The following is a 65,704-nucleotide window of genomic DNA, read 5'->3' as shown; positions in this document are numbered from 1 at the left end:
TTAATTTTTTTTAATTTTTCGTGCCCCCCCGTACTTACTGGTGTATTAAATTTCCTTTGGGGCAATTAAAGTGGAATTTCACCCCTTTCGGAAAACCCCAACAAATAGTGAATACCCGCCGGGAAACCGTAGTAAACAAATGTATGATTTCCCACCCCAACCGTAAAAAAGGGAAAATTTTCCCCTATTTTTCACAAAAAAATTTTTAAACTTCCATGTAAAAGGTACACGGTGGTTTTTTTCCATTCTTTAAACCCGGACGGTCCAATGTAGTGATTTAGCCCGTGTCAGGTAGGAAAGAGGGATTTTTTAACCCGCCCCGCCCCCAAATTAAATTTTTTCACGCCTTCGTGTCAGGTATTCACGGGAAAATGTTATTTTTTCCCCCGGGAAAAACAGGGGAGATTAATTTGGGATTTTCCCATGGGGTGATAAAAAGTTTATGTCCCCCTTCTGTAACGATTTATAAAACACCCTTCGGGAAGGGATGAAAAAGGGGAGTGATATTAAAACCCTTAAACCCCTTTACAAGTGTAGTGTTTCCGGGTTTTGAAACCCCTTCCACAATATATTTACCCCCTTTCTGTCACCCACTTACAAATATTTTTTAAAACCCTGTTCCCGGGACGTGAAAAAGGGAATTTTTAAATTTTTTCCCCTTTCCAAATTTTAAATTTTTCCCTCCTTTTTGACCCTCTGTAAAAAAAGGGTGTATTACATTTTATTAAAGGACTTAACGAAAAGGTTTGCCCTTCTGAGGACACTAGTATAAAATTGCCCCCCCCCCGGATTTTACCCAAAATGATATTAATTTTCTTTCAGGCATTAACAAATATATTAGTTTTTTCCCCGTAAACAAATTGATTTTCCCTTTTCCCCCGAGGTCAAAAATTATGTTTCCTTTCTGGCCCCGGAGTGTAAAAAATAGTTTTTCATTTTCCCCGAGGGAAAAAAAGGAGTAAATTTTGTTTTGGAGGTAACCAATGTAGGAAAAAACCCTTGTGTCACCCAAAAGGGTTCCCCCGGTTTAATTTTTTCCCAGTTTTTCCCCCGGTTACAAAATTTTTCCCCTTTACCCCAAACATTTTTTTCCCCTTTGACCCGGACGTACCAAAAGGGTTTTACCCCCATGCCCCCCCGGTATTTTACAGGGGGGTAATTTTTAAAAATTTTTTGGGGGGTGAAAGGGGGGATATTAAATCTTTTGTAGGAGTTCAAGGGTTTTTATTACACCCTTGTTCCCCGGTACTTAAATTTAAACCCGCCTTCGGGGTCCCCTATGAAAAGATGGGATTTAACCCCCTTTTAGGGGGTCGTGTCCCCCGGGGTGTAAAAGTTTTTGTCCCGGTCCCGGTACCGTAAATTTTTTTTACACCCGCGTGTACCGGGAGGAAAACCCTTTTGGCCCCCCCCCCCGGGGTAACAAATTTTTAATTAACGTCCTTGTGTACCGGTACTGTCACTGAGTATATTACCGTTTTTTGGTCCCCGGTACGTGTCAAGAGGAGTATTTCAGTCCTTGTGTACCCGGTCCCGTGAAAAATTTTAATTTTTCGGTCCCCGGGGGGGAAAGGGTTATTTTCGGCCCCCGGGCCCGGGGGAAAGGGTTTTAAATTCCTTTTTCCCAGTACGTGTACACAGATGGAGTGATATTACACGTCCTTCGTGTCACCCGGTACGTGTACACAGATGGAGTGATATTACACGTCCTTCGTGTCACCCGGTACGTGTACACAGATGGAGTGATATTACACGTCCTTCGTGTCACCCGGTACGTGTACACAGATGGAGTGATATTACACGTCCTTCGTGTCACCCGGTACGTGTACACAGATGGAGTGATATTACACGTCCTTCGTGTCACCCGGTACGTGTACACAGATGGAGTGATATTACACGTCCTTCGTGTCACCCGGTACGTGTACACAGATGGAATGATATTACACGTCCTTCGTGTCACCCGGTACGTGTACACAGATGGAGTGATATTACACGTCCTTCGTGTCACCCGGTACGTGTACACAGATGGAGTGATATTACACGTCCTTCGTGTCACCCGGTACGTGTACACAGATGGAGTGATATTACACGTCCTTCGTGTCACCCGGTACGTGTACACAGATGGAGTGATATTACACGTCCTTCGTGTCACCCGGTACGTGTACACAGATGGAGTGATATTACACGTCCTTAGTGTCACCCGGTACGTGTACACAGATGGAGTGATATTACACGTCCTTCGTGTCACCCGGTACGTGTACACAGATGGAGTGATATTACACGTCCTTCGTGTCACCCGGTACGTGTACACAGATGGAGTGATATTACACGTCCTTCGTGTCACCCGGTACGTGTACACAGATGGAGTGATATTACACGTCCTTCGTGTCACCCGGTACGTGTACACAGATGTAGTGATATTACACGTCCTTCGTGTCACCCGGTACGTGTACACAGATGGAGTGATATTACACGTCCTTCGTGTCACCCGGTACGTGTACACAGATGGAGTGATATTACACGTCCTTCGTGTCACCCGGTACGTGTACACAGATGGAGTGATATTACACGTCCTTCGTGTCACCCGGTACGTGTACACAGATGGAGTGATATTACACGTCCTCCGTGTCACCCGGTACGTGTACACAGATGGAGTGATATTACACGTCCTTCGTGTCACCCGGTACGTGTACACAGATGGAGTGATATTACACGTCCTTCGTGTCACCCGGTACGTGTACACAGATGGAGTGATATTACACGTCCTTCGTGTCACCCGGTACGTGTACACAGATGGAGTGATATTACTCGTCCTTAGTGTCACCCGGTACGTGTACACAGATGGAGTGATATTACACGTCCTTCGTGTCATCCGGTACGTGTACACAGATGGAGTGATATTACACGTCCTTCGTGTCACCCGGTACGTGTACACAGATGGAGTGATATTACACGTCCTTCGTGTCACCCGGTACGTGTACACAGATGGAGTGATATTACACGTCCTTCGTGTCACCCGGTACGTGTACACAGATGGAGTGATATTACACGTCCTTCGTGTCACCCGGTACGTGTACACAGATGGAGTGATATTACACGTCCTTCGTGTCACCCGGTACGTGTACACAGATGGAGTGATATTACACGTCCTTCGTGTCACCCGGTACGTGTACACAGATGGAGTGATATTACACGTCCTTCGTGTCACCCGGTACGTGTACACAGATGTAGTGATATTACACGTCCTTCGTGTCACCCGGTACGTGTACACAGATGGAGTGATATTACACGTCCTTCGTGTCACCCGGTACGTGTACACAGATGGAGTGATATTACACGTCCTTCGTGTCACCCGGTACGTGTACACAGATGGAGTGATATTACACGTTCTTCGTGTCACCCGGTACGTGTACACAGATGAGTGATATTACACGTCCTTCGTGTCACCCGGTACGTGTACACAGATGGAGTGATATTACACGTCCTTCGTGTCACCCGGTACGTGTACACAGATGGAGTGATATTACACGTCCTTCGTGTCACCCGGTACGTGTACACAGATGGAGTGATATTACACGTCCTTCGTGTCACCCGGTACGTGTACACAGATGGAGTGATATTACACGTCCTTCGTGTCACCCGGTACGTGTACACAGATGGAGTGATATTACACGTCCTTAGTGTCACCCGGTACGTGTACACAGATGGAGTGATATTACACGTCCTTCGTGTCACCCGGTACGTGTACACAGATGTAGTGATATTACACGTCCTTCGTGTCACCCGGTACGTGTACACAGATGGAGTGATATTACACGTCCTTCGTGTCACCCGGTACGTGTACACAGATGGAGTGATATTACACGTCCTTCGTGTCACCCGGTACGTGTACACAGATGGAGTGATATTACACGTCCTTCGTGTCACCCGGTACGTGTACACAGATGGAGTGATATTACACGTCCTTCGTGTCACCCGGTACGTGTACACAGATGGAGTGATATTACACGTCCTTCGTGTCACCCGGTACGTGTACACAGATGGAGTGATATTACACGTCCTTCGTGTCACCCGGTACGTGTACACAGATGGAGTGATATTACACGTCCTTCGTGTCACCCGGTACGTGTACACAGATGTAGTGATATTACACGTCCTTCGTGTCACCCGGTACGTGTACACAGATGGAGTGATATTACACGTCCTTCGTGTCACCCGGTACGTGTACACAGATGGAGTGATATTACACGTCCTTCGTGTCACCCGGTACGTGTACACAGATGGAGTGATATTACACGTCCTTCGTGTCACCCGGTACGTGTACACAGATGGAGTGATATTACACGTCCTTCGTGTCACCCGGTACGTGTACACAGATGGAGTGATATTACACGTTCTTCGTGTCACCCGGTACGTGTACACAGATGGAGTGATATTACACGTCCTTCGTGTCACCGGTACACAGATGGAGTGATATTACACGTCCTTCGTGTCACCCGGTACGTGTACACAGATGGAGTGATATTACACGTCCTTCGTGTCACCCGGTACGTGTACACAGATGGAGTGATATTACACTTCCTTCGTGTCACCCGGTACGTGTACACAGATGGAGTGATATTACACGTCCTTCGTGTCACCCTGGTACGTGTACACAGATGGAGTGATATTACACGTCCTTCGTGTCACCCGGTACGTGTACACAGATGGAGTGATATTACACGTCCTTCGTGTCACCCGGTACCTGTACACAGATGGAGTGATGTACACGTCCTTCGTGTCACCCGGTACGTGTACACAGATGGAGTGATATTACACGTCCTTCGTGTCACCCGGTACGTGTACACAGATGGAGTGATATTACACGTCCTTAGTGTCACCCGGTACGTGTACACAGATGGAGTGATATTACACGTCCTTCGTGTCACCCGGTACGTGTACACAGATGTAGTGATATTACACGTCCTTCGTGTCACCCGGTACGTGTACACAGATGGAGTGATATTACACGTCCTTCGTGTCACCCGGTACGTGTACACAGATGTAGTGATATTACACGTCCTTCGTGTCACCCGGTACGTGTACACAGATGGAGTGATATTACACGTCCTTCGTGTCACCCGGTACGTGTACACAGATGGAGTGATATTACACGTCCTTCGTGTCACCCGGTACGTGTACACAGATGGAGTGATATTACACGTCCTTCGTGTCACCCGGTACGTGTACACAGATGGAGTGATATTACACGTCCTTCGTGTCACCCGGTACGTGTACACAGATGGAGTGATATTACACGTCCTTCGTGTCACCCGGTACGTGTACACAGATGGAGTGATATTACACGTCCTTCGTGTCACCGGTACGTGTACACAGATGGAGTGATATTACACGTCCTTAGTGTCACCCGGTACGTGTACACAGATGTAGTGATATTACACGTCCTTCGTGTCACCCGGTACGTGTACACAGATGGAGTGATATTACACGTCCTTAGTGTCACCCGGTACGTGTACACAGATGGAGTGATATTACACGTCCTTCGTGTCACCGGTACACTGATGTAGTGATATTACACGTCCTTCGTGTCACCCGGTACGTGTACACAGATGTAGTGATATTACACGTCCTTCGTGTCACCCGGTACGTGTACACAGATGGAGTGATATTACACGTCCTTCGTGTCACCCGGTACGTGTACACAGATGGAGTGATATTACACGTCCTTCGTGTCACCCGGTACGTGTACACAGATGGAGTGATATTACACGTCCTTCGTGTCACCCGGTACGTGTACACAGATGGAGTGATATTACACGTCCTTCGTGTCACCCGGTACGTGTACACAGATGGAGTGATATTACACGTCCTTCGTGTCACCCGGTACGTGTACACAGATGGAGTGATATTACACGTCCTTCGTGTCACCCGGTACGTGTACACAGATGGAGTGATATTACACGTCCTTAGTGTCACCCGGTACGTGTACACAGATGGAGTGATATTACACGTCCTTCGTGTCACCCGGTACGTGTACACAGATGGAGTGATATTACACGTCCTTCGTGTCACCCGGTACGTGTACACAGATGGAATGATATTACACGTCCTTCATGTCACCCGGTACACTGATGTAGTGATATTACACGTCCTTCGTGTCACCCGGTACGTGTACACAGATGTAGTGATATTACACGTCCTTCGTGTCACCCGGTACGTGTACACAGATGTAGTGATATTACACGTTCTTCGTGTCACCCGGTACGTGTACACAGATGGAGTGATATTACACGTCCTTACTGTCACCCGGTACGTGTACACAGATGGAGTGATATTATACGTCCTTAGTGTCACCCGGTACGTGTACACAGATGGAGTGATATTACACGTTCTTCCTGTCACCCGGTACGTGTACACAGATGGAGTGATATTACACTTCCTTCGTGTCACCCGGTACGTGTACACAGATGGAGTGATATTACACGTTCTTTGTGTCACCCGGTACGTGTACACAGATGTAGTGATATTACACGTCCTCCGTGTCACCCGGTACGTGTACACAGATGGAGTGATATTACACGTCCTTCGTGTCACCCGGTACGTGTACACAGATGGAGTGATATTACACGTCCTTCGTGTCACCCGGTACGTGTACACAGATGGAGTGATATTACACGTCCTTCGTGTCACCCGGTACGTGTACACAGATGGAGTGATATTACACGTCCTTCGTGTCACCCGGTACGTGTACACAGATGGAGTGATATTACACGTCCTTCGTGTCACCCGGTACGTGTACACAGATGGAGTGATATTACACGTCCTTCGTGTCACCCGGTACGTGTACACAGATGGAGTGATATTACACGTCCTTCGTGTCACCCGGTACGTGTACACAGATGGAGTGATATTACACGTCCTTCGTGTCACCCGGTACGTGTACACAGATGGAGTGATATTACACGTCCTTCGTGTCACCCGGTACGTGTACACAGATGGTAGTGATATTACACGTCCTTCGTGTCACCCGGTACGTGTACACAGATGGAGTGATATTACACGTCCTTAGTGTCACCCGGTACGTGTACACAGATGGAGTGATATTACACGTCCTTCGTGTCACCCGGTACGTGTACACAGATGGAGTGATATTACACGTCCTTAGTGTCACCCGGTACGTGTACACAGATGGAGTGATATTACACGTCCTTCGTGTCACCCGGTACGTGTACACAGATGTAGTGATATTACACGTCCTTCGTGTCACCCGGTACGTGTACACAGATGGAGTGATATTACACGTCCTTCGTGTCACCCGGTACGTGTACACAGATGGAGTGATATTACACGTCCTTCGTGTCACCCGGTACGTGTACACAGATGGAGTGATATTACACGTCCTTCGTGTCACCCGGTACGTGTACACAGATGGAGTGATATTACACGTCCTTCGTGTCACCCGGTACGTGTACACAGATGGAGTGATATTACACGTCCTTCGTGTCACCCGGTACGTGTACACAGATGGAGTGATATTACTCGTCCTTCGTGTCACCCGGTACGTGTACACAGATGTAGTGATATTACACGTCCTTCGTGTCATCCCGGTACGTGTACACAGATGGAGTGATATTACACGTCCTTCGTGTCACCCGGTACGTGTACACAGATGGAGTGATATTACACGTCCTTAGTGTCACCCGGTACGTGTACACAGATGGAGTGATATTACACGTCCTTCGTGTCACCCGGTACGTGTACACAGATGTAGTGATATTACACGTCCTTCGTGTCACCCGGTACACAGATGTAATGATATTACACGTCCTTCGTGTCACCCGGTACGTGCACACAGATGGAGTGATATTACACGTCCTTCGTGTCACCCGGTACGTGTACACAGATGGAGTGATATTACACGTCCTTTGTCAAGTTAAGACTTCAAAGTTCTCATGATTGGAGGAATTCGAAGATATTTTGAAAAATATTAACACATGTTACTGTTAACGTCACTTGTATCATAAAACATGTATTTTCCAGTCAGAACATATACTTATTTTAATATGATTATTTTATTTATATAAAACTACACTTATTTCAATATAAAATTATTTTATTTATTTCAACATTTACTTATTCCAACCTATACTTATTTCAAGTGTCTTCCAACATATTATAATTTCAACGTGTTCTTCGTTCTATAATACAGCTGGTTTCTTTATAAAAACGATTATGACCAATATACATATATATACAAGAAATGTATATATATATAATATAGCTTAGAAACACAAATGACGAAGGACGACAACTTTTTGACTCGTGCCCTGACATTAATTTTGTTTTCATTAAAACTCAACAAGTTTGTCACTTACAATACACGTTTATTCAAATGACTCACAATGGCGCAATATACAATTAGAAACACTATTAAGATACATAATTGTAAATCATAATGAACCCTTTTCAATTTCTCAAACATCCACTCACACATTCTCACCACAACACCAGACTGAGTAAACCGCTAACCCGGGATACAAGCTGTAGAAAACCAAGTTCTGTCACGCAGTATCTTCCCCAAACCCCGGGATAGAAAAAGACCCCTTTATTCTATGTACTCCACATTCCCGGCCACTTTTGATCTAGAAGGACATAACATGACACGCCCAGCTCACTCGTCATGTCTAAATTATATAACGTTCCTGTAGTATTACACTAGTTTGATATTACTATACAACATACAACACCGGTATATCGAGAAATAGTGTCAGATTCAGATTCAGATTCTTTATTTTGCCGGGAGCCTTACGGCTCATAGGCGCATCAACAATACATGTACAAAGAATACAATCATTCACGTCTAATAAACACACTCGCACACTTTCACACTCATTCACACACTCTCACATACACCAACATAAATAAATAACTACATACTCAAGGAGAGTGATGGCTATGTGTAATAATACACAAAACTTAACACACAAAAGTGTTAAATGGTAAAAGTAAGCATTGTAAAACTTACACATAATTAAGTACAAACTCATGATAGGGAATTAATAATTGAATATGTAAGAATAAGCTGCAGTGTTGTGCACTATAAATACTAAAAAAAAAAAAAAAAAAAATAAAAAAAATTACTGGTTATCACGCTGCCTTACAGCAAAATACAAAAAAAAAAGAAATAGTGTCCCTGTCTCACTGTGAACACGACATTGTTGGACTTGAAGTGAATGATGTTTTAATGCTTGACATCGAAAACAACTGCACAGTTCAACATCTTATAAATGTGTGAAACATGAATGCTTACAATACACTGTGTAGCGGGCCACTAAACCAGTAAATAAATGGTTATATTACAAAACTTGATAAAGGAGTAAAACAAACCAATCAATGGAACATTGGAACGGATGTCATTATATATACGATATCTAAGACATGTCACCTGTATTTTGATGTAGTATACACACCGTACCTTATGTATATATGATTTTGTTATCTGACTCACTATATAAATGGACATTAACCAAATTTGACTGTTTTCCTATAAAACATGCTTCCCATGAACTGTTGCCCGGTCACATGATTTACCGTGAATGCTACCCATGAACTGTTGCCCGATCACGCGGTGACCAATCGAACGTGCCTAATTACAAGCGTACAGATGACAGTGACTACACTACTTGTCGTCGACAGGTTTGTAAACATCGGTCGACTGTAAACATGACTTCTAGGTTTGAAGACATAAACGATGACGAGCTTTTAAATCTCATAGAGAACAGAGACCCAGCTAATATCAGGAATATCATCAAGGGTTCTGTGAGTTATTAAATTTTGAATTTCAGACTGTTTTTTTGTTGTTGTAATGTATTCACCTCAATGGTCAGATAACAAAACAGTTGTTTCATGCCTCATCAGTCAACAGTCAAAACAGTTTCCACTCGGTGTTGGTACTGACCAGGTGAACTGTTTCCCTCGGCCTTCGGCCTCTGGGAAACAGTTTACCTGGTCAGTACCAACATCTCGTGGAAACTGTTTTGACTGATGAGGCATGAAACAACTGTAAACTGTCACACGATCAGACACGATAGACATTTTACAATAAGAGACGATTGTCATATGGTAGTCTGTTCTTCTGATCTGTACATATGTCCACAATAGCTCAGTCGCTTAGAGCGTCGGCCACGCAAACCTCAGGTGAAAGGTCAGAGGTCGTGCTCCGACGCTCCGTACCCGCGTCGGTTTGTGTTTCTCATGAAATTGAGAAACAGGCCAGTCTGTGTTGTGTGGTTGTGACCTTGGTAAAACGTTTTACTCTCATTGATCTGGATGGCATACGTCGGACCTCCCGTATGTTGTTCAGTGAGGTAGTCACCAACTACTACTACAAGGACATTCCATCTCAAAATGACATTGGCTGTTCATGGGACGCTTATCCCATCAACCAAACAAATGCCTGCATAATCATTCTATACCTGTGTATGGACATAGGATAGCATTGACACAAAGAAATCTATTATAAAACCAGCTATATAATAAAACCTACCACAACTATAAAACTACAAGTCATATTTATGGAAATTGGACATAAATATCAATATATTAGCCCACCCTCCTTAGAGATTCGTCTCCAAATATACAAATGGTAGCATAAATAAGTTAACCAAAAATGTATAAGATTACATATATGAAGACAAAAAAAAGTTGTAGTACTGTACTCTAATACTGTACTGTAATACTGTTTTGTATAACTGAATAACTGTTGTGTAGAACTGTAGAATTTTACTGTAGTACTGTTCTGTAGTACTCTACTGTAGAACTGTTATGTAGAATTGTAGTACTGTTCTGAAGTACTGTTATGTAGAACTGTAGTGCTATGCTGTAGTACTGTATTGTAGTACTGTACTGTAGTACTGTTATGTAGAACTGTAGTGCTATGCTGTAGTACTGTATTGTAGCACTGTTCTGAAGTAATGTTATGTAGAACTGTAGTGCTATGCTGTAGTACTGTATTGTAGTACTGTACTGTAGAACTGTTATGTAGAACTGTAGTACTGTTATGAAGTACTGTTTTGTAGTTCAATCCAGGACAACTCGTCACAAGTCAGACCTGTGTTGTTACCAGTCAATCACGCTCTAAATCAATCCAGGACAACTCGTCACAAGTCAGACCAGTGTTGTTACCAGTCAACCACGCTCTAAATCAATCCAGGACAACTCGTCACAAGTCAGACCTGTGTTGTTACAATGTACCAGTCAATCACGCTCTAAATCAATCCAGGACAACTCGTCACAAGTCAGACCTGTGTTGGTACCAGTCAATCACGCTCTAAATCAATCCAGACAACTCGTCACAAGTCAGACCTGTGTTGTTACCAGTCAATCACGCTCTAAATCAATCCAGGACAACTCGTCACAAGTCAGACCTGTGTTGTTACCAGTCAACCACGCTCTAAAACAATCCAGACAACTTGTCATAAGTCACTCTGAAACCGTAACTCAAATAATCTCATATGTTTGATGATTTGTGTGATGACGGCGAGCAGTGTCAGTGTTTTATAACAACATTTTTTTTGTGTGTGTGGCCAAAATGATAGTTTGAAGTAACTTACAGCCATGTCACAGTGCCTTTATTTGAGTGATGATTAGTCAGGTTTAATCAATAGAAGACAACGTATCTCCTCGATCGTCAATATCACAACTAGCGTCGCGCTTTCTTATATCCAGATATAACGCCATTTAGGGGCAAGCTTGGGCAACAAAATTTACAGAACACTTCGAAACTCTTCTCCGCTTCCTCTCCCTCCTCCCCCTCGTCGGCCTCCTCAGTAATCGTTAGAGGCTGGGTCTTTAGAGAGGTGACCGCCTCCACGAGACTAGTATACATGTTACCATTAAGACTGAGGCGGGCATCATATGGGTGATTGGCGACAGCTTCTCTGTAATCTCCCTGTAAACAGATGTAAAACAATCATAACGAAATAAACATCCCGAGGAAAAGTAAGCTACCGTTTGTGTATCATGTATGACCACCGTTTGAGTATTGTGTATGACCACCGTTTGTGTATTGCGTATGACTACCGTTTGTGTATCATGTATGACTACCGTTTGTGTATCAGGTATGACCACCGTTTGTGTATCATGTATGACTACCGTCTGTGTATCATGTTTGACTAACGTTTGTGTATTATGTATGGCTACCGTTTGTGTATCATGTATGACTACCGTTTGTGTATCATGTATGACTAAAGTTTGTGTATTATGTATGGCTACCGTTTGTGTATCATGTATGACCACCGTTTGTGTATCATGTATGGCCACCGTTGGTGTATCATGTATGGCTACCGTTTGTGTATTATGTATGACTACCGTTTGTGTATCATGTATGGCCACCGTTTGTGTATCATGTATGACTACCGTTTGTGTATTATGTATGACTACCGTTTGTGTATCATGTATGACTACCGTTTGTGTATCATGTATGACTACCGTTTGTGTATCATGTATGACCACCGTTTGTGTATCATGTATGACTACCGTTTGTGTATCATGTATGGCCACCGTTTGTGTATCATGTATAGCCACCGTTTGTGTATCATGTATGGCCACCGTTTGTGTATCATGTATGGCCACCATTTGTGTATCATGTATGACTACCGTCGGTGTATCATGTCTGACTACCGTTTGTGTATCATGTATGACTACCGTTTGTGTATCATGTATAACCAGTGATTGTGTATTATGTATGACCATCGTTTGTGTATCATGTATGACCACCGTTTGTGTATCATGTATGACTACCATTTGTGTATCGTGTATGACTACCGTTTGTGTATCATGTATGGCCACCGTCTGTGTATCATGTATGGCTACCGTCTGTGTATCATATATGGCCACCGTTTGTGTATCATGTATGACCAATGTCTGTGTATCAAGTATGACCAACGTCTGTGTACCATGTATGACCAATGTCTGTGTATCATGTATGGCCACCGTTTGTATATCATGTATGGCCACCGTTTGTGTATCATGTATGACCACCGTTTGTGTATCATGTATGGCCACCGTTTGTGTATCATGTATGACCACCGTTTGTTTATCATGTATGACCACCGTTTGTGTATCATGTATGGCCACCGTTTGTGTATCATGTATGGCCACCGTTTGTGTACCATGTATGACCAGTGCGTATCATGTATGAAGACTGCTTCACGAATGCGACAGATGCATTTTACGTTTTCTAGAACGTCCCAGAGCAGCACGACAAATCGGATGATTATTAATGGCAAGACTTCTAGTAGTAATCGACCAAATGTATCATGTTATGTTACAATTCTGACGAGGCTTCTGGGTGGAGCTGGCATGCAATACTGCTGAAAAGTCGCCGTCACCATGACGTCCATCACTTTTAGCAATGATGAATAAATGTTTCTTGTTCCATTCAAAATGCCATGCGTATTGACATCACTTCTGTATCATTTATCAATGCAAGTATATTTACAACTATGCAATTAATTCAAAATACATTTATGCCATTTACATTATGTATAAAATGATTTTTTTGGGGAAATATTTCGCGTGTTCTGTGAATCTATAAACAATTGTTACCAGCTAACAGTGCCCGTTATCAGAACTGTTTTACTGTGATTAAACATACCGATATCTCCACGTGTTCTACAGTGCCCTCATATTGAACAGACACAACGAAAGCACCAACTGTCGTCTGACTCATTCTGAAAATCAAAACACGATAACATTACCGATTGGTTTTTTTTACTCTTCTTTACTGTCTTTCTTTTTTTTAAAGTAAATTTACAAGAAACAATACCCCTAGTCTCGATGAGCTGCTATTCATCATAAACCTTGTCTGAAAGTTGAATTAACCACTGGGAATTCCTATCCATACCGGAATGGTATCAGAACGACTCTCACGAGTCCGGTATACGAGCGACAGATAAAGAACCCCTGATCACTTTACCTGACGAGGTAAGTCCCACAGTGCGAGATAAAGAAGCCCTGATTACTTTACCTGTCGAGATAAGTCCCACAGTGCGAGATAAATAAGTCCTGATTACTTTACCTGACGAGTTAAGTCCCACAGTGCGAGATAACGAAGCCCTGATTACTTTACCTGTCGAGATAAGTCCCACAGTGCGAGATAAATAAGCCCTGATTACTTTACCTGACGAGTTAAGTCCCACAGTGCGAGATAAAGAAGCCTTGATTACTTTACCTGACGAGGTAAGTCCCACAGTGCGAGATAAAGAAGCCTTGATTACTTTACCTGACGAGTTAAGTCCCACAGTGCGAGATAAAGAAGCCTTGATTACTTTACCTGACGAGATAAGTCCCACAGTGCGAGATACAGAACCCCTGATTACTTTACCTGACGAGATAAGTCCCACAGTGCGAGATACAGAACCCCTGATTACTTTACCTGACGAGATAAATCCCACAGTGCGAGATAACGAAGTCCTGATTACTTTACCTGACGAGATAAGTCCCACAGTGCGAGATAAATAAGTCCAGATTACTTAACCTGACGAGATAAGTCCCACAGTGCGAGATAAAGAAACCTTGATTACTTTACCTGACGAGATAAGTCCCACAGTGCGAGATAAATAAGTCCTGATTACTTTACCTGACGAGATAAGTCCCACAGTGCGAGATAAAGAAGCCTTGATTACTTTACCTGACGAGATAAGTCCCACAGTGCGAGATAAATAAGTCCTGATTACTTTACCTGACGAGGTAAGTCCCACAGTGCGAGATAAAGTCCTGATTACTTTACCTGACGAGTTAAGTCCCACAGTGCGAGATAAATAAGTCCTGATTACTTTACCTGACGAGATAAGTCCCACAGTGCGAGATAAATAAGTCCTGATTACTTTACCTGACGAGATAAGTCCCACAGTGCGAGATAAATAAGTCCTGATTACTTAACCTGACGAGATAAGTCCCACAGTGCGAGATAAAGAATCCTTGATTACTTTACCTGACGAGTTAAGTCCCACAGTGCGAGATAACGAAGCCTTGATTACTTTACCTTACGAGATAAGTCCCACAGTGCGAGATAAAGAAACCTTGATTACTTTATCTGACGAGTTAAGTCCCACAGTGCGAGATAACGAAGCCTTGATTACTTTACCTGACGAGTTAAGTCCCACAGTGCGAGATAAAGAAGCCTTGATTACTTTACCTGACGAGATAAGTCCCACAGTGCGAGATAAAGAACCCCTGATTACTTTATCTGACGAGATCAATCCCACAGTGCGAGATAAAGAACCCCTGATTACTTTATCTGACGAGATAAATCCAACAGTGCGAGATAAAGAACCCCTGATTACTTTACCTGACGAGATAAATCCCACAGTGCGAGATAACGCAGCCCTGATTACTTTATCTGACGAGATAAATCCCACAGTGCGAGATAACGAAGCCCTGATTACTTTATCTGACGAGATAAGTATCACAGTGCGAGATAAAGAAACCTTGATTACTTTACCTGACGAGGTAAGTCCCACAGTGCGAGATAAAGAAGCATTGATTACTTTACCTGTCGAGATAAGTCCCACAGTGCGAGATAAATAAGTCCTGATTACTTTACCTGACAAGATAAGTCCCACAGTGCGAGATAAAGAAGCATTGATTACTTTACCTGACGAGGTAAGTCCCACAGTGCGAGATAAAGAAACCTTGATTACTTTACCTGACGAGGTAAGTCCCACAGTGCGAGATAAAGAAGCATTGATTACTTTACCTGACGAGATAAGTCCCACAGTGCGAGATAAAGAAACCTTGATTACTTTTTCTGACGAGATAAGTCCCACAGTGCGAGATAAAGAAGCCTTGATTACTTTACCTGACGAGATAAGTCCCACAGTGCGAGATAAAGAACCCCTGATTACTTTACCTGACGAGATAAATCCCACAGTGCGAGATAACGCAGCCCTGATTACTTTATCTGACGAGATAAATCCCACAGTGCGAGATAACGAAGCCCTGATTACTTTATCTGACGAGATAAGTATCACAGTGCGAGATAACGAAGCCCTGATTACTTTACCTGACGAGATAAGTCCCACCGTGCGAGATAAAGAAGTCCTGATTACTTTACCTGACGAGATAAGTCCCATAGTGCGAGATAAAGAACCCCTGATAACTTTATCTGACGAGATAAATCCCACAGCGCGAGATAAAGAAGTCCTGATTACTTTATCTGACGAGATAACCCCCCACAGTGCGAGATAACGAAGTCCTGATTACTTTACCTGACGAGATAACCCCCACAGTGCGAGATAAATAAGTCCTGATTACTTTACCTGACGAGATAAGTCCCCCAGTGCGAGATAAAGAAGCCTTGATTACTTTATCTGACGAGATAAGCCCCACAGTGGGAGATAAAGAAACCCTGATTACTTGACCTGACGAGGTAAGCCCCACAGCGCGAGACAAAGAACCCCTGATTACTTTACCTGACGAGATAAGCCCCACAGTGCGAGATAAAGAACCCCTGATTACTTTACCTGACGAGATAAGTCCCGCAGCGCTCATTCTTAAGAATACTCTCTGCATCTTTTCTGGACATCTCACCGGCGAACCAACTGTTTCAGGAAAATTAAAGTATAAAGTCAAGTCATTCCGAAATGTTGTACAGCTAAAGCTCGGAGGGAAAATATAGCTCACTCCGAACATGGTGTACGGCTAGAGGGCAGAGGGAAAATATATATCAGTCCGATAACGGTGTACAGATTGATGTTTTAGGATGGTGGTGGATGAGGTGGTGGATGAGGTGGTAGTGGAGGATGGGAGTGGTGGCGGGGTGGGGTTGGATAAAGCTCACTCCGAAACACGTCAGCGGGAAAATGTACTTTCGTGGATGGTTTGTCATATTGCGTTTCTACGGTCAAACTTCCGATTACATCATAACAGACTTCTATTACAATGTTAAAACCTTAAAACCATTTTATCTTTAGCCAGCTTAAACTTATAGAAAATCACATTGGTATTAATCCAGCGAAATGGGGCCTTAGGGGGTAACACCAAGAAAGTTTTTGAGTTCGTGGGTGGCAGCATGCAGAAGAATGTGGTTTTTCGCAACGGATAGAATTGAGATGTTAAGTTTGTTTTTATTTTCTTTTTGCATTAAAACCTCGGCATTTCAAATTGATAGTTATGATAGGCAACATGCAGTATTTGTTTTCTTCTGTATGTAAATCCCTTAGAGAATACACTGCGATCAAGGTCACGTGTATACAAATGAGTTGAAAAGGTTGGTCTCTTTCATAGACAGGGATATATTAAAAAGTTCGTAACTTCTTGACTTCATTTCGACAATTTTTGATGTTATAAAATCATTTTTTTATTTGTAGGTCCTAAGTAGGCATACAAACATGGACTAAATGACATTTATTGTCAAAATAAAAACAATGCTTTACACTCTCCCGGAGATTTATCATCTTTAAGGTATCATTTATGCCGATAATGTATCTTGTTCTAAACTAATTTTGTTGTCATCCTGTTCCAGACGACTTTTGTTGTAATCCTGTCCTAGACGACTTTTGTTGTCATCCTGCCCTAGACGACTTTTGTTGTAATCCTGTCCTACACGATTTTTGTTGTAATCCTGTCCTAGACGACTTTTGTTGTCATCCTGCCCTTGACGATTTTTGTTGTCATCCTGTCCTACACGACTTTTGTTGTCATCCTGTCCTTGGCGACTTTTGTTGTTATCCTGTCCTTGACGATTTTTGCTGTCATCCTGTCCTAGACGACTTTTGTTGTCATCCTGCCCTAGACGATTTTTGCTGTCATCCTGTCCCTGACGACTTTTGTTGTCATCCTGCCCTTGACTACTTTTGTTGTCATCCTGTCCTTGACGATTTTTGTTGTCATCCTGTCCTTGACGACTTTTGTTGTCATCCTGTTCTAGAGGACTTCTGTTGTCATCCTGTCCTTGACGACTTTTGATGTCATCCTGTCCTTGACGATTTTTGTTGTCATCCTGTCCTTGACGACTTTTGTTGTCATCCTGTTCTAGAGGACTTTTGTTGTCATCCTGTACTTGACGACTTTTGTTGTCATCCTGTTCTAGAGGACTTTTGTTGTCATCCTGTTCTAGAGGACTTTTGTTGTCATACTGTCCTTGACGACTTTTGTTGTCATCCTGTCCTTGACGACTTTTGTTGTCATCCTGTTCTAGAGGACTTTTGTTGTCATACTGTCCTTGACGATTTTTGTTGTCATCCTGTCCTTGACGATTTTTGTTGTCATCCTGTCCTTGACGACTTTTGTTGTCATACTGTCCTTGACGATTTTTGTTGTCATCCTGTCCTACACGACTTTTGTTGTCATCCTGTTCTAGAGGACTTTTGTTGTCATCCTGTTCTAGAGGACTTTTATTGTCATACTGTCCTTGACGACTTTTGTTGTCATCCTGTCCTTGACGACTTTTGTTGTCATCCTGTCCTTGACTACTTTTGTTGTCATCCTGTCCTTGACTACTTTTGTCTACAGTGATCTCTGTTTACAATTTTTACAATTTTTACAATACACAACATGTTTCATGCTTCATTACCGTTTTTTTAGTACTCGCTTACATGCTCCTACGTTCAAACATGCATGCATACCTACGTACATACAATCGTACACTCATGCTCATTCGATCCGTTTGGCGCCTATACAGACGCAAAAAAAGACTCTGACATACGATAAACAGACAATATGGCAGGGACTGACCGACTTAAAAACCCTGTCACTGTTAGACATAAGACAAGCACACAATTCACTGATAGTTTAATAAAAACACACCATCAGTCAAATACACATATAGAACCTTTTATACGTAAGATATCACTCAATTACCGACAAGGTATACAATTCAAATTTAATTCTGTCAATCATACATAAAGACTTGCATACATCTCAATTTAGAGTCAACATAAACACACAGTCATACAGATACTCATGGAAAGACAGTTAAACTTAAGATCCACACAATAACAGACAAGATATACAAACTCGGTCAAACATACACATAGGACCGACAGACTCATAGACATATAGATATATCCAGTTTCACACTTAAACTCATAAGTACGTGTACGATAATATCTTTTATAATTGCTGATGTCACTATGTTAGCTGTTTTGCCATCATAGTGCTTAAACAGTTTTCTTTTATTGTTAATTCATTCTGTATTCTTATCCAGTGTATTAGTTCATAGTTCAATTGTACCGATATCCATGTTTCAGTGTTGTTATTCCGCCCTAGACGACTTTTGTTGTCATCCTTTCCTGAAAGACTTTTGTTGTTTTTATTTCCTAAATGACCATTTGTTGTTATCCTATCCTAAACGACTTTTGTTGTTATTGTGTCCTAAACAATTTTTATTTTTATCTTTTCCAAGGTGACGTTTGTTGTTTTTTCTGTGATGGACGGCCTTTGGTGTTTTCCTGTCCTAGACGACTATTGTTGTCATCCTGCCTAAACCACATTTTGTTATCAGGTCCTAAACGATTGACATTGACTAACATGGATTAACATGGATTAACATGGATTAGTGGGGACTAATATGGACTAATATGGACTAGCAGTGACTAAGAGGGACTAACACGGACTAACAGGGACTGATATGGACTGATATTGACTAACACGGACTGACATGGACTAACAGGGACTGATATGGACTGATATGGACTAACATGGACTGATATGGACTGATATGGACTAACATGGACTGATATGGACTAACATGGACTGACATGGACTAACATGGACTGATATGGACTAACACGGACTAACACGGACTGACATGGACTAACATGGACTAACATGGACTGACATGGACTAACATGTACTAACATGGATTAACATGGATTACAGAGACTAGCAGGGACTAACATGTACTAACATGTACTAACATGGATTACAGAGACTAGCAGGGACTAACAAGAACTCGACTTGAACGACTTTCATTCCTTACCCACCAATATATCCTCAAACAATCGCATTCAACTGTGGCTTTTCAGGAATTGTTATTAAAGAAAGTGAAACTTTAATGTAAGGACCTTTCCGTTCATACCAAGTTGAATCTCCTTTCACCCGGAAGGAAGTCCAGCAAGGTTAGTTACATGTACGTATTAGATCAATTCACTGGTTGAAGTTTCAAGGTGAAAATGTAAAGTCATAGTTACTTACTTTTAGGGGATGCTATCATCGATCCAGTGATAATCTACCCGAGTTTATATCACATACTGTTGTTAACGGACGTAGTACCTACTCCAGATTAAAATAATGATTTAAACAACCACCAAAGTAAAGATAGTTAGAATACTTACCTCATTTTCTCTCTTCTACTTTTATCCCTCACAATACTGGCGGCCTTGATACTGTGAATCTGTAACATTGGATCATTATATTTAGATGGAAAGCTGTCACTCAAATAGCGTACACTATTGGAGTGTAGGGGTTGTTCATACCTGGTTTGTTAAGTATTGTTCTACGTCCTATCAACAGCTAAGGTCTTCTAAAGACGCTGTTAATACAAGCAAAAGTAGCAGCCGACAAACTCAAAACAAAACTACATTATTCAGCGTTCTTGGGATTCATCGTTGATGCTTGTAACGACAAACTACAACTATGGAACTATCGCGGTAGTCGTTAGAGACTCATTCTGTATCAATGTTGTCTCCAGTTTGTATCAACTAATTCATCTGTAGATGTATTGTTCACGTTTGTGCAATCATCTGCCTTCTGTACTTACTGACCTGTTGACTTCTGTACCGTACTGACCTGTATACCTCTGTACCGTACTGACCTGTTGACCTCTGTACCTTACTGACCTGTTGACTTCTGTACCGTACTGACCTGTTGACCTCTGTACCATACTGACCTGTTGACCACTGTACCGTACTGACCTGTAGACCTCTGTACCGAACTGACCTGTTGACCACTGTACCGTACTGACCTGTTGACCTCTGTACCATACTGACCTCTGTTGACCTCTGTACCGTACTGACCTGTAGACCTGTGTACCGTACTAACCTGTCGACCTCTGTACCATACTGACCTGTAGACCACTGTACCGTACTGACCTGTAGACCACTGTACCATACTGACCTGTAGACCTCTGTACCGTACTGACCTGTAGACCACTGTACCGTACTGACCTGTCGACCTCTGTACCATACTGACCTGTAGACCACTGTACCGTACTGACCTGTAGACCTCTGTAGCGTACTGACCTGTCGACCACTGTACCATACTGACCTGTAGACCTCTGTACCATACTGACCTGTAGACCTCTGTACCGTACTGACCTGTAGACCACTGTACCGTACTGACCTGTAGACCTCTGTACCGTACTGACCTGTAGACTTCTGTACAGTACTGACCTGTTGACCACTGTACCGTACTGACCTGTAGACCTCTGTACCGTACTGACCTGTTGACCACTGTACCTTACTGACCTGTTGACCACTGTACCGTACTGACCTGTCGACCTCTATATCATATTGACTTCGTTACCTTACTGGCCGGCTACATTCTGTACCCTACCGGCCAGTTGACCTATGGTCGTATTACCATGTTGCCTTCTCTACCGCATTACCATGTTGCCTTCTGGACTGTACTTACTTTTTGACCTCTGGCCGGTACTAGCCTGTTGATATGTGGCCGTACTGGCCTGCTGACCTCTGGACCGTACGAGCCTGTTGATATGTGGCCGTACTGGCTTGTTGACCTCTAGCCCGTTCTAACCTGTTGATATGTGGCCGTACTGGCCTGTTGACCTCTGGCCCGTACTAACCTGTTGATATGTGGCCGTACTGGCCTGCTGACCTCTGACCCGTACTAACCTGTTGATATGTGGTCGTACTGGCCTGCTGACCTCTGGCCTGTACTAACCTGTTGATATGTGGCCGTACTGGCCTGCTGACCTCTGGACAGTACTAACCTGTTGATATGTGGCCGTACTGGCCTGCTGACCTCTGGCCCGTACTAACCTGTTGATATGTGGCCGTACTGGCCTGCTGACCTCTGGACCGTACTAACCTGTTGATATGTGGCCGTACTGGCCTGCTGACCTCTGGACTGTACTGACCTGTTGATATGTGACCGTACTGGCCTGCTGACCTCTGGACTGTACTGACCTGTTGATATGTGGCCGTACTGGCCTGTTGACCTCTGGCCCGTAGTAACCTGTTGATATGTGGCCGTACTGGCCTGCTGACCTCTGGACCGTACTAACCTGTTGATATGTGGCCGTACTGGCCTGCTGACCTCTGGACTGTACTGACCTGTTGATATGTGGCCGTACTGGCCTGCTGACCTCTGGACTGTACTGACCTGTTGAAGGAGGACGCCCTCATTTCGTTTCACTGGTCCTAAGTATTTGACTAGACGTGCGAAGTTCTTATATTCAACCACAGCCGTTTCATCTGTAACATTTGTGGACCATAATCATTGATAAACTTAAGTTGTATTATAATGGCATGTTCTATTTTTATTCATATTTCAATGAGAGCTCAATATGTTTCCTCCGTACAAATAATACTGAGAGGGTAGATAATTATACAAAATAAGACTGAGGGGACAAATAGTTATACAAAATAAGACTGAGGGGACAAAGAGTTATACAAAATATGACTGAGGGGACAAAGAGTTATACAAAATAAGACTGAGGGGACAAATAGTTATACAAAATATGACTGAGGGGACAAAGAGTTATACAAAATATGACTGAGGGTACAAAGAGGTATACAAAATATGACTGAGGGGACAAAGAGTTATACAAAATATGACTGAGGGGACAAAGAGTTATACAAAATAAGACTGAGGGGACAAAGAGTTATACAAAATAAGACTGAGGGGACAAAGAGTTATACAAAATAAGACTGAGGGGACAAAGAGTTATACAAAATATGACTGAGGGGACAAAGAGTTATACAAAATATGACTGAGGGGACAAAGAGTTATACAAAATAAGACTGAGGGGACAAATAGTTATACAAAATATGACTGAGGGGACAAAGAGTTATACAAAATAAGACTGAGGGGACAAATAGTTATACAAAATAAGACTGAGGGGACAAAGAGTTATACAAAATAAGACTGAGGGGACAAAGAGTTATACAAAATATGACTGAGGGGACAAAGAGTTATACAAAATATGACTGAGGGGACAAAGAGTTATACAAAATATGACTGAGGGGACAAAGAGTTATACAAAATATGACTGAGGGGACAAAGAGTTATACAAAATATGACTGAGGGTACAAAGAGTTATACAAAATAAGACTGAGGGTACAAAGAGTTATACAAAATATGACTGAGGGGACAAAGAGTTATACAAAATATGACTGAGGGGACAAAGAGTTATACAAAATAAGACTGAGGGGACAAAGAGTTATACAAAATATGACTGAGGGGACAAAGAGTTATACAAAATAAGACTGAGGGGACACAGAAACCTTCAAAAGAGGTTTCGGGAGTTATGATGGGTTATAAATACTCACCTGCCATATCAACCTTCAGCAAAGTTTTAAAGAGATTTAGGACTTTGGAATCAGCAAGTAAATCATGGGCGTTCGAAAAATCCTTTAATGCTTTAATGAATTTCTCCAGGAACTGCAATGATATTTAAATCTTCTATAATGCTTATACGAACGCCTTATACTTGCAATGCAAAATACCAGTATACATAGTATATCAATATTGATAAAGAGCGGTGTGCAATATAGTTCAATTCGATGCCGGTCTACTACTGTACCGGAAGCAATACCTTAATATGACAATCGGTTAACTACAGTGCCGGCAGAATTACCTTAATATCACAACAGGTCTACTACAGTGCCGGCAGAATTACCTTAATATCACAACAGGTCTACTACAGTGCCGGCAGAATTACCTTAATATGACAACAGGTCTACTACAGAGCCGGCAGAATTACCTTAATATCACAACAGGTCTACTACAGAGCCGGCAGAATTACCTTTATATGACAATCGGTTAACTACAGTGCCGGCAGAATTACCTTAATATCACAACAGGTCTACTACAGTGCCGGCAGAATTACCTTAATATCACAACAGGTCTACTACAGTGCCGGCAGAATTACCTTAATATGACAACAGGTCTACTACAGAGCCGGCAGAATTACCTTAATATCACAACAGGTCTACTACAGAGCCGGCAGAATTACCTTAATATCACAACAGGTCTACTACAGAGCCGGCAGAATTACCTTAATATGACAACAGGTCTACTACAGAGCCGGCAGAATTACCTTAATATGACAACAGGTCTACTACAGTGCCGGCAGAATTACCTTAATATCACAACAGGTCTACTACAGTGCCGGCAGAATTACCTTAATATGACAACAGGTCTACTACAGAGCCGGCAGAATTACCTTAATATGACAACAGGTCTACTACAGAGCCGGCAGAATTACCTTAATATGACAACAGGTCTACTACAGAGCCGGCAGAATTACCTTAATATGACAACAGGTCTACTACAGAGCCGGCAGAATTACCTTAATATCACAACAGGTCTACTACAGAGCCGGCAGAATTACCTTAATATCACAACAGGTCTACTACAGAGCCGGCAGAATTACCTTAATATCACAACAGGTCTACTACAGAGCCGGCAGAATTACCTTAATATCACAACAGGTCTACTACAGAGCCGGCAGAATTACCTTAATATGGCAACCGTTTTCATCCAAACCCTTGCGCGGTACACTTCTCCAGAAATCGATGGAATCTTGGGAAGGCAGCGCTGAATCTATCAATGAGCAATTTTCACCTAAAATTGAAGGAATGATATTCTATGTAGAAAAAGTCGCATACATTTAATAGTGTGAATTGATAAACCCAGGATCAAATCCAGCAAAGGACACAATACAATGTAGCCAAATATTTATAAGATATATAAGAGGGGCCGTTGAAGGAGGTTTATCTATTCTAATGAATTAATTCTTAACATCAATGAAACAACCAGAATATGTTTTAGACAGAGAATGGGTAAAAATCCAGCTTCAAAGAAACAAGGATATTACAACAGGATCTCTCTATATGCCAACATGAAATAACATGGACTTAATTGAAGTTAAAAAAAGGATGACAAAGATTATTGGACTCAAAAAGCAAATATGTGAAACTTACTGGATACTTTAACTGACGTGACATGTTTTGGAACAGCATGACAGTAAGACAAGGCCGATGGGATAAAAAGTGTTAAACCTAACCACATGACAACTGGGACACAACAGACACGAATCCATGACCCACCAACACGTAAAACAACATGCTTAACCTAATATTTACTACGAACCTTAACAAAGAGCTCCTACGTCATACCAAGGATAACAGATCATGAAATGGTAGTAACAGACATCCAGACAAAACTCTTTCCATTCCTCGAGGACATTCTAAAACAAGAGGCCCATGGGGCCTGTATCGCTCACCTGGTTGGATTTGACCAAATGTCAAAATAATGTTCATGTTCAATTTATTCATACACATACTCTCTAAGAGACTGAAAGACCCTATGGATTATTTTTACAACCTAATTGTGTTTGAAGAAACTAAGTCCCTTAGGGTGGGGAAAGACCCTTGGGCCTCTTAGACTCCGCCCCTCAGGCCCCTGGGTGTTCAGAGTACAATTTATACAAACTCTGTTCCCCTCTCCCCAAGGATGTTCCTGACCAAATATGGTTCAAATTCATTCATAACTTTATGACTTGTAGCAATTTAAAGACTAATCTCTATTCCCCTATTTGGCCCCGCCCCTCAGGCCCATGGGGGTTCAGAGTAAAAATTTATACAAACTCTGTTCACCCTTCTCCCAAGGATGTTCCTGTTCAAATTCATCCATAACTTTATGACTAGTAGCGATTTAAATGATTAACCCTATTTCCTCTATTTGGCCCCGCCCCTTAGGCCCCTGGGGATTCAGAGTAAAAATTATACAAACTCTGTTCCTCTTCTCCCAATGATGTTCCTGACCAAATTTGGTTCAAATTCATTCATAACTTTATGACTAGTAGCGATTTAAAGGATTAACTCTATTTCCCCTATTTGGCCCCGCCCCTCAGGCCCCTGAGGGTTCAGAGTAAAAATTTAAACAAACTCGGTTCCCCTTCCCCCAAGGATGTTCCTGACCAAATCTAATTAAAATCCATGAAAAATTTTATGACCAGTAGCGATTTAAAGACTAATCTCTATTTCCCATATTTGGCTCCGCCCTCAGGCCCCTGGGGGTTCAGAGTAAAAATGTATACAAACTCTGTTCCCCTTCTCCCAAGGATGTTCCTGACCAAATTTGGTTCTAATTCATTCATAACTTTATGACTAGCAGTGTTTTAAAAGATTAACCCTATTTCCCCTATTTGGCCCGGCCCCTCAGGCCCCTGGGAGTTCAGAGTAAAAATTAATAAAAACTCTGTTCACCTTCTCCCAAGGATGTTCCTGACCAAATCTAGTTAAAATCCATTAAAAACTTTATGACTAGTAGCGATTTAAAGACTAATATCTATTTCCCCTATTTGGCTCCGCCCCTCAGGCCCCTGGGGGTTCAGAGTAAAAATGTATACAAACTCTGTTCCCCTTCTCCCAAGAATGTTACTGACCAAATTTGGTTCAAATTCATTTATAACTTTATGACTAGTAGCGATTTAAAGGATTAACCCTATTTCCCCTATTTGGCCCCACCCCTAAGGCCCCTGGGGGCCAGACCAACCGTTTATACAAAATTGGTTTCCCTTCATCCAAGGATGTTTCAGACCAAATATGGATCAAATCCCTTTATTCCTACGGAAGAAGAAGGATTTCAAAGAATTTGCTATATTTCCCCTATTGGGCCCCTCCCCTAAGGCCCCTGGGAGGCTGACCCACCGTTTATACAAAATTGGTTCCCCTTCACCCAAGGATGCTGCAGACCAAACATGGATCAAATCCTTTTATTCCTGCAGAAGAAGAAGGATTTTAACAAGAGTCCCATGGGGCCTGTATCGCTCACCTGGTTGGATTTGACCAAATGTCAAAATAATGTACATGTTCAATTTGTCAATACATATACAAAAATGTACTCTCTGAAAGACCATATGGATTCTTTTTACACCATAATGGTTTTTAAAGAAACTAAGTCCCTTAGGGTGGGGAAAACCCCTTTGGCCTATTTTTACATAAGAATTGTGTTTATCTCTTAATGCCCAGCGATGATATACATAGTTATGGGATTGAGGGTCACAGTAACCATTTATGCAAAATCTGTTCCCCCATCACCACGGATGTTTCTGACCAAATTGGGTTCAAATCCATTTAAAACTCAAATCTCTATTTCCCCTATTTGGCCCCTCCCTTCAGGCCCCTTGGGGGTCAGAGTCAATATTTATATAAACTCTCTTTCCCCCTTCCCCTAAGGATATTCCAGACCAAATTTGGTTCAAATCCATTCGTAACTTAATAATTAATAGCGATTTAAAGGATTAACCCCTATTTTCCCTATCAGACCCCACTCCCCAGTCCCCTGGGGATTCAGAGTAAAAAATCATACCAACTCGGTTCCCCTTCTCCAATGAATATTCTTGACCATATTTGGTTAAAATCCATTTAAAACTTTATGACTAGTAGCAATTAAAAGACTAATCTCTATTTCCCCTACTTGGCCCTGCCCCTTAGGCCCCTAGGTGTACAGAGTAAAAATTCATATAAACTCTGTTCCCCCTCCCCTCAAGGATGTTCCTGACCAAATTTGGTGAAAACCTATTCAATACTTTAGGACTAGTCGCGATTTAAAGGAGTAACCCTATTTCCCCTATTTGGCCCCGCCCCTCAGGCCCCTGGGGGTTGAGAATAAAGATTTACACAAACTTTGTTCCTCTTCCCCCAAGGATGTTCCTGACCAAATTTGGTTCAAATTCATTCGTAACTTTATGACTAGTAACGATTAAAAGGAGTAACCCTATTTCCCCTATTTGGCCCCGCCCCTCAGGCCCTGGGGGTTCAGAGTAAAAATTTATACAAACTCTGTTCACCTTCTGCCAAGGATGTTCCTGACCAAATTTGGTTCAAATTCATTCATAACTTCATGACAAGTAGCGATTTAAAGGAGTAACTCTATTTCCCCTATTTGGCCCCGCCCCTCAGGCCCCTGAGGGTTCAGAGTAAAAATTTAAACAAACTCGGTTCCCCTTCCCCCAAGGATGTTCCTGACAAAATCTAACTAAAATCCATGAAAAATTTTATGACCAGTAGCGATTTAAAGACTAATCTCTATTTCCCATATTTGGCTCCGCCCCTCAGGGCCCTGGGGGTTCAGAGTAAAAATGTATACAAACTCTGTTCCCCTTCTCCCAAGGATGTTCCTGACCAAATCTAGTTAAAATCCATTAAAAACTTTATGACTAGTAGCGATTTAAAGACTAATATCTATTTCCCCTATTTGGCTCCGCCCCTCAGGCCCCTGGGGGTTCAGAGTAAAAATGTATACAAACTCTGTTCCCCTTCTCCCAAGAATGTTACTGACCAAATTTGGTTCAAATTCATTTATAACTTTATGACTAGTAGCGATTTAAAGGATTAACCCTATTTCCCCTATTTGGCCCCACCCCTAAGGCCCCTGGGGGCCAGACCAACCGTTTATACAAAATTGGTTTCCCTTCACCCAAGGATGTTTCAGACCAAATATGGATCAAATCCCTTTATTCCTACGGAAGAAGAAGGATTTCAAAGAATTTGCTATATTTCCCCTATTGGGCCCCTCCCCTAAGGCCCCTGGGGGGCTGACCCACCGTTTATACAAAATTGGTTCCCCTTCACCCAAGGATGCTTCAGACCAAACATGGATCAAATCCTTTTATTCCTGCAGAAGAAGAAGGATTTTAACAAGAGTCCCATGGGGCCTGTATCGCTCACCTGGTTGGATTTGACCAAATGTCAAAATAATGTACATGTTCAATTTGTCAATACATATACAAAAATGTACTCTCTGAAAGACCATATGGATTCTTTTTACACCATAATGGTTTTTAAAGAAACTAAGTCCCTTAGGGTGGGGAAAACCCCTTTGGCCTATTTTTACATAAGAATTGTGTTTATCTCTTAATGCCCAGCGATGATATACATAGTTATGGGATTGAGGGTCACAGTAACCATTTATGCAAAATCTGTTCCCCCATCACCACGGATATTTCTGACCAAATTGGGTTCAAATCCATTTAAAACTCAAATCTCTATTTCCCCTATTTGGCCCCTCCCTTCAGGCCCCTTGGGGGTCAGAGTCAATATTTATATAAACTCTCTTTCCCCCTTCCCCTAAGGATATTCCAGACCAAATTTGGTTCAAATCCATTCGTAACTTAATAATTAATAGCGATTTAAAGGATTAACCCCTATTTTCCCTATCAGACCCCACTCCCCAGTCCCCTGGGGATTCAGAGTAAAAAATCATACCAACTCGGTTCCCCTTCTCCAATGAATATTCTTGACCATATTTGGTTAAAATCCATTTAAAACTTTATGACTAGTAGCAATTAAAAGACTAATCTCTATTTCCCCTACTTGGCCCTGCCCCTTAGGCCCCTAGGGGTACAGAGTAAAAATTCATATAAACTCTGTTCCCCCTCCCCTCAAGGATGTTCCTGACCAAATTTGGTGAAAACCTATTCAATACTTTAGGACTAGTCGCGATTTAAAGGAGTAACCCTATTTCCCCTATTTGGCCCCGCCCCTCAGGCCCCTGGGGGTTGAGAATAAAGATTTACACAAACTTTTTTCCTCTTCCCCCAAGGATGTTTCTGACCAAATTTGGTTCAAATTCATTCGTAACTTTATGACTAGTAACGATTTAAAGGAGTAACCCTATTTCCCCTATTTGGCCCCGCCCCTCAGGCCCTGGGGGTTCAGAGTAAAAATTTATACAAACTCTGTTCACCTTCTGCCAAGGATGTTCCTGACCAAATTTGGTTCAAATTCATTCATAACTTCATGACTAGTAGCGATTTAAAGGAGTAACTCTATTTCCCCTATTTGGCCCCGCCCCTCAGGCCCCTGGGGGTTCAGAGTAAAAATTTATACAAACTCTGTTCCCCTACTGCCAAGGATGTTACTGACCAAATTTGGTTCAAATTCATTCATAACTTTATGACAAGTAGCGATTTAAATGAGTAACCCTATTTCCCCTATTTGGCCCCGCCCCTCAGGCCCTGGGGGTTCAGAGTAAAAATTTATACAAACTCTGTTCACCTTCTGCCAAGGATGTTCCTGACCAAATTTGGTTCAAATTCATTCATAACTTCATGACTAGTAGCGATTTAAATGAGTAACTCTATTTTCCCTATTTGACCCCGCCCCTCAGGCCCCTGGGGGTTCAGAGTAAAAATTTATACAAACTCTGTTCATCTTTTGCCAAGGATGTTCCTGACCAAATTTGGTTCAAATTCATTCATAACTTTATGACTAGTAGCGATTTAAAGGAGTAACCCTATTTCTCCTATTTGGCCACGCCCCTCAGGTCCCTGGGGGTTCAGAGTAAAAATTTATACAAACTCTGTTCATCTTCTGCCAAGGATGTTCCTGACCAAATTTGGTTCAAATTCATTCATAACTTTATGACTAGTAGCGATTTAAAGGAGTAACCCTATTTCCCCTATTTGGCCCCGCCCCTCAGGCCCCTGGGGGTTCAGAGTAAAAATTTATACAAACTCTGTTCCCTTTCTGCCAAGGATGTTCCTGACCAAATTTGGTTCAAATTCATTCATAACTTCATGACTAGTAGCGATTTAAAGGAGTAACCCTATTTCCCCTATTTGGCCCCGCCCCTCAGGCCCATGGGGGTTCAGAGTAAAAATTTATACAAACTCTGTTCCCCTTCCCCCAAGGATGTTCCTGACCAAATTTGGTTCAAATTCATTCATAACTTCATGACTAGTAGCGATTTAAAGGAGTAACCCTATTTCCCCTATTTGGCCCCACCCCTCAGGCCCCTGGGGGTTCAGAGTAAAAATTTATACAAACTCTGTTTTCCTTCTCCCAAGGATGTTCCTGACCAAATCTTGTGAAAACCCATTCAATACTTTAGGATTAGTAGCAATTTAAAGAAAAAGTTGACGGACGACGAACGCCGGACGCCGGACGCTGCACCATGGCATAAGCTCACCGGCCCTTCGGGCCAGGTGAGCTAAAAATATGCAATATTCCCCTATTGGGCCCCACCCCCCAGGCCCCTGGGAGGCTAGACCCACCGTTTATACAAAATTGGTTCCCCTTCACCCAAGGATGCTTCAGACCAAACATGGATCAAATCCTTTTATTCTTGCAGAAGAAGAAGGATTTTAAAGAATATGCAATATTCCCCTATTGGGCCCCACCCCCCAGGCCCCTGGGGGGCCAGACCAACCGTTTTTACAAAATTGGTTCCCCTTCACCCAAGGATGTTTCAGACCAAATATGGATCAAATCCCTTTATTCCTACAGAGGTAGAAGGCTTTTAAAGAATTTGCTATATTTCCCCTATTGGGTCCCGCCCCTAAGGCCCCTGGGAGGCCAGACCCACCGTTTATACAAAATTGGTTCCCTTCACCCAAGGATGTTTCAGACCAAATATGGATCAAATCCCTTTATTCCTACAGAAGAAGGATTTCAAAGAATATGCTATATTCCCCTATTGGGCCCCACCCCCCAGGCCCCTGGGAGGCCAGACCCACCGTTTATACAAAATTGGTTCCCCTTCACCCAAGGATGCTTCAGACCAAACATGGATCAAATCCCTTTATTCCTGCAGAAGAAGAAGGATTTTAAAGAATATGCAATATTCCCCTATTGGGCCCCACCCCCCAGGCCCCTGGGAGGCTAGACCCACCGTTTATACAAAATTGGTTCCCCTTCACCCAAGGATGCTTCAAACCAAATATGAATCAAATCCCTTCATTTCTACAGAAGAAGAAGGCTTTTAAAGAATTTGCTATATTTCCCCTATCGGGCCCCGCCCCTAAGGCACCTGGGGGGCCAGACCCACTGTTTATACAAAATTGGTTCTCCTTCACCCAAGGAGGCTTCGGACCAAATATGAATCAAATCCCTTCATTTCTACAGAAGAAGAAGAATTTTGAAGAATTTGCTATATTTCCCCTATTGGGCCCCGCCGCTAAGGCCCCTGGGGGGCCAGACCCACCGTTTATACAAAATTGGTTCCCCTTCACCCAAGGACGCTTCAGACCAAATATGAATCAAATCCCTTCATTTCTACAGAAGAAGAAGGATTTCAAAGAATTTGCTATATTTCCCCTATTGGGTCCCACCCCTACGGCCCCTGGGGGCCCAGACCCACCGTTTATACAAAATTGGTTCCCCTTCACCCAAGGATGTTTCAGACCAAATATGGATCAAATCCCTTTATTCCTACAGAAGAAGAAGGATTTCAAAGAATTTGCTATATTTCCCCTATTGGGCCCCGCCCCTCAGGCCCCTGGGAGGCCAGACCCACCGTTTATACAAAATTGGTTCCCCTTCACCCAAGGTACTTCAGACCAAACATGGATCAAATCCCTTTATTCCTGCAGAAGAAGGATTTTAAAGAATATGCAATATTCCCCTATTGGGCCCCACCCCCCCAGGCCCCTGGGGGGCCAGACCCACCGTTTATACAAAATTGGTTCCCCTTCACCCAAGGATGCTTCAGACCAAATATGAATCAAATCCCTTCATTTTACAGAAGAAGAAGGATTTTAAAGAATTTGCTATATTTCCCCTATTGGGCCCCACCCCTACAGCCCCTGGGGGGCCAGACCCACCGTTTATACAAAATTGGTTCCCCTTCACCCAAGGATGTTTCAGACCAAATATGGATCAAATCCCTTTATTCCTACAGAGGTAGAAGGCTTTTAAAGAATTTGCTATATTTCCCCTATTGGGTCCCGCCCCTAAGGCCCCTGGGAGGCCAGACCCACCGTTTATACAAAATTGGTTCCCTTCACCCAAGGATGTTTCAGACCAAATATGGATCAAATCCCTTTATTCCTACAGAAGAAGGATTTCAAAGAATATGCTATATTCCCCTATTGGGCCCCACCCCCCAGGCCCCTGGGAGGCCAGACCCACCGTTTATACAAAATTGGTTCCCCTTCACCCAAGGATGCTTCAGACCAAACATGGATCAAATCCCTTTATTCCTGCAGAAGAAGAAGGATTTTAAAGAATATGCAATATTCCCCTATTGGGCCCCACCCCCCAGGCCCCTGGGAGGCTAGACCCACCGTTTATACAAAATTGGTTCCCCTTCACCCAAGGATGCTTCAAACCAAATATGAATCAAATCCCTTCATTTCTACAGAAGAAGAAGGCTTTTAAAGAATTTGCTATATTTCCCCTATCGGGCCCCGCCCCTAAGGCACCTGGGGGGCCAGACCCACTGTTTATACAAAATTGGTTCTCCTTCACCCAAGGAGGCTTCGGACCAAATATGAATCAAATCCCTTCATTTCTACAGAAGAAGAAGAATTTTGAAGAATTTGCTATATTTCCCCTATTGGGCCCCGCCGCTAAGGCCCCTGGGGGGCCAGACCCACCGTTTATACAAAATTGGTTCCCCTTCACCCAAGGACGCTTCAGACCAAATATGAATCAAATCCCTTCATTTCTACAGAAGAAGAAGGATTTCAAAGAATTTGCTATATTTCCCCTATTGGGTCCCACCCCTACGGCCCCTGGGGGCCCAGACCCACCGTTTATACAAAATTGGTTCCCCTTCACCCAAGGATGTTTCAGACCAAATATGGATCAAATCCCTTTATTCCTACAGAAGAAGAAGGATTTCAAAGAATTTGCTATATTTCCCCTATTGGGCCCCGCCCCTCAGGCCCCTGGGAGGCCAGACCCACCGTTTATACAAAATTGGTTCCCCTTCACCCAAGGTACTTCAGACCAAACATGGATCAAATCCCTTTATTCCTGCAGAAGAAGGATTTTAAAGAATATGCAATATTCCCCTATTGGGCCCCACCCCCCCAGGCCCCTGGGGGGCCAGACCCACCGTTTATACAAAATTGGTTCCCCTTCACCCAAGGATGCTTCAGACCAAATATGAATCAAATCCCTTCATTTTACAGAAGAAGAAGGATTTTAAAGAATTTGCTATATTTCCCCTATTGGGCCCCACCCCTACAGCCCCTGGGGGGCCAGACCCACCGTTTATACAAAATTGGTTCCTCTTCACCCAAGGATGTTTCAGACCAAATATGGATCAAATCCCTTTATTCCTACAGATGAAGAAGGATTTTGAAGAATTTGCTATATTTCCCCTATTGGGCCCCGCCCCTAAGGCCCCTGGGGGGCCAGACCCACCGTTTATACAAAATTGGTTCCCCTTCACCCAAGGATGCTTCAGACCAAACATGGATCAAATCCCTTTATTCCTGCAGAAGAAGAAGGATTTTAAAGAATATGCAATATTCCCCTATTGGGCCCCACCCCCGAGGCCCCTGGGAGGCTAGACCCACCGTTTATACAAAATTGGTTCCCCTTCACTCAAGGATGCTTCAAACCAAATATGAATCAAATCCCTTCATTTCTACAGAAGAAGAAGGCTTTTAAAGAATTTGCTATATTTCCCCTATCGGGCCCCGCCCCTAAGGCCCCTGGGGGGCCAGACCCACCGTTTATACAAAATTGGTTTCTCTTCACCCAAGGATGCTTCAGACCAAATATGAATCAAATCCCTTCATTTCTACAGAAGAAGAAGGATTTCAAAGAATTTGCTATATTTTCCCTATTGGGTCCCACCCCTACGGCCCCTGGGGGCCCAGACCCACCGTTTATACAAAATTGGTTCCCCTTCACCCAAGGTACTTCAGACCAAACATGGATCAAATCCCTTTATTCCTGCAGAAGAAGCATTTTAAAGAATATGCAATATTCCCCTATTGGGCCCCACCCCCCAGGCCCCTGGGGGGCCAGACCCACCGTTTATACAAAATTGGTTCCCCTTCACCCAAGGATGCTTCAGACCAAATATGAATCAAATCCCTTCATTTCTACAGAAGAAGAAGGATTTTAAAGAATTTGCTATATTTCCCCTATTGGGCCCCACCCCTACAGCCCCTGGGGGGCCAGACCCACCGTTTATACAAAATTGGTTCCTCTTCACCCAAGGATGTTTCAGACCAAATATGGATCAAATCCCTTTATTCCTACAGAAGAAGAAGGATTTTGAAAAATTTGCTATATTTCCCCTATTGGGCCCCGCTCCTAAGGCCCCTGGGGGGCCAGACCCACCGTTTATACAAAATTGGTTCCCCTTCACCCAAGGATGCTTCAGACCAAATATGAATCAAATCCCTTCATTTCTACAGAAGAAGAAGGATTTTAAAGAATTTGCTATATTTCCCCTATTGGGCCCCGCCCCTAAGGCCCCGCCCCTTCGGGCCAGGTGAGCTAATAAAAAGTAGGCGCTTCTTGGGACAAACTAAAGGAAGACATCGCAGACATTAGATAAATTAGAGGAAGAATATCAAAATGATACAAATGTACATGACCTCTGGGAAAAAAAACATTAAAAAAAAGGGACAGGCAATGTTTTGGACACTCACACGTTCAATCAAAGCTCTTAAAAACAAGAAATAAATTACCATGGATGAAAAGGAAAGAGCGAAAAAAGATTAGAAAATGGAAAGGCCATACTACAAGCCAAAAGAACTAAGAATTAGAAGAAATAAAGGCATCCTTGAAGATGATAAATAAATGAATGAATGGGAGAACTCAACATGTTAAACGCCTAGAAAATATTAAAAACAAACCATTCTGGAAATATGTCAAATCTAAGAAGCATGACTCAATTGTTGCACTTATCAAAAGCACTCATATCAGTGGCAATCATTAAAGGCCAAATACTAGTCGAACAATTTAAATCATCATTCATCATCAGCATACCAGACACACACACGTACACACCCTCACACACACAAAGGTACAGGAAACTATTCCATACCTCCAAGTAGACAGAAACGATGTTACAAAGCTACCTTGGAACCTAAGCATATCAAAATCATCAGGACCAGGTGGAATACCTAACAGAATCCCCAAACGAACTTGCAAAAGACTGGAGAAATGTCGACTTCTCTTCTTGTATATCGAAAAGGGAGACAAAACTGCTGGGGAAAACAATCTTCCAGTATCACAAACGTCTGTCTTTTGCAAACTACTGGATTATATAATACGTCGGCACACGCTAAAACACGTAGAAAAACAAGAAATGCTTACAATTTTTTAATCGTGGCTTCAGATCTGGTCATTCATGCGAGACCCAACTACTCCTGACTATGAACGACCCTTAAAGCGTAAATAGTAAAAAATCAATTTGACAAGAGCAATACTAGACCACAAAAGAAACTTAAAAAATCACGTAGTATCGTGTGTGAGGACAAGAACATAACTGGTTGTTATCATTTCTTACACGGAAGAAAATGGAGGTTGTAGTTGAAGGTACCACATCACAAGTGAAACCTTTTGCATTCCAAAGAAGTAAATTAAATCATTGTACGAAAGAGTGCATGGAAACAGCATACATATCACACGTTAGAACAATAATACTATGATAATATAATCTGAGACCCCTATCTGAATCAGATATTTAAACAAATGGAAAGGATACAAAGGAGAGCGACCAACCAAATAACTGGAGATTATACACGTCCGGATGATGGATAAGTAACAAAAATGGTAGAACATCTGAAATTACCAACTTTACAAAACAGAAGGAAATCACAGCGGCTAGTGCTCATTCGTGAACTAGTTAAGGGATTAATACCCGCCTCAACCTTAGATAAGATAATCCGGTAATCGGGAAGAATACGGAAAACCAACACCAAGTCTTGGAAGAACTAGGAAACATCGTTTACTCTAAACAGATACATTGTCTCAAAGTCAACAGCCATCGATCGCAGAATACAAACAAGAACCACACAAGAACTTCTACTTCGTCAATCTCTCTCTCTCTCTCTCTCTCTCTCTCTCTCTCTCTCTCGTGTCGTGTCGTGCCTTTATTTGTACATATATTACATATTACTTATGTGATATTATGAACTGTTAAAGGATTACAGTTAAGACAGAGGAAAAAAGAATGTACGAAAGCTAGTTTGGATCATTTTTGTGGAAGAAAATAATAATTTTCGCGAAATAAAGCAAAGGTTATGTGTAATCTGGCGTTATTACCTAAAGCTAACCCGTTATATCGCGTGACGAGTTATATGAGACGATGAATCAGTTTCCGAGTATCCGGTTATTTCCAAAATACGGAGACGTGAATGGGTCGCTACATGATGAGATAAGTATCAGCTTGTCGACATAGTTAATATTGATTTGACTACATCTAAGTAAATCAGCCAATTGCCATTTAAATGTCCACACCACAAACGCTTTGCACAAGTGATTACGTATTACGTAAGCTTTATTAAACATTTTGAACAATGCGTTCTTATCTCATATCAGGATTTCTTTATTAAAGACACATCAACTGTTAAATGGGCTGAAATCTGAGGTCGTGAATACTAAAGTGAATGTGTGTGTCACTTTCTAGATCACAAGCTCAAGATGGAATGTATGTGTCTGAGCAACTGTAATATCATTTCAGTGAGCAAAGGAAAATTTGGAAGAGATGTGACTTTTCAGACGAGTCAGTATTGGTTGACTAAGGATGGTATTAGTTTTGTCTGGTTCCAATTTATGTGAGATGAAATCACTTAAAGTTACAACCCACAAATTGACATTTACAGTGCTCTCTTGATCAAGTGTTTCTACAATCCTGTATACATATCACCTGTATTCGATTCACACTAGAGTTAGTCAAGACTCTCAGTACTGTTTTGGTGAAAATTGTAATTTAATTAAAGTTCATTTGTCATGAATGATCTAATCATGACCTAATCATTACCGAAACAGAACATAATAATTATACATATCTGACTGAATTTCACGTCTTTACTGTACCGTTGTTCGTTCAATAGTAATTGAGCGGAAACGAATATATGGCGGAATGACGGCTATGACTAGCATTATCAGTTGAATGTTGTTTATGGCAACGGTATTACAGATCCAGCAGTTGTGTTATGATTAATGTTAAATCATATAAATGACATTTTATACTTTAACATTACCTAACGGACAATAATCATCGAGTGGGATATTACTTCGATATAGTATTAATAACGTATCTTCCAATCTTTTATTTCTACGAATTAGGTATTATAATATATAATTGTATAATCCAAAATCTTATTTTGGTTTAAACGGTATCTTTGTCTTGGCATTTGTTGTTGTGATACATCTATCTTCTGAACATATGGGCATTCAAATGATAATTAGGTTAGTTAGATATTATCAAATCGACATCAAATATGTCAAAAAAATGTTGTTTTTTTTTCAAAACAAGTAGAGGTCCATTTACGTTAAATGAAATTCATCTCAGCAAATATAGGTATATTTACGTAAACTGATATTAATAACAAGTAGAGGTCTATTTACGTAAACTGATATTATCACAACAAAAACAGGTCTATTAACGTAGAATGATATTCATCACAACAAGTACATATCTATTTATGGAAACTGATATTATCACAACAAAAACAGGTCTATTAACGTAGAATGATATTCATCACAACAAGTACATATCTATTTATGGAAACTGATATTAATCACAACAAGCACATGCTCATTAACGTGAACTGATATTAATCAAATAACGTAGAGGTCTATTTACATAAACTGATATTAATCACAAGTAGAGCCTATTTACCTAAACTGATATTAATCACAACATGTATATGTATTTAAGCATTGAACTGCTTTCAGTTGGAAGTTATCGGCTAATGAATGCCAACTCGACAAAGCCAAATTTAATAAAGCGCGCTAACGCTTCATGTTGAATTTGCCTTTGTCGTTTTACGCAACTAGTTACGTCATATAACGCGTAAGTATCGGGTAATAACGCGGTAGTTTGAAAAAAAGTCTACGAAATGACCTTAACCGGGTTTCGTAAGAATGAAACACTGGTATGTTGAATGTACTTACAGTCGTAATCAGGATTTGTTGATAAAGACGCTGATCCAAAGGACGATGCAAGGTTACTAGGAGCTAGAACAACGCGTCCTTGGTCTAACGAGTTGTCATTTTCTTGTACAGAACATTCTGCTAATTCCTTTAAGTGTGTGTCGGAGGACCCACTGACTCCAGGAAGTGATAACGCCTCATGTCCTTGCGACGAATATCCGGGTGTTATATTGGTTAGGAGACATGAACACCCTGCGGACGGATAGTCCTCATTACTACATATGTAACAAGTCCGTTGATATTCGGCGGAAGTGTCATCCGAGTTTAGCACAGTCCAGCTGTTATCGCTTTGATGAGTTTCTGATGGATTGTCTCTTCTTTCACCCTGCTCTGTCCGATTTCCATTCTGTTGTTGTAACATAGAGTATTCTTCTTGATCACTCCGCCCATCACAGTGGGCCATATCAGTTGTTTAGTAACCTGACAACAACATCAACACAGCAGTAATTTATCGTCGTTAAGTGTCTACTTACTGATACATCAAATATATATACTTCATTTCAGAAGTACGTGTAGGATCTGCTGATCCTGCAACCTTCGATGTTTATCAAATAATTGTTTACCATATCAACTGTTAACCCCATCTCTCATGCCGTCTATCTTTAATACTGAATCCCAAACCAAATGTCCAACAAGTCCTCGTGTTCGTTTATACTTAATCCTAAACCAAATGTCCAGCAAGTCCTCGTGTTTGTTTATACTTAATCCCAAACCAAATGTCCAACAAGTCCCCGTGTTCGTTTATACTTAATCCTAAACCAAATGTCCAACAAGTCATCGTGTTCGTTTATATTTAATCCTAAACCAAATGTCCAACAAGTCCTCGTGTTTGTTTATACTTAATCCTAAACCAAATGTCCAACAAGTCCTCGTGTTCGTTTATACTTAATCCTAAACCAAATGTCCGACAAGTCCTCATGTTCGTTTATACTTAATCCTAAACCAAATGTACTTAATCCTAAACCAAATGTCCAACAAGTCCTCATGTTCGTTTATACTTAATCCTAAACCAAATGTCCAACAAGTCCTCGTGTTCGTTTATACTTAATCCTAAACCAAATGTACTTAATCCTAAACCAAATGTCCAACAAGTCCTCATGTTCGTTTATACTTAATCATAAACCAAATGTCCAACAAAACCTTTTTAAAATACTATTGTACTGGTCACACAGTATGTGTTTATCCAGTTCGTCTGACTTCCCCGCATTTTCACAAATTAAAGCCTTCCCAGGACAAAACAATTTAATAACAATGGAAACAGGAAGATAAGGCCTGAATATACTTGTCAGAGTTTCATCACGATTCATGGGATGTCATGCATCGATGCCTTCAAATGGATCTAAAATGGTCATATCGAATGATAAATATCGACAGTTTTAACATTACGCCTGATTGATAGAAGTCTTATACTATACTTGAACAGCAACAGAGACCAATAATAGTCGTTCACAGACATGTCGAGAAAATAACTTAAATTAGCTCTCACATCCAATAGTTCAGTTTAACAGAACAATGGGGCACTCGACTGACGCGAACAATTTTAGCATGGGTGTGTCATTGGGTTGTGTATGTATATGTATTTCCACATAAAGACATATGGGGTCGCGATCTACTGGTACAACGTACAGCAATGTTTTGTCATTTGGTAGACAAAAATCTCAACAAAGCCTTTGTAAGAACTCGGGTTCACGTAGTGTATATAACGACTAAAACATATATATATATATATATATACACACACAACTATATTGACAATATGTAGGGCAGTTCAACCAAAAAAAATCAACCCGACAAGAAGCGTATTACTACAGTTGTGTAATACAGTATAGGACTGATTTAGACTGGTTTATATTTAGAATGACTAAAGTTAAAAGTTATTTCGGTTTAGGTCTATAAAAAGAATTAGATATTGACACCTAGAAAAATTCGGTATATTACCGTGCTATACTCCACCATTTATAATTACTACACAACAACTAGAACATATAAATAAAGGAGCGCCAGTCGATTATCTGTCTGTGTTTTACTTTAAGTCTACACAACATGCTTAAGCATGTGTATACAATGTAACACATCATTATGAGATATACACAAATCGTCCTCGGCCTTATCTAACTCCACGTTCAGTATAAGTTATACTACCTGACTTACTAGTTTATCAGCCCTGGTGTTTACACTCAGGCTGTGTAATATATGTACATACCTTGAATGTAGATTTCCTCGGTTAACACGTAAAGTGGAATTAGGAAAACCCAGAAGGGAAATCCCGCTCAACAAACCAGCTACCGAAACAATGCAGTCGTCTGCTTCTGTAACTGGAAAGATATCTCCACTTGGCATGTACAATGCAGCATTACATGTGTGTTCATTCTAAAGATAGCGATGACGTAGGTTCGGAGAACTGTTGATCTATAACGATCAGTTCTCGGAATCAAACCTCCACTTGTGATTGGGTTATATTCGTTAGAAAGAACACGCATATTTAAATACATGCGTCCGATATACATTCTGTTGTACCCTTCTGTCTAATGTAAACAAACGACAATGGTTGATGCAACATGACATTTAAAGCTGATTTTAACAATTGTAATTCACTAGGCCGAGAAGGGATATTAATAAATTGCGCCTTAGTAGGAATTGATAGGCTTGTAAAATGAAAATGTTTTTACTTGATATGCTGTATACATACCCCTTTAATCCGGCTCATGGCGAGTATGATTAGGCCCACACCGGATGAGAAGAAAAGTTTAATGAAGTTATTATTGTAAATATGTAGGGTATAAAGTCGCCTTATTAGCTCACACTAGTGGTAATTTCCGTTTAGCCTAGGGATGTGTAGAGTATCAGTCACCTTACTATCTCAGTCTAGTTATAGGATGTGTAGAGTATCAGTCACCTTACTATCTCAGTCTAGTTATAGGATGTGTAGAGTATCAGTCACCTTACTATCTCAGTCTAGTTATAGGATGTGTAGAGTATCAGTCACCTTACTATCTCAGTCTAGTTATAGGATGTGTAGAGTATCAGTCACCGTACTATCTCAGTCTAGTTATAGGATGTGTAGAGTATCAGTCACCTTACTATCTCAGTCTAGTTATAGAATGTGTAGAGTATCAGTCACCTTACTATCTCAGACTAGTTATAGGATGTGTAGAGTATCAGTCACCTTACTATCTCAGTCTAGTTATAGGATGTGTAGAGTATCAGTCACCTTACTATCTCAGTCTAGTTATAGGATGTGTAGAGTATCAGTCACCGTACTATCTCAGTCTAGTTATAGGATGTGTAGAGTATCAGTCACCTTACTATTCTCAGTCTAGTTATAGGATGTGTAGAGTATCAGTCACCTTACTATCTCAGTCTAGTTATAGGATGTGTAGAGTATCAGTCACCTTACTATCTCAGTCTAGTTATAGGATGTGTAGAGTATCAGTCACCGTACTATCTCAGTCTAGTTATAGGATGTGTAGAGTATCAGTCACCGTACTATCTCAGTCTAGTTATAGGATGTGTAGAGTATCAGTCACCTTACTATCTCAGCCTAGTTATAGGATGTGTAGAGTATCAGTCACCGTACTATCTCAGTCTAGTTATAGGATGTGTAGAGTATCAGTCACCGTACTATCTCAGTCTAGTTATAGGATGTGTAGAGTATCAGTCACCTTACTATTCTAGTCTAGTTATAGGATGTGTAGAGTATCAGTCACCTTACTATCTCAGTCTAGTTATAGGATGTGTAGAGTATCAGTCCACCTTACTATCTCAGTCTAGTTATAGGATGTGTAGAGTATCAGTCACCGTACTATCTCAGTCTAGTTATAGGATGTGTAGAGTATCAGTCACCGTACTATCTCAGTCTAGTTATAGGATGTGTAGAGTATCAGTCACCTTACTATCTCAGCCTAGTTATAGGATGTGTAGAGTATCAGTCACCGTACTATCTCAGTCTAGTTATAGGATGTGTAGAGTATCAGTCACCGTACTATCTCAGTCTAGTTATAGGATGTGTAGAGTATCAGTCACCTTACTATCTCAGTCTAGTTATAGGATGTGTAGAGTATCAGTCACCGTACTATCTCAGTCTAGTTATAGGATGTGTAGAGTATCAGTCACCTTACTATCTCAGTCTAGTTATAGGATGTGTAGAGTATCAGTCACCTTACTATCTCAGTCTAGTTATAGGATGTGTAGAGTATCAGTCACCGTACTATCTCAGTCTAGTTATAGGATGTGTAGAGTATCAGTCACCTTACTATTCTAGTCTAGTTATAGGATGTGTAGAGTATCAGTCACCTTACTATCTCAGTCTAGTTATAGGATGTGTAGAGTATCAGTCACCTTACTATCTCAGTCTAGTTATAGGATGTGTAGAGTATCAGTCACCGTACTATCTCAGTCTAGTTATAGGATGTGTAGAGTATCAGTCACCGTACTATCTCAGTCTAGTTATAGGATGTGTAGAGTATCAGTCACCTTACTATCTCAGCCTAGTTATAGGATGTGTAGAGTATCAGTCACCGTACTATCTCAGTCTAGTTATAGGATGTGTAGAGTATCAGTCACCGTACTATCTCAGTCTAGTTATAGGATGTGTAGAGTATCAGTCACCTTACTATTCTAGTCTAGTTATAGGATGTGTAGAGTATCAGTCACCGTACTATCTCAGTCTAGTTATAGGATGTGTAGAGTATCAGTCCACCTTACTATCTCAGTCTAGTTATAGGATGTGTAGAGTATCAGTCACCGTACTATCTCAGTCTAGTTATAGGATGTGTAGAGTATCAGTCACCGTACTATCTCAGTCTAGTTATAGGATGTGTAGAGTATCAGTCACCTTACTATCTCAGCCTAGTTATAGGATGTGTAGAGTATCAGTCACCGTACTATCTCAGTCTAGTTATAGGATGTGTAGAGTATCAGTCACCGTACTGTCTCAGTCTAGTTATAGGATGTGTAGAGTATCAGTCACCTTACTATCTCAGTCTAGTTATAGGATGTGTAGAGTATCAGTCACCGTACTATCTCAGTCTAGTTATAGGATGTGTAGAGTATCAGTCACCTTACTATCTCAGTCTAGTTATAGGATGTGTAGAGTATCAGTCACCTTACTATCTCAGCCTAGTTATAGGATGTGTAGAGTATCAGTCACCGTACTATCTCAGTCTAGTTATAGGATGTGTAGAGTATCAGTCACCTTACTATCTCAGTCTAGTTATAGGATGTGTAGAGTATCAGTCACCTTACCATCTCAGTCTAGTTATAGGATGTGTAGAGTATCAGTCACCTTACCATCTCAGTCTAGTTATAGGATGTGTAGAGTATCAGTCACCTTACTATCTCAGTCTAGTTATAGGATGTGTAGAGTATCAGTCACCGTACTATCTCAGTCTAGTTATAGGATGTGTAGAGTATCAGTCACCTTACTATCTCAGTCTAGTTATAGGATGTGTAGAGTATCAGTCACCGTACTATCTCAGTCTAGTTATAGGATGTGTAGAGTATCAGTCACCGTACTATCTCAGTCTAGTTATAGGATGTGTAGAGTATCAGTCACCTTACTATCTCTGTCTAGTTATAGGATGTGTAGAGTATCAGTCACCGTACTATCTCAGTCTAGTTATAGGATGTGTAGAGTATCAGTCACCTTACTATCTCAGTCTAGTTATAGGATGTGTAGAGTATCAGTCACCTTACTATCTCAGTCTAGTTATAGGATGTGTAGAGTATCAGTCACCTTACTATCTCAGTCTAGTTATAGGATGTGTAGAGTATCAGTCACCGTACTATCTCAGTCTAGTTATAGGATGTGTAGAGTATCAGTCACCTTACTATCTCTGTCTAGTTATAGGATGTGTAGAGTATCAGTCACCTTACTACCTCAGTCTAGTTATAGGATGTGTAGAGTATCAGTCACCTTACTATCTCAGTCTAGTTATAGGATGTGTAGAGTATCAGTCACCTTACTATCTCAGTCTAGTTATAGGATGTGTAGAGTATCAGTCACCGTACTATCTCTGTCTAGTTATAGGATGTGTAGAGTATCAGTCACCTTACTATCTCAGTCTAGTTATAGGATGTGTAGAGTATCAGTCACCATTACTATCTCAGTCTAGTTATAGGATGTGTAGAGTATCAGTCACCTTACTATCTCAGTCTAGTTATAGGATGTGTAGAGTATCAGTCACCTTACCATCTCAGTCTAGTTATAGGATGTGTAGAGTATCAGTCACCTTACTATCTCTGTCTAGTTATAGGATGTGTAGAGTATCAGTCACCTTACTATCTCTGTCTAGTTATAGGATGTGTAGAGTATCAGTCACCTTACTATCTCAGTCTAGTTATAGGATGTGTAGAGTATCAGTCACCTTACTATCTCAGTCTAGTTATAGGATGTGTAGAGTATCAGTCACCGTACTATCTCAGTCTAGTTATAGGATGTGTAGAGTATCAGTCACCTTACTATCTCAGTCTAGTTATAGGATGTGTAGAGTATCAGTCACCGTACTATCTCAGTCTAGTTATAGTATGTGTAGAGTATCAGTCACCGTACTATTTCAGTCTAGTTATAGGATGTGTAGAGTATCAGTCACCGTACTATCTCAGTCTAGTTATAGGATGTGTAGAGTATCAGTCACCTTACTATCTCAGTCTAGTTATAGGATGTGTAGAGTATCAGTCACCTTACTATCTCAGTCTAGTTATAGGATGTGTAGAATATCAGTCACCGTACTATCTCAGTCTAGTTATAGGATGTGTAGAGTATCAGTCACCGTACTATCTCAGTCTAGTTATAGGATGTGTAGAGTATCAGTCACCTTACTATCTCAGTCTAGTTATAGGATGTGTAGAGTATCAGTCACCTTACTATCTCAGTCTAGTTATAGGATGTGTAGAGTATCAGTCACCTTACTATCTCAGTCTAGTTATAGGATGAGTAGAGTATCAGTCACCTTACTATCTCAGTCTAGATATGGGATGTGTAGAGTATCAGTCACCTTACTATCTCTGTCTAGTTATAGGATGTGTAGAGTGTCAGTCACCGTACTATCTCAGTCTAGTTATAGGTTGTGTAGAGTATCAGATACCTTACTATCTCAGTCTAGTTATAGGATGTGTAGAGTATCAGTCACCTTACTATCTCAGTCTAGTTATAGGATGTGTAGAGTATCAGTCACCGTACTATCTCAGTCTAGTTATAGGATGTGTAGAGTATCAGTCACCGTACTATCTCAGTCTAGTTATAGGATGTGTAGAGTATCAGTCACCTTACTATCTCAGCCTAGTTATAGGATGTGTAGAGTATCAGTCACCTTACTATCTCAGTCTAGTTATAGATGTGTAGAGTATCAGTCACCTTACTATCTCAGTCTAGTTATAGGATGTGTAGAGTATCAGTCACCTTACTATCTCAGTCTAGTTATAGGATGTGTAGAGTATCAGTCACCGTACTATCTCAGTCTAGTTATAGGATGTGTAGAGTATCATTCACCTTACTATCTCAGTCTAGTTATAGGATGTGTAGAGTGTCAGTCACCGTACTATCTCAGTCTAGTTATAGGATGTGTAGAGTATCAGTCACCTTACTATCTCAGTCTAGTTATAGGATGTGTAGAGTATCAGTCACCTTACTATCTCAGTCTAGTTATAGGATGTGTAGAGTATCAGTCACCGTACTATCTCAGTCTAGTTATAGGATGTGTAGAGTATCAGTCACCTTACTATCTCAGTCTAGTTATAGGATGTGTAGAGTATCAGTCACCGTACTATCTCTGTCTAGTTATAGGATGTGTAGAGTATCAGTCACCTTACTATCTCAGTCTAGTTATAGGATGTGTAGAGTATCAGTCACCATTACTATCTCAGTCTAGTTATAGGATGTGTAGAGTATCAGTCACCTTACTATCTCAGTCTAGTTATAGGATGTGTAGAGTATCAGTCACCTTACTATCTCAGTCTAGTTATAGGATGTGTAGAGTATCAGTCACCTTACTATCTCAGTCTAGTTATAGGATGTGTAGAGTATCAGTCACCTTACTATCTCATGTCTAGTTATAGGATGTGTAGAGTATCAGTCACCTTACTATCTCAGTCTAGTTATAGGATGTGTAGAGTATCAGTCACCTTACTATCTCAGTCTAGTTATAGGATGTGTAGAGTATCAGTCACCGTACTATCTCAGTCTAGTTATAGGATGTGTAGAGTATCAGTCATCTTACTATCTCAGTCTAGTTATAGGATGTGTAGAGTATCAGTCACCGTACTATCTCAGTCTAGTTATAGTATGTGTAGAGTATCAGTCACCGTACTATCTCAGTCTAGTTATAGGATGTGTAGAGTATCAGTCACCGTACTATCTCAGTCTAGTTATAGGATGTGTAGAGTATCAGTCACCATTACTATCTCAGTCTAGTTATAGGATGTGTAGAGTATCAGTCACCTTACTATCTCAGTCTAGTTATAGGATGTGTAGAGTATCAGTCACCTTACCATCTCAGTCTAGTTATAGGATGTGTAGAGTATCAGTCACCTTACTATCTCAGTCTAGTTATAGGATGTGTAGAGTATCAGTCACCTTACTATCTCAGTCTAGTTATAGGATGTGTAGAGTATCAGTCACCTTACTATCTCAGTCTAGTTATAGGATGTGTAGAGTATCAGTCACCTTACTATCTCAGTCTAGTTATAGGATGTGTAGAGTATCAGTCACCTTACTATCTCAGTCTAGTTATAGGATGTGTAGAGTATCAGTCACCGTACTATCTCAGTCTAGTTATAGGATGTGTAGAGTATCAGTCACCGTACTATCTCAGTCTAGTTATAGGATGTGTAGAGTATCAGTCACCTTACTATCTCAGTCTAGTTATAGGATGTGTAGAGTATCAGTCACCTTACTATCTCAGTCTAGTTATAGGATGTGTAGAGTATCAGTCACCTTACTATCTCAGTCTAGTTATAGGATGTGTAGAGTATCAGTCACCTTACTATCTCAGTCTAGTTATAGGATGTGTAGAGTATCAGTCACCTTACTATCTCTGTCTAGTTATAGGATGTGTAGAGTATCAGTCACCTTACTATCTCAGTCTAGTTATAGGTTGTGTAGAGTGTCAGTCACCGTACTATCTCAGTCTAGTTATAGGTTGTGTAGAGTATCAGATACCTTACTATCTCAGTCTAGTTATAGGATGTGTAGAGTATCAGTCACCTTACTATCTCAGTCTAGTTATAGATGTGTAGAGTATCAGTCACCTTACTATCACAGTCTAGTTATAGGTTGTGTAGAGTGTCAGTCACCGTACTATCTCAGTCTAGTTATAGGTTGTGTAGAGTATCAGATACCTTACTATCTCTGTCTAGTTATAGGATGTGTAGAGTATCAGTCACCTTACTATCACAGTCTAGTTATAGGTTGTGTAGAGTGTCAGTCACCGTACTATCTCAGTCTAGTTATAGGTTGTGTAGAGTATCAGATACCTTACTATCTCAGTCTAGTTATAGGATGTGTAGAGTATCAGTCACCTTACTATCTCAGTCTAGTTATAGGATGTGTAGAGTATCAGTCACCGTACTATCTCAGTCTAGTTATAGATGTGTAGAGTATCAGTCACCGTACTATCTCAGTCTAGTTATAGGATGTGTAGAGTATCAGTCACCTTACTATCTCAGCCTAGTTATAGGATGTGTAGAGTATCAGTCACCTTACTATCTCAGTCTAGTTATAGATGTGTAGAGTATCAGTCACCTTACTATCTCAGTCTAGTTATAGGATGTGTAAAGTATCAGTCACCTTACTATCTCTGTCTAGTTATAGGATGTGTAGAGTATCTGTCACCTTACTATCTCAGTCTAGTTATAGGATGTGTAGAGTATCAGTCACCTTACTATCTCAGTCTAGTTATAGGATGTGTAGAGTATCAGTCACCGTACTATCTCCGTCTAGTTATAGGATGTGTAGAGTATCAGTCACCGTACTATCTCCGTCTAGTTATAGGATGTGTAGAGTATCAGTCACCTTACTATCTCAGCCTAGTTATAGGATGTGTAGAGTATCAGTCACCGTACTATCTCAGTCTAGTTATAGGATGTGTAGAGTATCAGTCACCGTACTAGCTTAGCCTAGTGATGGGATGTGGAGGCTTCAGTTACCGTACTAGCTTAGCCTAGTGATGGGATGTGGAGGCTTCAGTCACCGTACTAGCTTAGCCTAGTGATGGGATGTGGAGGCTTCAGTCACCGTACTAGCTTAGCCTAGTGATGGGATGTGGAGAGTATCAGCTACCTTACTAGCTCAGACGAGCGAGAATTTCCCTTAAGCCTTGAGAGCAAGTGGTCGCTTGTTCGAGCCCCACACTGGAACCAATAAGTTTAACTGTCTTTTCCTTGGTAACAAAGTAATATAATTTACTATTTGACCACTTGATTGATTGGATATTGTAAGTTTCAAGGAATTATTGCTATTGGTATTATTGTATGATAGGGATATATATTCTGGGAAAGATTAAATGAATTGTTGTCTCGAAGTTAAAGTCATCGAAAGAAAACTTCGAGATATGACTATTGGATGTAATGGATTATATAAACAGTCTTTTTAAGATATTTGACTGCATTTTAACTATTTGTTTCAATGGCAAGGAACAACTACCTAAACTTGAATCTTGTCTACTTCAAAAGGCACTATAAAACCACTTAATTGATAAAAAGTTTGTGTGTAGAAAGTTATCTCGAATATTGCTTGAGGTAAAATCCGGAAACGCTTAAATAAGTGATTTTGCTTGTAACATTCTGTGGATGTCCAGTAGAGAATGAAGAAGAACCCTCATTCATAGTACTGCTCAAAAATGATACTCAGCTTGTTCTATTCATATCTAATGGAGGAATCACAGACTTGTACACCAGTTGTTTCAGTACTTACGAGGATATAACATACTTATCGATACGGGTAAGAAAAACAATGTCAGATTGATAGGGTATAATATAAGGCAAATTCAAGACGTTATAGATTATTCGGAGAAATTCAATATTGACTCTTGTCTACTCTTTTTAGATTTTACTAAAGCATTTGATACGATAGAGTGGGATTTTATGCTTAGTTGTTTGGACAAATTTAGTTTTGATCGTTCTTTCATCAAATGGGTTAAGGTGTTATATACCAATATCAAAGGCTGCGTTAAAAACAATAACTGGTTGACCGGAAGTTACGTTGTGTCACGTGGTATCCGACAGGGGGGCCCTCCTCTATCATGTTTAATTTTTGTATTAGCTGCTGAATTACTAGCTCAAAAAATAAGAACAGATGTTCATAGAAGTGGTATCAGTATTAGAAATAGGAATATGAAAATCTCCCAACTAGCAGATGACACTACTTTATTTATGAGGTATAAGGACATCAGAAGAGTGTTATCAATCGTTGAGCAGTTCGGAAAAGTGTCTGGTCTGCAATTAAATAAATCTAAGACCGTAGGTTTGTATTTAGGCTGTAACAAAGATAATTTGTTTATGGGTATTAACTTGGTGAAGCAAGTTAAGTCGTTGGGAATGTACTTCGGCACGCAAAGGTAAACTCCAATCTTAATTGGGCGGAAAAAATTACAAGAATTGATGAACTAATCAAAAACTGGAAAAAAAGAAAATTGACCATTATAGGAAAATCTGTCGTTGTTCAAGCTATAATACTACCTCAGATAACCTACTTAGCAAGTGTCCAATACGTAAGTAAAGAACAAATAAAGGAGCTTGAAAGGAAAATATATTGTTTTATCTGGAACAATGGGCCGGAGGCGTGTTAAACGTAGTGTTATGATAAGTGATAAATCAGAAAGGCGGTTTATTAATAAGGGATATTGAATCCCATATTGATGTTTTAAATGTAGCCTGGATACAAAGGTTAGTATATCATGTAGACCCCTGTTTAGTGCTTAGTGGCGCCACTATGTTGTTTCGTATGTCCCCAGGACACACACGCAACCTTCCAAAAAACGATGTACCATATTTTTATGTTAACATCCTATACTCATGGTTGAAACTTAGAGAAAATAACGCGCCACGCATTGATTATAACTTTAAAGATATTTGTTGAGAGAGAGATCATTTGGGGAAATAAATACATCAAACTTAACGGAAGGTCGCTAATTTCTAAGACTTGGATTGAGTCCGGGTTAATTTTCATCAACGATATAATTGATAATGATAGTATAAATTAAACAAAAAATTACCAACAATTAAAAGAAACGAGAGACTGGATAAGTGAGGTAAGTCAGGTAAAGAAAGCTATTCCTAAAGAATGGAAGGACAAAATCAAGGGAGATAATGCACGGGTAAATGTACAAACTGACTGATTTATTAGTCCTTGATAACGGAGTGGGTGTAAAACTTCATCAGGTAAATAATAAGTTTCTTTACTTAGCATTTATAAGAAAAAATATATCAGAGTCATACTGCAGAGGTATGTGGGACGATTTGTTTAAGTTAGAAAGCAGTGGTTTGATTTTTCATGAATAATTTGAATTTATCGATGATATCTTAATAGAGAATAACGAAAAAAATTTCAAATGGAAGCTATTCCATAATATTCTTCCAAACTGAATCTTACTTAAAAAATGGAATATTATTGATAATGATGAATGTTGTATATGTAAAGTTAAGGATGATTATGAACACTATTTTATTGAATGTCAATGTGTAGACCCATTGTGGAATTTGATAGATGATTTTTTTACAAAAGCATAATTACAATGTTCAGCTACGAAATATGTATTACATCGTGATAGGATATAAGGTTGTTGATAAGAAGTACAAAGAATTTAACATTCTTATGTTCCTGATTGGTTACACAATATACAAACACTACCACATCTCTATAGAAGGGTAGACAGTTGTTCAATTGTGTCTTTATTCGCAATTTGCCTTGAAAGAAGATTACTCCTACAACGATATAGAGATATAAAATTATTAAAAAGCATGGCAATGTATTTAAATGAGTAACGTGTAAAGAACGAATAAAAAGTATTAAAAGAATCAATAGAGAGTGTGCAAGGGTGTGTGTATATATGTGTTTGAAGGAGAGGGAGTGTGTGTGTTTGTGTTAGAGAGAGAGAGAGAGAGAGAGAGAGAGAGAGAGAGGTTATAACTTTCGAGGATGAAATTACGAACACCCCGTTTGTATGATATGTACAATGAATATGGTATGTGTTGTCACAATGTGCACAGGTAGGATTTAAGAATACCTCGCTTTGTAAACGAGATGAAATGTAAAAGTGTATTAATAGTAAAGTAATGAATGAGAAGTTGTGACTATATCCATATAATATCAAGATATATCAAAGGGCCTATATCTGAGCATTAAAGAGAAAAAGAAAAGCAATGTCTCTGTTTTAATATTAAATTAATTTAGTTAAGTTTGTTACCCATGCATGTATTATTTTGCTATAGATAACTGAAAAATTAAAACGTGCGTAGCTGAATTGTCATTCCCACGTGTGCGTCAAGTGTCTTATTAAAATGGAGCGTAACTTACTAGATAGTGCAAACGTGTATATAACTGAAGCGCCATTTTAAAAAGCATACGAGACTTTTATTTTGATTTCTTTATTTTCAGATTAGCGGACATGTTATGACTGCAGTGTGGCTACAGATAAGCTGGATCAAGCTTTAAACAACGAAGATAGGTTTCCGTATGTTTTTTCTCAATATTGTTACCCGTTAAATATTTGTTATTTTATTTTGCTGAAAAACTATAGACTTTGCGTTGATACCAAAAAAGTAAAGCTAACTAAGTAAGGATTTGAAGAAACATTTCCTACTCACATTCCATATTACTTGTGAGTAGGTATCGGGTCGGACCCATCCCCCCTCCCCTGCCCCTCCCTCTCCCCCCCCCCCTTCATTATATGAAAGTAACTAAACAATCACATGAACTAATATAATTGAAAAAAATACATATATATATATATATATATATATATGGAAAAATTAAAAAATGACTCAGACAACATCTAACGTTTTCGTCCCGTCTAGGGGACTCTTCAGACTGTTTATTTTCAATTGCACCATGACGTCATAATGATCATGACGTCATAATAACAGTTACGTCATACAATACCAACAACTTACAACAATAACAACTTACATGTACATACAAATGAAAACTGTTTACGCACTATTCAGACTTGGTTTTAATAGCTTAATAAACTCTGACTCCTTTGATTCTCGTTTTATTGTATCAGAAGTATCCATCTTATATAAAGGGAAAATTTTAAAATCACCATTACTACAATTATGAATATGCTTACTAACATTTAAAAATCTGAGATTATCCGAACGTATTTGTTGACGATGGACTGTCATTCTGGTTCTCAATTCATTACCAGTTTGTCCAATATAAAAATCACTACATTGAGAACAAATCATAGCATAAATAACATTACGGCTTTTACAATCTATATTTCTTTTAACATTAAAAGTGAAGCCATTTTTGAAATTGAAAGTGCTACCTTCCACAATAAGTTTACATGTACCGCAACGCGGTGTATTACATTTAGAAACCTTTGTGCATTTTAAATTATCATTGAACTTAGAACTTGTCAAAATATGACGTAGGTTTTTAGGTTGTCTTTTACTATTTATTAAAGTATACTTGTTTAAAACCTTACCCATTCTATCATTACTTTGCTTAAGTTCTTCACATTTATTGCGAATAATAGGAAATATATCAAAATTACGAGGATTGAAAGTAGATACAAAAGGCAATACTGATTTATTGTCGTCAACAGAATGACGGGATGTAAAAGGTCCCTTATCGATTGCTAATTGTTTACCTTTTTCTATCATTTCTTTAGGATAGCCTTGTGATTTTAAGAATACTGTAAGTTCATTTAGTCTTGTATTTACTGTTTCTTTTTCACTAACGATAGATACTATGCGTGACGCTAAATTGAAAGGAATATTAGTTTTGATATGTTTAGGATGATTAGAATAAAAATTTAAGTAATTATGCGAATCTGTAGGCTTTCTATATAAATCTGTTGAAATAGTATCACCTTTTATTGCAACCAACACATCTAGAAAAGGAAGTGAAGAATCACTCGCCTCCGTTGTATAATTAATCGACGGGTGTAAACTATTGAGGTCTTTGTTTAGTTCTTCTATAGAAATATTAGGTGGACATATAACAAAACAATCGTCTAAAAAACGGAAAAAGTTATTTTCAAGGAAATCACGATATTCCCTACCGTATTTATGTTCAGATATAGCGTACAATTGTTCTTCTAGGTAACCAAGGACTAGAGTGGCATAAGTAGGTGCCACTTTGGTACCCATAGCCGTACCCATCTTTTGATGGTAATATATATCATTAAAAAAGAACACATTTCTGTCTAGAATAATTTCCAAAGCATTAAGAATGAATTCATGATCAAAACGTTGAACGATAATTTCAGGGTGTTTTTTCAACCAATATTTTACAGCTTTCAATCCTAGTTCATGAGGAATCCTGGTATACAAACTAACAACGTCAAAAGTAACTAATTTAGAATGAGGTTTGACATGTTTAGGCAAATGGTCCAAAAAATCAAAGTCGTCTCTTATAAAACTTTTGACAGTATTACAAAGAGGTTTCAAAAGTATATCTACAAAATGACTGAGACGTTGCGTACTACTGTTTGGACCACCGACAATAGGTCTGAATTTTAAGTCATCAGGATCTAGTATCGTAGTACACTCTGAATTTTGACTTTTGATAGCTTCATTTATTAATTTACTTTTGTGTATTTTAGGCAAGCCGTAAAAATAACTAGTACTATGTACAAAATCAGTAAGATAGTCAATTTCTTTTTCCATAAAATTATTTTTGAACTTATCAATTAATTTATCGATTAGGTTACGGGTAGTCGCATCGGCATTACAATCTACAACCTCGTAAAAATCACCATCAGTCAACATTTCTATGATCTTTTCACAATAGTATGTTTTATTCATAATGACTACAGCGCCGCCTTTATCAGCCTCTTTAATTATGATAGAATCATCTTTACGGAGATCATCTATAGCTCTTTGTTGATTAAACGACAAATTACTTTTTATTCTTTTATTAGAAGAAGAATTACCGTCATTGTCTAAAGGAAGTTTTTTAAGACTGTCTATAACATCCTCCAATTGACAGTTACTACTTTTAGGGGGATTATAATTAGATTTGTTTTTGACAATGGGTTCTTCTTTTGAAGAATCATCACTTGTGCCTTCCTTAAAGAATTTTTCATTTAATCGGAGCCTTCTACAGAATTATAACAAATCTGTTTTTAATTGTGTATTATCTTGTTCGGAAGGAGTAGGACAAAATTTCATTCCCTTGGACAAAACCTTCATTTCATCAATACTTAAAATTCTATTGGATAGATTTACAATTTTAGGTTGTTTAATCTTTCTCTTTATCCGTTAAACACTGTTTTTTGTATTTTGTTTGTATCCTCCTCCTTTGTTTATTTTTTGGCAATGTCCTAAAAAATGATTAAATGCTGATTTCCCAATGTAGGTAATTCCATTTAATCTCACAGGAGACTCCTGAGTGTCATTTGCAGCACTATGATTACTCCGTTGGGAACGTGTGTTCATCTGATGTTTCCTGTATGTAGGCGAAGTAGCCCGTGAAGTTTTCCGTGCCGTCATGCTTGGTAACTTAGGTGTAGTTCTAGACTTGTTCGGAGATGGCGTCGCCATCGCTTCTGCGTAGGTTTTTTTAGTTTTTGGTGTAGAAGGCGTGTTTGGTATCTTCTTTGTCGACGAAAATCTATGTTTTTCTTGGTCTTTCTTTGGAGGGGTTTGGTCATTGATAAATACATCCGTACCATAATTCACGGCATATTCGTTCAACCACTTTCTTTTTTTCTCCCATATTTCTTCGGATCTTGTTTCTTCATTCCGACATTCTTGTTCCCATTGATTCATCAAAATTCGTATGATGTCCGTATTTTGGGTTCGGTTCTGGATCATTTTGTATAGATCTTCGTCAAGAGACAGACATTTTTCTTGTGCGCGATTCATTTTGTTCAACATTATCTTCATTTCAGATTGGAAATTATATATAGCTGTTTCAGCCCGGATTTCTTTGTCATCTTCATTCTCCCCCGGAATAAATTTTGGTCTAAATTTTCGCGGTATGATGACAACGTCCCGTTCCATCCAATCTTGGTATACTTCCCCGGTCTTTGTTAATTTCAAAGTGTTCCAATAAGCCTGCTTCCGTTCATTAAGGATACGTTTCCAATTATGCAAAATGGATTTGCGTAACTTCGCAGCTTCTTTCTTGTTTGAATTGTTGTCTGGCGTAAAATGGTAATCCGGTGTATCGGTAGTAAGTTGTTGCAAACATGTTGTTGTTGATTGGAAAATCAGCATTTAATCATTTTTTAGGACATTGCCAAAAAATAAACAAAGGAGGAGGATACAAACAAAATACAAAAAACAGTGTTTAACGGATAAAGAGAAAGATAAGAGTTCTACAGGTAAATATGATATTAAACAACCTAAAATTGTAAATCTATCCAATAGAATTTTAAGTATTGATGAAATGAAGGTTTTGTCCAAGGGAATGAAATTTTGTCCTACTCCTTCCGAACAAGATAATACACAATTAAAAACAGATTTGTTAGAATTCTGTAGAAGGCTCCGATTAAATGAAAAATTCTTTAAGGAAGGCACAAGTGATGATTCTTCAAAAGAAGAACCCATTGTCAAAAACAAATCTAATTATAATCCCCCTAAAAGTAGTAACTGTCAATTGGAGGATGTTATAGACAGTCTTAAAAAACTTCCTTTAGACAATAACGGTAATTCTTCTTCTAATAAAAAGAATAAAACGTAATTTGTCGTATAATCAACAAAGAGCTATAGATGATCTCCGTAAAGATGATTCTATCATAATTAAAGAGGCTGATAAAGGCGGCGCTGTAGTCATTATGAATAAAACATACTATTGTGAAAAGATCATAGAAATGTTGACTGATGGTGATTTTTACGAGGTTGTAGATTGTAATGCCGATGCGACTACCCGTAACCTAATCGATAAATTAATTGATAAGTTCAAAAATAATTTTATGGAAAAAGAAATTGACTATCTTACTGATTTTGTACATAGTACTAGTTATTTTTACGGCTTGCCTAAAATACACAAAAGTAAATTAATAAATGAAGCTATCAAAAGTCAAAATTCAGAGTGTACTACGATACTAGATCCTGATGACTTAAAATTCAGACCTATTGTCGGTGGTCCAAACAGTAGTACGCAACGTCTCAGTCATTTTGTAGATATACTTTTGAAACCTCTTTGTAATACTGTCAAAAGTTTTATAAGAGACGACTTTGATTTTTGGACCATTTGCCTAAACATGTCAAACCTCATTCTAAATTAGTTACTTTTGACGTTGTTAGTTTGTATACCAGGATTCCTCATGAACTAGGATTGAAAGCTGTAAAATATTGGTTGAAAAAACACCCTGAAATTATCGTTCAACGTTTTGATCATGAATTCATTCTTAATGCTTTGGAAATTATTCTAGACAGAAATGTGTTCTTTTTTAATGATATATATTACCATCAAAAGATGGGTACGGCTATGGGTACCAAAGTGGCACCTACTTATGCCACTCTAGTCCTTGGTTACCTAGAAGAACAATTGTACGCTATATCTGAACATAAATACGGTAGGGAATATCGTGATTTCCTTGAAAATAACTTTTTCCGTTTTTTAGACGATTGTTTTGTTATATGTCCACCTAATATTTCTATAGAAGAACTAAACAAAGACCTCAATAGTTTACACCCGTCGATTAATTACACAACGGAGGCGAGTGATTCTTCACTTCCTTTTCTAGATGTGTTGGTTGCAATAAAAGGTGATACTATTTCAACAGATTTATATAGAAAGCCTACAGATTCGCATAATTACTTAAATTTTTATTCTAATCATCCTAAACATATCAAAACTAATATTCCTTTCAATTTAGCGTCACGCATAATATCTATCGTTAGTGAAAAAGAAACAGTAAATACAAGACTAAATGAACTTACAGTATTCTTAAAATCACAAGGCTATCCTAAAGAAATGATAGAAAAAGGTAAACAATTAGCAATCGATAAGGGACCTTTTACATCCCGTCATTCTGTTGACGACAATAAATCAGTATTGCCTTTTGTATCTACTTTCAATCCTCGTAATTTTGATATATTTCCTATTATTCGCAATAAATGTGAAGAACTTAAGCAAAGTAATGATAGAATGGGTAAGGTTTTAAACAAGTATACTTTAATAAATAGTAAAAGACAACCTAAAAACCTACGTCATATTTTGACAAGTTCTAAGTTCAATGATAATTTAAAATGCACAAAGGTTTCTAAATGTAATACACCGCGTTGCGGTACATGTAAACTTATTGTGGAAGGTAGCACTTTCAATTTCAAAAATGGCTTCACTTTTAATGTTAAAAGAAATATAGATTGTAAAAGCCGTAATGTTATTTATGCTATGATTTGTTCTCAATGTAGTGATTTTTATATTGGACAAACTGGTAATGAATTGAGAACCAGAATGACAGTCCATCGTCAACAAATACGTTCGGATAATCTCAGATTTTTAAATGTTAGTAAGCATATTCATAATTGTAGTAATGGTGATTTTAAAATTTTCCCTTTATATAAGATGGATACTTCTGATACAATAAAACGAGAATCAAAGGAGTCAGAGTTTATTAAGCTATTAAAACCAAGTCTGAATAGTGCGTAAACAGTTTTCATTTGTATGTACATGTAAGTTGTTATTGTTGTAAGTTGTTGGTATTGTATGACGTAACTGTTATTATGACGTCATGATCATTATGACGTCATGGTGCAATTGAAAATAAACAGTCTGAAGAGTCCCCTAGACGGGACGAAAACGTTAGATGTTGTCTGAGTCATTTTTTTAATTTTTCCATATATTTTCTTCCACAAGGACTACTATTATTTTTTCTCTCTCTCTCTATATATATATATATATAAACAAATATGCCAAATTCATTTCCCGACCGATGAAGTTTAGACACGCGCGCCGTTTAATTTCTATTTAAGCGACGCATCCAAATATTCATTTACAAAATAGAAGACTTGTAATTATACAGTGAAATAATTTCCTAGATAATGCTTTAAGTTTGACTATCAAAACTAACAGGACAGTTAAGCCTATCATCTTTTTGCACACAGAGTGGAAGATGTGCGAGTAACAAGGCAAAATGATATATCATCAATATAGCAAGTTTTACCAAATTAATAATTATCAATTTATCCTCGAACACATGGAGCTAATTCAATGATGAGGTTTATTAATAGTAAAGGAAATACATGATTGATGGGTGTTGTAGGTTTCAAGGAAATATTTTCTGGGAGATAGGGAAATATGCTCTGGAAAAGCTTAAATTAATTGTTGTCTCGAAGTCAAAGTCATTGAAAGAAAACTTCGAGATAAGAGTATTGGATGTAATAGAGTAAACGAATACATGTAGCTATATTTATAATGCGTATATGTATGAATATCATTTCTGCATATAAATCACACGTTATGGTATTTCGGATATCAAACTATAAACAATTGGTGTTGGTTTTCCACCTTACAACCTTGTGTCACTCATTGAAACTTCCTCCTCTGGTTTAACAATTTCAGGATTCCCCTTTCGGATGTATTTTGATAATTTTCTCAAAACTTTCTCCCTTGCTTTTTCCATTGATATGGTTTTATCAGCACATTCTTCCAGTGAGGAATCATCACATGGCCATCGTAAACATTCGACATTGTCCCAGTTTTTACGAAGTAGTTTGGGCAACTCAGAGAGTTCAATATCATCTAATAGGATGATAATGTTCATATCCTCTCGGCCTTTTCGAAAGGAATAACCACTTGTTACCTGCATAGCATACCTAGTCCATTCACAGTTCAGGAAATGATAGCTCACCACGAACACAGACTTATAACAACTATCTATCGCGTCCAAAATGTTTGTAGCGATATCTTTTCCTGGTTCAAAGTCTTTGTCTGCACACATGAACGAAAGTCCTTCTTGTTCTAAGTGTGATGTAAGTTGATCTCGGACCCATTTGCTGTCCTTGTCGGAATATGATATAAAGGCATAGTGTTTAAACTCGCCATCAGCTGGTTGTCTACACCAGACCCGTAACTTGGCGCTGTATCTCCAGGATACCAACGACAACGTAACCAACACGACCATTACTACGAGCAGTAGTATGGAGACAATGAGCCAGCTGAAGGAAGCACAGTCGATCTCAAATCTCTCAAAGTTTCTTTCTAGATCTTTAATCCTGATTGAATCACCGTGTGGTGTGACACATCGAAGATTTTCTTTGTCAAAAAGTACTGTTGTTCTTACAGCCCAACGCAGGAAATCCAAATCGTCACAGCTACATAGGAGGGGATTACCGTGCAGATTAACCAGGAACTTTGAAGATTGTTGTTTTAGTTTGTCTAATATGTTATAATCTGATAATGTCAGTGTTGATAGGGCGTTATTACCGATATCAACGTATTCCAGTTGTTCAAGGGTTTCTAAAGCTTGTGTTGGAAACACGTTTATTTCATTCTCCGAGATGAGTAAAACTTTCAAGGATTGTCTTTGATCATGAAATGTTAAAGAATCCCATTCCTTGAGATGGTTTACTGACAAATCCACATATGTCAGGTTACGAAGTCCATTGAATACTGACTTCGAGTTGGAAGTCAGGAAATCATTTTCCAAACTGCACTGCCTTGCGACGACCTTTGCAAGATTAGTCATGCCGGCGAACTCAACACACCTGCTATGATAGCAATCCATACCCGATACATACAGCTCTTTGAGGTGAGTCAGTGCCATACCGTGTACAGTAAATCTGAACTTCCCTTTACGTTGATAGCTCATGTCAAGAAATTTTAAAGAATTGTTGGATGAATAATGTAGATGATCGTCATGACTATATATATTATTGTGGCTGAAATTTAGGAATATTAAGTTATGAGGAAGATAAATAATACTTTCATCTTCAACGTTTAAATTTTCAATTTTTAGTAACCCTCGTTTCGAGCGACTAGGAATGTTGTTTGTGATAGTAAAACGAGTTAGAGAGCGAAATAATGAAACCGTTATCAGCATCATGGGAATGGATGTAAACTTATTTTCTGAAACGTCTAAAACTTCTACACAATTTCGGCTTGTCCATGATGTGATTACATCTAGAGGGATAGCGGTTAATGCATTCCTTCTGAGATAAAGGCGTTTTACACAGATTGACTTTAGAAAAAGAATATCAATTATCTTTAACTTTATAGGACTTCCGTACATCCGGAAATTCCTAGTGGATCTTATTTCATCCATTGCTCGGTTTCGTACTCCGTATAGAGCTTGGAAAACTTCACGGATATCTAACGACCGACGGGAATCTATGCTCAGTAGAGTAAGGTTTCTGAACGGAGAAAATGCGTCATTTTCTATAAAATTGATTCGAGAATTTATGGTGAGATGTGTTATTTTCAAATTTTCCAATCCCCTGAAGGATGTATTTCGAATGGGACATTTCTCAATACCATTTAAGTTCAAAGTCGTCAACTTGTTTAAACCCAAAAATGCACTTCCAAAACTGAATTGTTCAAAAATGTCAATGTACATAATCTCCATGCTGGTAAGATATGACAGCGCCGTTACTGGGTAGGTTTTATGGATATGGAATCTATTATGTTTTAGTTGTAAAACTCGAAGGTTGACCAGAGGTTGAAACACGTATTCCCCAAAGCTATCCAGACTGTTATCACTGAGGCTGAGATACCTCAGGTTTACGAGACCGTCAAATGCTCCAAGTGATATGTTTCTCATCCTGTTTGAATCCAGTTTCAGGGTTTTTAAATTGGGTAAACTGGAGAAAGATTTCGGTTGTAAGATGGTAAGTTCATTGTTCGCCAGATCTAGTTGTGTGACGTTGACAGGTAAATCCTGTGGTACAGTGTTTAGTCTACACCGTCGACAGGTGACGTCCATCTCGTCTCCTACACTTCTCTCCACACAGCAGTCGGGGTATCCACGGACACCTGGTACCAATGGAACCAATACTACCATTAGGTGATTTAGTACTATTGGTGATCGATATTAATTTACATCCTTATTTTAATATCAATCAGAGTATAGCAAAACAAAATCAAACAAGGAAAAAGATATCATTTTTGTTGTATAAGGAAGAGCATTGAATCTTTACAAATCTCAACAATATTGATCGGTATTATCTGTATATTCTTAAGCTATGAAATGTTTTATGAAAACTGCAGTGATACCTGTCAATCCTTATACACCCTAAAAGGGTTACAGCGATAAACTTACCTGTCGATCCTAATACCAACCCTAAAATGATTACCCGTCAATCCTTATACCCACCCTAAAATGATTACCTGTCAATCCTTTTACACCCTAAAAGGATTACAGCGATAAATTTACCTGTCGATCCTAATACCCAGCCTAAAGTGGTTAGCTATAGACCTGCCAGTTAATTCTAATACCCATCCAAATAAATGCTAGATTGATAGACTTACCTGTCAGTCCTAATACCCATCCTAAAATGGTTACAGAAAGTAGAAGTTTCATGACGATAAGCATAATACTATCTAGTCCCTAATTTCCGGTTTAAATACCCCACACTATCTACCGCTGGTTTTCCATTCACATCAATTCGTTCCTGGTTTACCATACCATACACAAACGCGACGAGGCTCTGGACCGGAAGAAAATTCCTTTACATTTTCAGATCATACAACAACTACCTGGTTTGTTTCTGCTTTTGTTCTTGCCTTAGTGTTCAGCGGTATATATAAGTGTTGAACATCATGTTTGAAGTACACCTTGGAATAAATTGTTAAACTAATACTATGTCTACTATTGTGAAATACTTTAACTTTAAAGTTGTTTTTATTATTATATCATTTCAAAGTACATATGTATATCTAGTCGTAGGGATACTCAGTCAGAAAGGAAAACAAATGAAACTTAATTGATAATGAACATGCACGTTCGTTAACATTCTGATTAATGAAGTAATTAAGATACCGTGTTATAGCGTTAAGGATGACCTCTGTGTCTGATTACAGCACTACAAATATGTATTTGCTACTGACATGATTGGTGCTAATGTTAAAAGTTCAATGCTTTCTGCTGCTCTGCGTAACTTCATAAGTGTCAAAAACAAAGGTTTTTCTGGTGACTAGACAGAGCATTTGAACTGCAAATCATGTGCAGCTGGACCAAGAATATCAAAAACAGCATGACATGGTCATAGTCATTAAAACCTTTATGCATGTAGTATTTGAGGTTGCGATCTTTTTTAATGGAAGGATCGACATTGATCATTTTCAACATGTTCAGTATTTGTCATTAACTCGGCTTCACTTTCTATGGTAACACTGTCGGCTCACTTTCTATGGTAACACTGTGTCCTAGACTAGGGGTGGACACTATATCACTATACTAACACTGTGTCCTAGACTAGGGGTGGACACTATATCACTATACTAACGCTGTCTTGTCGTCTCTTTTGACGTTCACTACGTGCTTAAACAGAAGGACTCCTGAAATATAACACCAAGTAAGGATAATATCTTTGATAGAATAAAACACTCAGTATCTTATTTTACTTCGCTTAGTGTAAATTTCACAGTTCACCATATTTATAAAATGTAAATAAAATCAAATTTAGATAGCAAGAACCCTACAGATTTCATAAATGGGGATATTGCTGATGAATACAGTCCATCTGGATTATACCAGGTAATGCATTGTTGCTCCTGTTCAGTTTGATATATTGTGCTGTATCCAGATAATTAGAAAGTTCTCGCAATTTTGATAATGCTAACGACGTAATTGTTAATGGTAACATTCCGTGATAAGCTACAAGACAAGGACAGCTTATAAAAGTTCGTCTTTCCTTTGAAAACTTTATACAGAGATAAGTTTGTTATATCCTTACCAAGTAAAGTCTGTTCGACGTAGTGTGATTCCGAAAGGTGACCCGAGTAGACCTGTTCATGTTGTATGTATCTGATAATTGATTTCATTAACTGTTCAATTAGTTGAAATTTTCTTAATTCCTGAATTATTTGTTTTTTGGGACATTCCCTTCAACATTCCTCTTAGTTCTCACTGTACATTGTTGCTCTTCGAAACTCAAATTTGATCGCCTCCCATTGATTTTCCGGGGGTGTTACGCTGCAGTATCATAGTTGTTCTTCAAGATTCAAATTTGGTCGCCTTCAGTCGTTGACAATACTTTTGATATTGTTATCATTACTGTGTTCAGAGACTCAAATTTGGTTGCCTCTCGTCGTCAGATTTTTCGGAGACTGTTACGCTGTAATCAGATCTCACATTGTATATCTGCTCTTGATTTGGTAACCTGCTATCCTCGACAATATTCTTGACATTACATCGCTCCTCTTCAAGACTCTAATTTGGTAACCTCCTGTCGTCCACAATATCTTGGACACTACAATACTCTCTTAACTCTAGTTTTACTTGACCAAATAAAAACTTAGTTGTTTTTGTTTTCTAACTTTCATTTTCATTTTAAACAAAAGAATGCAATAGAATCAGATAGCATGCTAAGCCTATATAAATGTTCTCCGTATAAAAATAGGTGATTGGAAATTTTGATAAATAGAACAAATTGAAGCAGGTAAATATATTCTTAAGATAAATTGGTCAGTATATGTACTGATACAAACTGTTATTGGTTAAAGGGATATAATTCCTTCATGTACATCTGCAGTATGGATATTAGATTTTGAAAGCGGTATTACATATAGCTTTTGTTTGGGTGTTGGATTGGTGTCTTAAATCAGTCAATACACCTCCTCTAGCTTTCCACCTAGGTATGCTAGGTTCAGACCGGGTGCCCCAACACCCATCGAAGCTTTCACGAATATTATATCGTACATTAATTGATTGATATTGTTTATGTGGAAATCAATACAATGATGTATTAATGAATTCTAAACATAAATAAATAAAATAATCTATGAACTAATCCAAGAAGCAAGCCGTTAGTACTACATGTATTTAATACATAATACATAATAGAATGACATTCAAAACATTTAAAACATTACAAGGTCAGGACATTTTTCATATGATATCATATAATGAAAACTTTTGTATATTTGATAAGTTCTTGAACATATTGCAGACTGTTGATTTTTAAACCATCAGATAGTTCGTAATATCCACGAGTCAGCAATGTCAGAGCAAACTGTTGCGGATTATTTATTTCATCCATAAATCCGGCCTTTGTTGTTCATATAGATAACATTTAAAAATAATGATATGACGTTTTCTTTCCGTTACATCTCCATAATGGTGAATCAATGTATTTGCCTGAATTTAAATTGCTTGCATTGATTCGGATCAATACATCAGTAGTTTGAACAGTAACCTGATCTTGGATGGAGTGAGAATGTTTTGTATCACATACTGAAAGATGGTGTGTTTACGATTTTAGATTCCCAGGAATTAATTTTATGCAGCAGGGTTGGGAAACAACCGTTGAAATAATTG

The 65,704-nt window shown here is 39.5% G+C and overlaps 2 protein-coding genes across 4 annotated transcripts; both read right to left on the bottom strand.

The window, feature by feature from the left end:
* Positions 1-8,367: 8,367 nt before the first annotated feature.
* Positions 8,368-41,822, bottom strand: LOC117328237. Of its 3 annotated transcripts, none has more exons than XR_004532932.1 (10): positions 41,314-41,822; positions 39,072-39,530; positions 24,707-24,813; positions 23,517-23,628; positions 22,348-22,439; positions 20,340-20,398; positions 16,527-16,604; positions 13,658-13,733; positions 11,365-11,950; positions 8,368-11,234 (listed from the first exon to the last, which is right to left on the bottom strand). XR_004532932.1 is itself a non-coding variant. In XM_033885695.1 (9 exons), the coding sequence occupies exons 2-9, from the start codon at positions 39,511-39,513 to the stop codon at positions 11,702-11,704; spliced, it is 1,215 nt and encodes a 404-aa protein (XP_033741586.1). In that variant the 5' UTR covers positions 39,514-39,530; positions 41,314-41,822; the 3' UTR covers positions 8,368-11,701. The 3 variants fall into 3 exon arrangements, 1 of the variants encoding a protein (XP_033741586.1); XR_004532931.1 differs by having other exon boundaries at positions 11,427-11,950; XM_033885695.1 differs by having other exon boundaries at positions 8,368-11,950.
* A 17,370-nt stretch (positions 41,823-59,192) lies between these two features.
* LOC117328500 (toll-like receptor 4) lies at positions 59,193-62,227 on the bottom strand. Its single transcript, XM_033886037.1, has one exon. The coding sequence runs from the start codon at positions 62,225-62,227 to the stop codon at positions 59,738-59,740; it is 2,490 nt and encodes an 829-aa protein (XP_033741928.1). The 3' UTR covers positions 59,193-59,737.
* Between the last annotated feature and the right edge of the window lie 3,477 nt (positions 62,228-65,704).

This window comes from Pecten maximus, chromosome 5 (assembly GCF_902652985.1).
Source record: "Pecten maximus chromosome 5, xPecMax1.1, whole genome shotgun sequence".
Classification (NCBI taxonomy): Eukaryota; Metazoa; Mollusca; class Bivalvia; order Pectinida; family Pectinidae; genus Pecten; species Pecten maximus.
Note: the sequence above shows the minus strand (reverse complement) of the source record. Positions and strands in the feature narration are given on the sequence as shown.

Excerpts from the sequence above, each read along its gene's own strand:
- LOC117328237 (XM_033885695.1), bottom strand. The coding sequence starts at position 39,513 with ATGGCCCACTGTGATGGGCGGAGTGATCAAGAAGAATACTCTATGTTA. Across the intron at positions 23,629-24,706 it reads AAAACGGTTGCCATATTAAG|TTCCTGGAGAAATTCATTAA; the intron begins GTAATTCTGCCG and ends ATATCATTGCAG. Across the intron at positions 11,951-13,657 it reads TAGAACACGTGGAGATATCG|GGAGATTACAGAGAAGCTGT; the intron begins GTATGTTTAATC and ends ATCTGTTTACAG.
- LOC117328500 (XM_033886037.1), bottom strand. The coding sequence starts at position 62,227 with ATGGTAGTATTGGTTCCATTGGTACCAGGTGTCCGTGGATACCCCGAC.